This window comes from Haliotis cracherodii, unplaced genomic scaffold (genome assembly GCF_022045235.1).
Source record: "Haliotis cracherodii isolate W230 unplaced genomic scaffold, xgHalCrac1.p SCAF_13, whole genome shotgun sequence".
NCBI lineage: Eukaryota > Metazoa > Mollusca > Gastropoda > Lepetellida > Haliotidae > Haliotis > Haliotis cracherodii.
In genome coordinates this window covers 10374545-10446633 of record NW_027266268.1, presented here as the reverse complement: position 1 = coordinate 10446633, position 72089 = coordinate 10374545, and the positions used below count along the sequence as shown (strand labels likewise).

Sequence of the window (72089 nt, the reverse complement as noted above, 5' to 3'; positions counted from 1 at the left end):
TGGACGCACAACTTAATATACAGAATGGAAGATTCGTACAAGCGATCTATTAATAATCCTTTTTCGAAAGAACTGCACTAGGCTATCATCTGTGGGCAAACGGGGTGTGGAAAAACAGCTTTTATTCTAGATATTTTACAAAGTCATCATCAGAATGTTTCCGACCATTTTATTATTCTGTGACCGACTATAAACGTTAATAAAACATACCTATCGAGAGATTGGGTAATGAATGATCCCGGGGTGTACAAAGTTGATCCGGGCGATCGTTTACCAGACTGTTTACGAGTGTGTTATGAAAAATACAAAGGAGAATCAACCCTTTTCATAATAGACGACTGCTTTGCAAGTAAAGAACTTACCAAAAAGAAATATATGCTTTCATATTTAGCATTCTCCAAAAGACATATTGGTACTTACTCAAAAATACAACTCTGTCCTGAAAGATCTCAGAGAGCAGACCAAATGGGTAGCCTTGTTTCACTGCAAAGACCAAGATTCATTTGAGGTATGTTTACGTGAAAATGATGTTATTTCTACCCAGCTAGAGTGAGATAAAATCAGAAAACTTTTATCGGAAACAAAGCCCTGTAGGCTCGTATTAAAAACTGATACGCTAAAATATAGCAACTGCTTAGCAAAATATTGCAACTGATCTGCAAACTTAAGAAAAATAAAACAAAATATAGCAAAATAAAGCAAAATTCAGCAAGCATTTCAGCACCTACTCCTCCTTTCCAAAAATACATCGAACCTCGTTAAGCCGGACGACCTACTGAAATCGTACGGATAATCATATTTCTGGTTTAGCAAGTCATAGTTACGGAGAAATATCACTTTGTAAGCGTACCCAGCACCCTGGGAGGTAGGTTTCCGGTATTAACAGTGTCCAGACTAACGAGGTTGTGTTATACTTTGTAAATTACATATACCCTACTCTAGGGTAAACACTATCCGCTCTTTGTGTAACACCATGCCTTGGTAATCCGAACACAACCAGCGGATATGTGGCAGGAACAGATACTTTCTCAGTTGAAGTACTTCCCCCATGCTTGAAAGAGAAAACGTGACACTTGGAAACACTATGTAAGACATATAAACATTTGGGGAAAACATTCCATAAAGAACCATTCGTGACAATTCGTGCGATTCTCCATTAACCTTGAACCCGGAAGACACGTGACACGTGCTTTCGAGGTACCGCTGAACAAGTTTGAGATCACCAAACATTACAGACCCGCCTATGTAATCACGCAGTGGTTTACGCTATTCAAACAATTGGCTAATTAGGTTTTTGGAACCATCAGAGGGAAAGGGTATCCGTCTTTTTAGTCAAACACGAAGTTTGTTACACACCTTAAAATAGCACAGGGCATGGATAAATGTCCATCTAATCCTCTGCCTTTACCTGGCGGTTTGGTAACCACACAATTGTCAGACAACCCATTTGTCAGACAGCTTATACCAAGATTCGTCAAGGTTGGTTAGTCAAGCAATAGTTACCTGTTTACCTTTCATTAAAGTGGAACAGACCAGAAAACAGATATTTTGAGGAATTTACAGGAGAGGTTAATCATGCACTTTTAATCATCAAATCATACCAGAAATCATACATTTCGACGCATTCACCAGAAATCACATATTTCAATCATTTACAGGATATATTTATTCAACTTCAATGTCGAACATATTTCACCATAACCACTCATACAGCTGACGGAAATGTTATCACTTTACATATAAAGAAATAATATTATTACATTATTAGAAAGACACTATACACACAATATACACTGAAACGTGTGCTATCCCACATTTTGAAGTATTGATATGTGTTGATATGATTTTTATTTTCGTATATTGATATGATTTCACTTTTATCTTTGGCTGCTCTGTTTATATATGTTCGAGTAGCTGTCCATCTGTCAGACATTGAGATCGTTTGGACTCGCTATTGCACCTCTTGGCTACAGGAGATTTACAACAGATAGCGGGTCTAACTTACACCTTCGTGTTCTTCATAATAAAGAAGTTCACATCCATACATTCTCTTCCTTATGTGTATCACTTCAACATGACTTTCAATGACTTGATAATAATTATAATTCATAATTTAAAATCAGCATTATACATTTATCGGAGTTACATTGAGTTAATTTCAAAACACGTGACGCACGTTATGTTGTGAAGTGTTCTCTTGAAATTGTCTAGTCTTCTCTGAATATCCTCATAAATTTTATTTCTTCTTTTTCGGAGGGGGCACGGATGGCCCAGTCGTCTAAGGCGCTGCGATTCGCTGTGCAGAGTTACGTCTCTTGGGCACGCCAGAAAACCTCTGATTGTGGGTTCGAATCCCGGGTCGCCCTGATTATGTTTCTAGGTTTGTCAGCACCATACCCGTTATCTGAGTCAATGTCCAAGTTCTCGGTTACCCGAGTTCATGTCCATGCTGTCGTTCACCCGAGTCAGTGTCCATGCTGTTGTTCACCCGTGTCAGTGTCCATGCTGTTGTTCACCCGTGCCAGTGTCCATGCTGTTGTTCACCCGAGTCAGTGTCCATGCTGTTGTTCACCCGAATAAGTGTCCATGCTGTCGTTCACCCGAGTCAGTGTCCATGCTGTTGTTCACCCGTGTCAGTGTCCATGATGTTGTTCACCCGTCGATGTCACAGTCGAATCTCAGCCTCAGATTATACACATTCGCCAAGCAATCAAATGCTTGACAGCCAAGGCTCATGAAAGGGCTACTGAAATAGTTCTGACAACACTGTGCAATTCTTTGAATTTTCTGCGAATATCGGCTTGCTGATTGTGATTTGTTTTGCAGGAGTGTTGCTCAACAACATGGTAGCTGATGTTGTTGGTTCGGAGTGAGGTGACGTGGGCATGGAGGCGAGGCCGTTACAGATGATGTCGCAGGAACATTTGAAAGGGCAAACGTTTACGATGGCGGCACCGGCAGCAACTGCCAACAACAGCGTCAACGGGCGGCGAGTCTGGAAGAATAACACTTCCTTGTTGATCATGGGAATAACTGAGTCCTGAAACCATTGAGTGAGTGAGTGAGTGAGTGAGTGTGTGAGTGAGTGAGTGAGTGAGTGAGTGAGTGAGTGAGTGAGTGAGTGAGTGAGTGAGTGAGTGAGTGAGTGAGTGAGTGAGTGAGTGAGTGAGTGTGTGTTTGTTATTACAGTATGTCAGTTATATCGCAGCGTGTCAGCTTGATGTGTGTGGAAACGAAGCGAAAAAGATCGTAGATGTATTCTTTATGTATTGGAGAGAACACGCTCACGAGGTTTTGGTAGACAGAGCATGCCCTGGGGAGAGGGAAAAACCAAGGGGGCGAAGAATGGAAAAAGTGTTTTTCCATGCTTATAAACCGAAAAAAGAAACTTAAAAAAACATTTATCAACAGTTTTATGTTTATGCACTACTAACCTCATCCCTATATACCCTACCGCTAACTTCATCCTTATATATCCCAGCACTAACCTCATCACTATATACCCCACCACTAACCTCATCCCTATATACCCCACACTAACCTCATCCCTATATACCCCACCACTAACCTCATCCCTATATACCTCACCACTAACCTCATCCCTATATACCCCACCACTAACCTCATCCCTATATACTTCACCACTAACCTCATCCCTATATACCCCACCACTAACCTCATCCCTATATACCCCACCACTAACCTCATCCCTATATACCCCACCACTAACCTCATCCCTATATACCCCACCACTAACCTCATCCCTATATACCCCACCACTAACCTCATACCTATATACCCAACCACTAACCTCATACCTATATACCCCACTACTAACCCCATCCTTATATACCCTGCCACTACTGACCTCATCCCTATATACCCTACCACCACTAACCTCTTCCCTATATACACCAACACCACTACTAACCTCATCCTTATATACCCTGACACCACTAACCTTATCCCTATATACCATACCACCACTAACCTCTTCCCTATACACCCTACTACCACTACTAACCTCTTCCCTATATACACCACCACCACTAACCTCATCCTTATATACCCTGCCACCACTAACCTCTTCCCTATATGACCCACCACCACTAATCTCTTCCCTATGTACCCTGCCACTACTAACCTCATTCCCATATACCCTACCACCACTAACCGCTTCCCTATATGACCCACCACCACTAACCTCTTCCCTATGTACCCTGCCACTACTAACCTCATTCCCATATACCCTACCACCACTAACCGCTTCCCTATATGACCCACCACCACTAACCTCTTCCCTATGTACCCTGCCACTACTAACCTCATTCCCATATACCCTACCACCACTAACCGCTTCCCTATATACCCTACCACCATTACTAACCTCATCCTTATATACCCTGCCACCACTAACCTCTTCCCTATATACCCCACCACCACTAACCCCTTCCCGTATGTACCCTGCCACTACTAACAACTTCCCTCTATATATATGCTGAGCTTCAGCGATGCCGATAAGAACATCCGCACAGGAGACATCCAAAGAAGGGAATCGCAGTCTTCTGTTGCACGCCAATACAACGTCCACCAAAGCACCATTAGCCACCTTTGTTCAATTCCACTGCAAACCGTCCGTGTTACTACACCTGCACGGGATCGCTACAATCGATTGTTCCCTCTACGTCATTGCAATGCCACAGCTACTGAGACTGCAGGACGCATCCCTGGTTTGAGGAGGATATCGGACCAGACTGTCAGGAACCATATTCCAGAGGCTGGAATCCGACCCAGAAGACCAGTTATCGTCCCTGTTTTGCAACAGATCCGTCGACAGCGACGCTTGCGTTGGTGGCATACCTTACAGCCTTGGAATTTGAGAAACTGGAGATTAGTGTGGTTTAACGATGAGTCAGGATTGCTTCTTCACCGGCGAAATGGAAGACAATGTGTTTATCGTTGTCGAAATCAGCTTTTTGCCCCGTTTTTGCTCGGTAGCGGTAGTGTCATGGTGTGGTGGGCCATATCCTACACCACGAGATCTGACTTGGTTGTGGTTACGGGAACTTTGACAGCAAATCGCTACATGAATCAAATTCTTCAACCTCACCTGCTTCCAATCATTGACCGCCAGAGGGAGCTGTTTCAACAGGACAACGCTCAACGGCACACAACTCGTGTTACGGTAGGCTAACTTCATAATGCCAACATCAACGCCTTGCCCTGACCGTCGTGATCGTCAGATCTCAACCCAATCGAACACCTCTTGGATGAACGTCAGAACACGCCGCAGACACCCCGACAACTGGCCAACGCGTTACAAGTACATGTAGTATGGCGCAGAATTCCACAGGACAGAATTCCTACACTTTTGCAGTCAGTGCCGAGGAGATGCAGAGCAGTGATTGCTGCCCGGGGCGGTCACACGAGATACTGAGTTCAGCGTCACCTTTTGGCCTTATGTGACATGACAATGAACAGTTTTCAATGCCTTTGTACAACGACAACATCTGACTATCGAGCTCCAAAATTTCATATTTGTATCTATGATATCAAATATATCGACTTAATTAGGTACAATAAATTCACTAAAAATCTACCTATGCGTTTCCTTTTTGGAGAGTGTATATCCAATTAATATACCGGGTGTTTGTGTATTCAGGTTCAATGAACTACATACTACCTGTGCGTTTCTTTTTTGAAGAGTGTACTCCGTAACTCGTCGTGTTTGAGTAAATACTTGTTACTGTACAACAACGTTTTGAAATACGCATTGACAATCAAATATTGTTCGCGTTACATTCATGTTACATGGTAATTAAGAGATATTTATTCAATATGCCATGTCTATCTACAAACCTAGTAAGCTGTTACCTGTTAGCGCAGTAAGCATCTATTCTACAAATACAAATGCCTCCCTTCATATAAATGTGAGACAAGTGTCTTGATGAAATGAATACAATTATGACCGCAATTTGAATAAGCATCTTTGAAAGTCTAAAGGCAAATGGAAGAAGAGTATGTGCAAGGATGGTGTGAGTAAGACTCGTGGAAGGCTATATTCGGGAATAGGAGTTGCCGCCCTTTGTACAATCTGTCCAGGGCCAGCTTGCACAAAGCCACGTTAGTGTTAAGAGTATCTTAAGCCTATGTTAAAGTATGGGAGTTGCGATCATCTTAGCGCTAAGGTCGCTTTGTGCCAGTGGTCCCTGGACAGATGGATTTGTAGTCCTTCACGCTACTACACTGGACCTGTTTCACAAAGGTGAGGTGAGGTGAAATGGGGTTTAACGTCGCGTCCAAGATTATTGCACTTATATAGTGACGTGTGTGTGTTTGTGTGGCTGCTTGTACTAGTTCGGACTGATGCCGATTTGTAGTTCTAGCCCACTGAGATACCATGCCGCAGTTTAACATGAATACCCCACTCAGACACAGTATACTGACTCCGAGCCTTCCAGCCCTTGTTTTAGCCCCTTAATGCCGAGCGCCAGACAGGGTAACAACAAGTACCATCTTTTAACGTATTTTGGTATGACGCGGACGCGATCCCCGGACCTTCCGCTCTCCGGGCGGACGCTCTACCCCTAGAGCACGGAGGCGGTCCTGTTTCACAACGCGATCTTAGGGCTACGACTATCGCAGAGTCCATAGCTTAAGATCGTTTTGTGGAACGGGGCCACATGTGTCATACCTGCTCCCTGGTTTGGGTGTAGTGGGTGGGTGTGGCTGTGGGCGTGTAAATACAGGCCATGTCTGGGTGAATGTGAGCATGTATGTTGAGGTGAAATCTATGCAATGCGCATTTGTCCTGTTCTTGGGGTGTACATCTGCGCGGCTATGTATGTGCTACAACTGTGTAAAATCCGAAACACAAACCTAAACACGTTCTTTATCACGTGACATAGACATGTTTTTGATGCTTAGGATTGTATTTAACAGCTAAACGTATTGAGAATCTAATGTCGGACAGACCCGCATGTACCCCCCGATTGAAATTCAGTGCGGGTAATTTAAAAATGTAAAGGGACGCTTTCTTTCTTTGTTTGGGGTTTAACAGGGATATGGAAGAATGGGGACTAGCTTAAAAACATTAAGGATCTAACGTAGTAATCATACACACTTTTTTCGTCAGGTTCTACCCGTGCAACGGAGATTGTCATTTTCTTCTAGTCGTCATTACCTTAGCTTGGTGTATTTGAACATGCGGGTATTGTACCAAGTGGTATATGTGTTATGCAAGTGCCTAATTTCAATATACATTATACATTGTATCTATATTTGACTTTATGCCCATTGATATGCCCTCAAAACATGTTTAAGGGCGGTGGTATAGCCTTATAGCCTTGTTATTAAGGTGTTCGCTCGTCACGTCGAAGGTCCGGGTTCGATTCCCCACATGGAAACAAAAAATCATACTCACTCACTCATGTTTAGATTATTAGGGTTATACACAATGATATGCAATTTGTCGTAAACATGTTAAGATTATAAACATGTTTAGATAATGGAGATGTTGTGTTTAGGCTGTGAGACGATAGCCCATATCATGTGGTTAGGGCCTGTGTGTTAGATAGAACACACCAAATGTATATTCTGTTTAGTATTTAAACCCATTCCTGAACATGTTTAGATCTAAACTTCGACCTTATCAACCCAAATCTTCGGGCTATGTGAAGAATACAGCACTTGTTCGGGTACGGGTACTGTCGTGGAGTTTGCTCTCTCTCTCTCTCTCTCTCTCTCTCTCTCTCTCTCTCTCTCTCTCTCTCTCTCTCTCTCTCTCTCTCTCTACAATTTGTGGACCATGATCACGTGTCCCTTGTGAAACAATATATTCGTCTTAAACGATGTGTCGACTCGACGACACCGTGTCATCGATTTGGATGGAGCTATTCAGATTTTATGCACATTTGAACAGAATTTATACCAATGATATTCAGTAAAACCTCATTATTTCGAAGTTCTTGGGAACATATCGAGTTCCCCGCTGTTCGAGAAAAGCGAAGTCTCGCTGTTAGACCACAGAACGTATTGTGCCGGGAACATACGGGGGATTTCATCGTACATAAACTTGAGTCCTACGACTCGTGGAATCATATCTGTTTATAAGATCTTAATCCTTTCGTAAACGGACATGAACAGTTTGAACGTATGCATATATCGTGAAATAACGCCGGTATCTATATCAATAAAATACTAGAAATATGAATCATATTAATCTGGGCTGTTGGATAACGTTAAATTCAGGCATGAGAATGTATCTATAAAAATGAAATAAAACGTGTTATTATTTCGTCGACCACTGTCCAGAAAGTCACTATTATTATGATCGAAAAACAAAACAGAGCAAACACTGAAAGAAAGATACATGAGTGTAAATTGTATAAATTCCTCAAAATTCCGTCAGATGAGATGAAGCAACCGTGACAGCGTTCGAAGTAAGCGAATCAGCACGTGAATGCTGGTGAGGATCCGGGTACAATAGCTCCGCCTTGATGCGTGTTGATTGACAGGTTGACGTCTGTCTTGTACATATATAAAACACTCTGTTTGTCCCGTGAGCTGTGTGTGTCTTCATTTAGATTACAAGACCATATAACAGGTGTGTCAACTAGAACGCCAAAAATGGTAGGTTTTTTACATTTTTCATATAATATTCATTTCTATAACCCTTATGTATGTTAACGATAAGGAAACAAATTTAATTATGTTAAAGATATCACGTCTTTATAATTACTGATTTAAAGCAGCTGGTGGCAAGTTAGGATTGCCATTTTTTATGTCGCGAAGTGGCAGTCGCTTAAAAAACTACAGCTTGGTGGATAACAATTTCTGCTTTATTGCATTTAACAACATTTCGATGTAGATTCTCACACCGTCATCAAGGTGAAGTGACTGCAATCAAGTAATGATAGGTACATGTTGTTCTGTAATAAGAAGATCAACATTAACAGCAATAGGTAAAAGATAACAAGTAGCACACAGATAATTGGATGAAGCCAGTAAGAATAACAAATAACACATAGGTAATGAAGCCAGATGTAAATAAGGATTAAAAAAATGTAACAAGTTGATCGGATACCATTTAAACAGAGTATATTGGTTGATTAGATCGTCATAGGCAGACTCATTGTAATGCCCTTGATCTCTGTTGATGAAAGGTTTGTGGCGGCAGGTTTCTGCAGCATCTGAGAGGTTTTCTTTTGTTGTGAAGTCATGTTTGTTAGAGAGGATGTGGACTGAACTTGATGGAAGGGGGTTATTTCCTGGTGGTCTGAGAGGACTGATTTGTTGTCTGTTTTGGCTGTTGACGTTTTATGTTCTTTGACGCGGGTGACTAATGGGTGCAGGGTTTCATCCATGTACAAGTCACCACAGTCACAATTAATCATATAGATCACTCCTTTGGGTGGTTGTTTGTTGGAAGGAGGATTACGGACATTGTTTGTTTGTTTGTTGTTTAAGCTTTACAGACAGCGGCCTGTAAATAATCGAGTCTGGACCAGACAATCCGGTGACTGACATCATGAGCATTGAACCAATCAATTGGGGTACGATGACATGCATCAACCATGTCAGCAAGCCTGACCCCCCGATCCCGTAAGTCGCATCTTACGACAAGCATAGTCGCCTTTTACGACAAGCATAGTCGCCTCTTACGACAAGCATAGTCGCATCTTACGACAAGCATGGGTTGCTGAAGACCTAGTCTCTTCACGGGTCTTACAGCCACTGATGCCAATCAAACAGTTAATAGTATTTCAAGCAAACAGTCAATGGTAGTCAGACAGATGGCTCATCTAACACGTTAACCACGAGAAGTTTTGTCAGTAAGGGGTGGCGGGTTGGGAGTAGCTTTATTTAAAAAAAACACAATTGTTCACTGGAGAGGCCGGATGTCCTGACAAAATGTTTTGCTTGCAGAGAACGGTTATTGCATGGCTTGAAGCACTTGCTGTGTTTCTGACATTTAACAAACAACATTGAAAACGGTTTAATTTGATGTCCCCTCGGTGCAATAGATATGTCGGGTTATCCACGTTTGGGGAAAACGATGTTACGAAATGAGACCAGAGTACCTGTAACAGATTATGCCGGGTGTCTAAGGTAACAACGTTTGAGACCATATCCCGAGATAACGGATTTCGAGTCAGCAAGGTTTCGGTGTATGCATGTGTAGATAATATTGCACCGAGTGTAAGTTCAAATCAGAAAGTTATGATTATATTGAATATATACATTGTATATTGTTCGTATATTGCATAGAGTATACAGTGAAACCTCATTAGTCTGGACCTGGCTAATCCCGACACCTCGCTTTCCGAATGATGTATATATTCTGAGTCAAATTAAAAACTTCACATTTTTAAAAGTATTCCCATATATGATATACAATGGACAAATGTATCAGAGAAGGTAATTTTTAATCATTAATGTCCAAAGAAGGATCTTAACTAACGGTGGTAACCATAATTTGTTCCAAGCACCTACGGTATTCGGTAATAACATCAACAGTTTAAATCATAAGTTCCAAGCACGAGAATCTGATGGCACACAAGTTCAGTAGCGTGTATGGCCACCATGTGCGTTGACAACTGCCACACAACGCCTCCGCATGGACCTTGTGATGCTTGTGAACACACCCTCGCCCTACCATCAGCAAATCGAAGATTACATCGGGATGCATCACTGAAGACGATTTGATTCCAATTCCTCTGAGTCCATCGTAAGTGTCGCTGTGCCCACAATTGACGTTGAAAGTCTGTGTAATTGAGTCAGAATCGGCCCGCAGTGTGGCCGTCGTGCTTGAAGGTGAGCAGTTCTCAGACGGTTTCGAACAGTTTGCGCACTCAGTCTACCCCAAAACATATCATTTCTGGTTGATGTAGCCGTCAAAAATCGGTTACGGAGGTGATGTAAGACAATCTGACGATCCTCTGCATGTGACGTCACACGTGGTCGACCTGGCCGAGGGCGATCAGCGGTGGTATCCGTTTGCTGTAGACGTGTCTGTAAATCATAAACGGTCCATCGACTACAACCACGGACGTTCCCGTCTGCAACATGCCGATGGCACGTTCACGTTGCACATTTGAAAGGCGTGGCATGACAAATGGCAGTAAAGACTTTTGTTTTCTTGTTTTTTTCTTTTCTTTTTTAATGACTGCTAACAAGTATGGCTGAAAGCACGTGCGGTATTATGGCCACGTGACCAGTTGCACGTGAAAACCCACTTTTGCCACTATAGTGTTGTGCACATGATTTTGATCGATTCACCTGCACAAAAAACGGGTGTTATCTGAAGACAATACGTGGCCATTACTGTTTAAATACACAAAAAGGGTCCACAATGATAACTGGTCAAAAAGTTAAAATTTTAGGATTGTAAAGTTTTAATTTGGTTCAGTATATATTAGGAACGTCTGGATGTATTCTAAGAACTCTTTCTATTTTTATGTCACTGTGTTGTAAGGGGCGGCGGGGTAGCCCAGTGCTTGCAGAATTCGCTCGTCACGCCGAAGGCCCGAGTTCGATTCCACATAGGTACAATGTGTTAAGCCCATCTCTAGTTTTCCCTGCCGTTTTTGCTGGGATATAGCTAAAAACAGGCGTAAAACCCATCCCACTCACTAATATGTTATGTCTATTAAACATGCTGCCTCGGCCACCAAAATCACCCGACCTAAATGATAATACCCATGAAGATCCGGGTTAGAATTCAGTAACCCTTCAGTAACCCATTCTTGTCGAAAGAGGTGGCTAACGGGATCGGGTGGTTAGGCTCGCTGACTTGGTTGATTCATGTCATTGTATCCCAATTAGGTAGATCGATGCTCATGATGCCAATCATAAGATTGTCAGGTCCAGATTCAATTACTTACAGACCTCCGTCATAAAGCTCGAATATTTCTTTAGACGTCTGGGTCAACATTATACCCCCTTCCCCTCTTCAAAACACACACACACACACACCTCCACCTCTCAAAAAAACACACACACACAGAGACAGACACGCACGCACGCACGCACGCACGCACGCACGCACGCACGCACGCACGTAACAACCAGCACAAATATCAATATGTTTTGCCTTTGTGTATATTTCCACAAATGTTCCTTCACAGATGTCTTCGGGAAACATCGTGCTGCTACTGTGCGTCTGTCTGTGTGTCCAGTTCGCAGCTGCCCAGGTCGGGTGTCCATCCGGATGCACGTGCTCCACCAACAACGCCATGAGCTGCCAGCGCCTCTACTCCATCCCAACATACATCCCCTCCCATATAACCACGGCCTATTTCTATTATTCAAACTTGACCGAGATTCCTAGCGGAAGATTCCAAGGACGCCCCAATCTGAAGACTATAAGCTTTACTCATGGATCTATCGGCACCATACAGAGCTGCGCATTCTCCGATATCCCCGCTTCAGTAACTTTCAACCGAGTAAACATCAACAATATCAGGGGAGGCGCGTTCAGCAACTTGGACAAAAACATCAACCGCGGAATCTCGTTTTCCTATTCCAACATCACCACCATCGAATCCTACGCCTTCCACAATCTGACCGGTCTGAACAATCTACAATTCAGCTATGCGAAGATCTTCACCATCCAATCGTATGCATTTAAAGACATCATCTACAGTCGCTACTTGAGGCTACAGTACACCAACATCACTAATCTGATGAGCTATGCCTTTGATATGCCGACCTACAGTTTCCAGTCCTCCCAGATCAGCAGAGGCTCCGTCATGAACATCGGTTGCAACACCCTGGAGGAACTGACGTCGGTGCAGTACCTGACGACGCCGTGTAACTGCGACAAAGTCGAGCTGTACAGACGCGGAACCAAGTTTTCCGGCAGACAGCACTGCTTCGCCCCCAACCAGCTCCAGAACCTGACCCCAGGCAGCATCAGCCAGTGCCAGCGTCCCATCGTCAGGATGCCGAGTGCGTGTCCCGGAAGTGGTGGTGAGGATACTGGCGTGATGACGACCATCAGGGTAAGTATCTTCATCCAAATTCCTGTGTCCGGGAAAAATTAAGTAGCCAATGCTGACTAATGTAGCTGGTTAATTTTCTCTTATTAACCTCGAGTGACGTCCTACTATTGTTTCTACGGGGACAATGATCCAGGGAAAGCCCATCTGTCCCAGGGATAGTCTGTAGAAAGTCCATCTGTCACAGGGATATTCTATAAAAAGTCCATCTGTTCCAGGGATAGTCTGTAGAAAGTCCATCTGTCAAAGGGATATTCGGTAGAAAGTTCATCTGTCCCAGGCATATTCTGTAGAAATTCCCTCTGCCCAAAGGATAGTCTCTAGAAAGTCCATCTGTCCCAGGAATATTCTGTAGTATGTCCATCTGTCCCAGGCATATTCTGTAGAAATATCCTATGTCCCAGGGATATTCTGTAGACATTCCCTTTGTCCCAGGGATACTAGTATTTGTAGAAATTCCCTCTGTCCCAGAGATATTCTGTAGAAAGTCCATCTGTCCCAGAGATATTCTGTAGGATGCCCCTCATTAGATTGTTGTTGCATTTGAACACAATGTCCGCAATATTGTTAAACCTAGTTAATGAGCAGCTGGGCTGGAGCCGCACTGATAAACCACAATGCTTTCAAGAATCTCTTTTTGAAGTACATACATTTCGCCAGCAAGAGATATAGTACGTCCGTTTCCTAAGGTTCACGGAAAGTGTGTTGGAAACATACAATTGTCGATGGATATCGTTTCAGATTTTTCTTTCGGTTTATAAGACAGATAAATAACTTTCCATCGGGACTGGTTAACAATGTAGACACTCAGGGCCCGGGCAAACTCCCTCAAGTTTACATTTTAACCAAACTCTCCTTCAGCTGAAGGGGTCGTTGTCGGCATGGGTACTACATATACACTCTTCAAAAAATGAAACGCACAGGTAGCCTTTTAGTGAATTTATTGTACCTAATTAAGTCGATTAATATTTAATTTAATATCATAAATACAAGTATGAAATTGTGGGGCTCGATAGTCACATGTTGTCGTTGTACAAAGGCATTGAACAGTCCTTTGTCATGTCACATAAGGCCACAAGGTGGCGCTGAACTCAGTATCTCGATCGAGCGCCCCGGGCAGCAATCACGGCTCTGTATCTCCTCGGCACTGACTGGAAAAGTGTATGAATTCTGTCCTGAGGAATTCTGCGCCATTCTGCTTGTAACGCGTTGGCCAGTTGTGGGAGTGTCTGCGGCGTGTTCTGACGTTGACGTATACGTCGATCGAGTTCATCCCAAAGGGTGTTCGATTGGGTTGAGATCTGGAGATCTCGACGGCCAGGGCAAGTAGTTGATGTTGGCATAAACACGTTGTCTTCAAATTCGCCGTTGAAGAAGAAATCATGATTCATCGCTAAACCACACTCTTCTCCAGTTTCTCAAATTCCAAGGCTGTAAGGTATGGCACCAACGCAAGCGTCGCTGTCGACGGATCTGTTGCAAAACAGGGACGATAACTGGTCTTCTGGGTCGGATCTCAGCCTCTCCAAGATGGTTCCTGACAGTCTGGTCCGATATCCTCCTCAAACCAGGGATGCGTCTTGCAGTCTCAGTAGCTGTGGCATGGCGATGACGTAGGTGGAACAGTCGAATGTAGCCATCCTGTGCAGGGGTGTTAACTCGTGGTCGGCGGGTTTTCGGACGTTCTGCAGTGGAATTGAACTGTGTGTATCGGTTACAAATGCCATAACTTGCACGTGCATTTTGCGAATAATGTTTTCCTCTATGACATTTTTGAACAAGTTTGAAAACAATGCCGTTTAAGACATTGCAAATAAACAATGGCTGCGTTTTGACGCACCGTTTGTCGAATATCAGGCCACCAACAGTTTCCAATAACATATATCCAATTTATATACCAGATTTTTTGTGTAGTCAGGTTCAATGAACTACATACTACATGTGCGTTTCTTTTTTGAAGAGTGTATGTATCCCCGGTACAGAAACGTAACTGGGGTACAGGAGTGTAGTACCTGTACCGGCAGAGCCCCCTTCAGCTTTACTTTACAATGAAAGAAATGTTTATAAAGCCCTGGTTTTGACCGTTCAACCAATCCGACTCAAACGTTGTGACATTACTCATCGTTTCCCTCCATCCAAAATAGTTCGCATTTACTTTCAATTCTTCATGGTAGAATGTAGCTCGTCAATCTACCTCTGAATTAAAAAACAGTAGGTTTATACCCTAAATGATAGTCATAACAAAGCACATATCTCAGTTTCGTAGAAGGCACGAAGCTATTCACAATATTGAAGCCAAGACTGAGCGAGTGATTTCAGTTTTGTGCCGCTTAAAACAGCGTCATATCACGGCGTATGAACTTGATGTGGGAGGAGAGCCCTTCGATGGATAGTTTGATCCAAGAATTGGCATGAATTTAGCTAAAAACAAACGACCTAATTTCTCGAAGGGTGGTTTGAATCATGAATATACATGAATTCCTCGTAAATGTCACGTGCTTCAAGCCAGAATGACACGGTCCTAAAACAATTATATCTCGACCTTGATTGAGAATGAACCAACCGTCGCGAATAATGTCCTTTTTTGGACTAGCGACCAATAACTATATTATTGGTTGATTTGTTGTTTTACGCCACACTCAGCAATATTCCAGCTATATGACGGCGGTTTGTAAATAATCGAGTCTGGACCAGACAATCCAGTGATTAATATCATGAGCATCGATCCACGCAATTGGGATCGATGGCATGCATCAACCAAGTCAGCGAGCCTGACCACCCGATCCCGTTAGTCGCATCTTACGACAAACTATATTATGGAAAACTCCGAACCGAAGGACGGTGGGGTGGCCTTGTGTTTAAAGCGTTCGCTAGTCACTATGAAGGCCCGGGTTCGATTCCACATGGCTACAATGTTTAAAACCCATGTCTGGTGTCCCCTGCCGTTATGTTGCTGGAATATTGCTAAAAGCGGCGTAAAATCATACTCACTCACTGCAATCCATCCTCGAATATCCAAATGTATTCCATTTCCATTCTATTGTGATAAATAGCCTGGGCGCAGTCGCCACCATAGCTTTTTCTTGAGCCCGAATTAAATGTCACGGCTCTAGAAATACCTGGGGTCACGGGTCACGGGGACCCAATCGTCCGAGGCACCATGAACTCGCTGAGTTGCGTCCCTTGGGTGTCACAGGCACCTATGCGACGTCGTGGGTTCGACCTGATTTCAAGTTCGTCAGCACCATACCCGTTTCACCAAAGTAGTAAACGTCTGCACCATCTCGGTCCTTCCTCCCACGTCAGGCTGACACGCCCTGATTGAACTGAAATACTGTTTAATGCAGCGTTAAACCCTGCTCACTAATCTATTCGTATTTAAATGGAAGAGATACACTGGATAATCGAGGGTGACCAAATTTTCTCAAGTGAATGTTTTACCAGGCCTAGTATTATAATTCTACCTTCTGATTCTTCCAGCCTCCGACATCATCTTTAAGGGCCAACTGCACCCGGGAACAGATCCGACTCCAGCTGGCCAATCAAAGCTACCGGGAGGTCTTGGCCTGCTTCCGGTTCAACTTCGACATGTCGGACAACAACCTCAGCTTCAAATTCGACATGTTCCTCAATTGAAGCAGGGCTAATCATCGGCTTTTGTTTCATAAAACTAACACGAAGGAACAATAAAATTATTATAAAACTTCAATGAATTTGGTTTGGTTTTGTGAACTTGCAATACAAAAAAAATCAGCGTAGTCTTTATACACATTACATGAGTAATGAGTGAGTGAGTGAGTGAGTGAGTGGCCTGGTGGAAGGGTGGGTGGGTGAGTGAGTGAGTTGGGTTTGAAAGTATGTCAATTAAGGCGTGTCAGCTTCGTGTGGGAGAAAAGCCCGAAGTGATGCAGGTCTTATACGTTTAAACATTGTCGGGAAGAACAGGTATCCGAAACCGAGAGCAGTAGTTGTGGCAGTCATCTATTTATAATGCGTCATTCCGTTTACCAAATGAATGATCATGGCACTGTTACATTATTACCACTGTCCATGGATCATTCATTTTCAGCTCCATGGGGAGTATACATCCCAAGCTACCATATGAGGCGCCAGACGGTTAACGGCCATTACCACTTCATCCTACCCGGTGCCCATTCACTGCTGGATGCTCAGAGGCATGTTTTATTGGCCAACGAGACAACAAATATAAGAGAGAGGTCGATGTGTGTGTGTTTTGAAGAGGGGAAGGGTGCATAATGTTGACCCAGACGTCTAATGATTTGTTTGTTTTTAAACGTCGCGCAATATTCCAGCTATATGACGGAGGTCTGTTAGTAACTGAATCTAGACCAGACAATCTTATGACTGCCATCATGAGCATCGATCTACGAGATACAATGATATGCATCAACCAAGTCAGCGAGCCTGACCACCCGATCCCGTTAGTCACATGGGTTACTGAAGGGTTACTGAATTCTAACCCGGATCTTCAAAGGTATTATCATTTGGTGAAACCCACGAGCACGGGTATGGTGCTGATAGACCAAGATACATAATCGGGTCGAACCGTGATTCGAACTCACAAATATAGGGTTCTGGCGTGCCCAAGAGATGCAACTCTGCAACTCTGGCCAAATCGCGCCCCCTTTTCTGTGAAGGAAGGAACCGAATAAATTATTCGGGAGCAATTCATATTTTTAAATATCTGGCATTTTCAAGAAAAGATATGTCACTATTATGTTTAATGTTTAATAGACATAACATATAGGTGAGAGGGATGGGTTTTACGCCTCTTTTTAGCAACATCCCAGCAAAAACGGCAGGGAAAACTTGAGATGGGTTTTAATCATTGTACCTATGTGGAATCGAACTCGGGCTTCCGGCGTGACGAGCGAACTGTATAACTACAGGGCTACCCCACTGCCCCTAATAACACAGTGACATAGAAAAAGAAAGAGTTCTTAGACTACATCCAGACGTTCCTAATATACATCATTCGGAAAGCGAGGTGTCGAGATTAACGAGGTCCAGACAGATGAGGTTTCACTGTTTACTCTATGCAATATACGTACATTATACAATGTATATTCAATAAAATCATAACTTTCTGTTACAGGTACTCTGGTCTCATTTCGTTACATCGTTTTCCGCAAACGTGGATAACCCGACATATCTATTGCACCGAGGGGACATCAAATTAAACCGGTTTCAATGTTGTTTGTTAAATGTCAGAAACATGGTCAGTGCTTCAAGCCATGCAATAACTGTTCTCTGCAAGCAAAACATTTTGTCAGGACATCCGGCCTCTCCAGTGAACAGATGCTTGGTATTTAAAAATATATATTGTTCCCGAAGAACAAAATTAAATGTGAAATAATTTATTCGATTCCTTCCTTCACAGAAAAGGGGACAAAGAGTGGCTCATACGTCTCGGGAACCGCAATTCGCTAGCGGAGTTGCGTCCCTTGGGCACGCCGGAAACCTATGTTTATGGGTTCGAATCCCGGTTCGACCCGATAATGTTTCTTGGCCTATCAGCACCATAGCCGTGCTCGTGGGTTTCACAAAATGATAATACCCGTGAAGATCCGGCCTCACCTCCATTCCCACACTCGCCTTCCCCGACGTCACCTCCCTCCGCTTCAACAACATCAACAGCAACATACCTTCGAACGCCTTCAGATCGATGCCCAAGTTGGAGTCCATTACTATCTCCAATGGCAATATCAGTTCCATTGCCCCATGTGCCTTCTGCGCCATCCCCGCAAAGTCTATTACAATCTCCAGAGTCCGCATCGGCATCATAGCATCAGAAGCCTTTAGAGACCTGAACAATGTTGCCAGAAGGATTTCAATCACTAATGGACAGATTGGCTTGATCTCATCCAACGCTTTCTACCGACTGACAGACATGTCCACCAACCAAACATACGTCCTCAACGAGATAACTAACTGTAGGACCTTTAACTTCCGCTACAACGTCACCAACTTCAACAGCTACGCTTTCGCCTCCCTAGCGGAGACCTCCTTCCCCATCAGAAGTTCCATGTAAAGAGGATGCATCATGAACCTCTTACTCCGATACGACTCTTCTCTGTATCAAGATCTGAGGTTACCTCAATAGGAGGTCGCAACAGGTGTTAATCAGGTGAAGCCAATTTGATGGCAGCTTTCTAAAAGGAGGGCCTTGTCTACCACTCACTGAGACTTTACGCACAGACAATTTATCAAATATAGAGGCAAATGGCCCAAAATACAGACATATAGAAGTTACATTTCTTAGCGCTACAATATATAATATATAAAATCGATGACACGGTGTGGTCGAGTCGATACATCGTTTAAGACGAATATATTGTTTTGTATTAATCATGATTGACAGTTTCACAAGGGACACGTGATCATGGTCCACAAATTGTATTTCAGAGACAGAGAGAGCGAGAGAGAGAGAGAGAGAAGAGAGAGAGAGAGAGAGAGAGAGAGAGAGAGAGAGAGGCGGGGGGAGAGAATACTTAGTGATGCAATTAGTGGTTTTCTTTATGTGAGGTTGACAAAAATACGCACCGACATATAAACACATATACCACAGACACACGTATCATATGTAGGATTCTTGGTAAATAGGTATATTAAGTGGTATTTAACATATTTGTTTTGGGGGCACATTAAATAGGTACAAACAGAGATCATTTATTGTTTGTGTATCTTGAGTAATCATAATATTTATGACTATGTTTACTGCACTGTCATTTCTGATGTATTCACTGATATACTTTTTATCTAATATGCATCACATACAAACAAAAGATAAATATCATCTTCTATGTTCTGTTTTGAAGAAAGTAAACATTTTCCAAGGCGGTGGCAAACATGTCTGCTGGCGTCTGCCTGAAAAACGACAGATAATTTACAACTCTTTCATGGATAAACTTTTAGAAAACACTCAATCTGTTTCTGTAAAATATGTTCATCGGAGAAAACTGGCATGGCCAGTTTTGCTTTACTGTCGCGCAGTTCTCTCCAAACTTGACAGTAATCTCAAAACTATCTACTGGTTGCATAAGGACTATGCATGCTCAGGAAACGCTTTATCCACTGTCCATTGAGCATGGTCAAGTAATTTTAACACCATCTACTAGACACATAAGGACTGCATTTTCAGCAAACTTTACATGCAATGTCCATTGAATATGACTGGAAAGATTTCTCCACTATACGAGGGTTGATTGATACGTTCTCAGCCCACCCTAGACGGACATTGTAGAGAGGATAGGTATTGACAATATGAATGTTTCATGGTAATATTAACGATAAATATCATCCAGTCCAGAAAAGCCATAACACTTTAAATCTATACGCTGTGGAATATTCACATTTCCCCTCGGATGATTATAGTCACCAACAAAACAATCATCTGAGAAATCACAACGCTCACAAATCTTAAGCTTTTGTATTTTGTGACCAGGTAGTTCCTTCGTGCTTGCCGTAAAAGGCGACTATGCTTGTCGTAAAAAGCGACTATGCTTGTCGTAAAAGGCGACTAACGGGATCGGGTGGTCAGGCTTGCTGACTTGGTTGATGCATGTCATCAATCCCAATTGAGTGGATTGATGCTCATGATAGTAATCACTTGATTGTCTGGCCCAGACTCGATTATTTACTGACCGCCGTCATATAGCTGGATTATTGCTGAGTGTGGCGTTAAACAACAAACCAACCAACCAAAAATCCTTCACACATACCGGAACACTAGTGTTTGAAGTTGCAGTAAAATATCGCAATGGCTACCACACTCACAGCCCCAAAGCAGTGATGTCTCAACAAGACGTGAGCCTGTGACGTCCTTTGAGAGTTGGCGCCTGAACATATTATACACCTTGTCCCTGAATGTAGACTCTATTTATGATAGACGGTGTTGCATGGGGAGAGAAAAAACAGAGCAACTCCACTAACTGAGGGGTTTTCAAAACAACAGCCTTGTTGTTGCACGGGAGGCTTGGAGAACAGCCCAACAGAAAGAAAACATGCTTGACCTTAAGTACTGTCGGAAATGCTAGAAAAATGCTTTTCTGGCTTCATTTAATAAATACGAGTCATAGGACTTAAAAAGAGCATATAACAAAATTAACGCACACAAAATCAAGCCTGTCCTAACTGACATTGTGATTATGCTTTAAATGTACTTTTACAGGTAAAATGACGAAAATATTCGTGTGTTGACATGCATGTACGAAACGGTCTATAACCTGAGGCACTTACATGTACCTAACACCTGCCCCGAGGTGATGACCTCTCACGTGGTCTCAAAATATTGCTGTTATTGTACTTAATTGACATGTGCATTGATGGGTAGCAATTTGGATATATACTGCATTATATTTGCTTGGAAACATGATGGAACAGTTAAAGGCTATGAAACTGGGTGAGTATTGGAAAGTTGCGGTTGTGGACTCAATAAGTATTCACGGATGGTTTCTTGAGGTAGCATTTATCTCCGTTGATGACGTATATGAAGCTGTACTTTTGAATGTTGTGTTATGTCTTGCCACGAACCCTTTAAACTTAACCAAATTAGGTACAGCAGGGTTGACCTCACAATGTCTGACTGGCGGACGTAAAACAACGTGACCGTGTTGTGCCGCCAGCACATATGTCTTGTATTTTACTGATTTCTTATTCAGCCGAATTTTCTCCATGAGTTGAACTGTCGTTTCATATGGTCTGAAGCCGACAATGTCATATTCCTGTATGGTCGCCTTCAGACTACTCATGGTTGGGGCGACAGTATCTGATTCCTGGACGTTATATTAACTGGCATTATCCATTGAAATGACAATGACGTTGTTTAAAATGGTAAATAGCTGAAGTTCCAACAAGTCTATGAACACATCGCCTCCTATGATTTCCTTATGAAAATCATCCATCCATCAATAAGCCCCATATCATGGGTTGCGGCGTGTAAAACAATGACACGATTACCTTTACCTGATGGTACCATGGGTGCTTTTTTGTTCATAGCCACACGTAGTCAGTGGAATGATTCATCAAGGTAAGTTATCTGGAAGGCACTGACTGTGATAGTTATGAATGGTCCGGGTATCGAAATCCCATCTCTTGGAGAGCAATAGTTAGTGCAGTCCGGGAAACATTAATTGTATCTTTAATTTATTTCCAATTGATACTACAAGTCAGGATTACCTTCTGCTCATAACGCGTGTACACTCTACGCCTAATCACCCTCTATCAAAGCTGTCTAATATCCTTTTACGTCCCAGTTTTGTTTTTGATACCACCCCTACACCTGTGTAGATACATACCGTAGACTTGATGGTATGAAATGAAAACCCCATAGATTGGGCAGTTCGGTAATTCACCCCATCTAAATTAATAAATGGCTTTCCTCTATCTCTCTAAAGTGTAAAGAACTTGTATACTTTTCCCAATACTGATTCCATATCGTGTACCCTGGTTATGGCTATGCAAGCGTAAAATGTAACATGCATCATGGGAGCAATGTTAACAAAACAAACGCAGCGTCATTTAGTCATTTTAGAGATGCACATCTAGAATTTTCTTCAAATGGTTTTTGTGTGTGGATTAATGATTTATGAAGGCTACATTATTATTTTTATCATCATAACGGAGTCACGTGCGCATATATCTATAGTCCGTTTCAGACTGTTATCACTGGACTTGTGAACTTCCTGACATGTATATGTCTCCGTTACTTAATTGTCATTGTTTTTAAGACACTAATCCCCGTTGTTAATCCTCACCAACATTTCATTGTATTTTGACTGTCAGCCTGGACTACCATATCACTTCCCTTTAACTACTGCTTTTTATAGTATGGCATTTATTGCCCTAATTGATCATCCCATGAACTGTGTTGGTTAATCACACCCACATGTCCAATGTCCAAAGCAACGTCGTTGTCTCATTGTCTGTCCATTGTTGTTCATTACTATATATGTGCTACCATTACACAGTTACTAGGGTGTTAGTCAGGCTTGGTATTCCGAGTGCTGGCATAGGGACGACCTCGAGCAGGATGTGCCGCTCGTAGCAAACACCCTGAGGTGAGCTGGAGCTCCGCTCACCTCTTGTACGCCTGAGCTGGAAGGTCCGCTCATCGCTGTGTTTGTGTTGTCAGAGCAGGTGTTCCGCTCATTGTGCAATTGTTGTTTATTGTTTACATGTTGTGCATAAAGCGTTCCGGGACAGTGATGTCGATTTTGTCCTTTATTGCCCCAAGAGCTAATTCCCCGTCAACTACATGCGTGTTGACAAATCAAAACTATGTCATATACAAATATACGGATACACCACAGTTAGCATGATTAGTGTACGTCGAGTTGTGCAGGGAACATAGAAAACCCACCAGTAGACTGGTTCATCTGGGTGCCCCGAGATTTAAAGTGTCCAGTTCTCGGGTATGCATTCGTGACCAAATCGTATTATTCAGGGACAAGCCCTCTTGCAGGTTACGGAAAGGGGCGAGTGGTGACGAATGCCCAGTATGTGCTTCACCTTCTCGAATGTCCATCTGACTTGAACCTCAAGGTCTAGGTCAGTAACTATTTCTGGCAGATAAGAATTATCTTTCAGGTTCATCTGCTGGAACACCTATGCACGTGCAAATGAATACCTTGACACGTGCAATTCTATTGTAAGTCATGCGATTCACGGATATGAACAATTATGACAAACAACAGAACTCGTGTGCAACAATTACCCTGTCTGGCGCTCGGCATTAAGGGGATAAAACTAGGACTTGAAACGTCAGAGTCAGCCTTATGTGTCTGAGTGAGTGTGTATCACGTGTGGGCTAGTAATGAAACCGGCATTAGTCCGGACTAGTACAAGCAGCCACACACGTGCATGCACGTCGCCATATATATGATATAACCTTGAACGCGACTTCAAACCCTATTTCACGTCACACAGTGTTTTGTACCGTAAATAACAGATCGGATGACTTGACTGTGTTCTAACTAGTTGCTTATGCGATCAACCACTGGTTTGCCTTGCCCAGACTCGTAAAACGATATTCACTGAGTAATGGCGGCACGTGGTCTTGTGTACAACACACAGGTCACAGTTTATAAAGCAACGTTAGTCGCGGAGAGTAGGTGCATGGATCGACCACGCCCTAGTCGGCAAGCTTGATTTCTGAGAAATTCCAGGGTTCGGTCCTGCACAACACTCTAACACAGGTTGTATGTATTGTCTCTTTGACCAATTTGTCGCCTGTAAACTTGTCGATATGACTCCATGTGACTGGACTACTTCAAACCACATGTAGGTCGATCGGTAGTTACTCGATATTTCCATATAGAATACGTCGCATCGTGGTGACATTATTTCAGAAGATGAGAAGTTGTTACGTACTCATAGTGTTATACACCCCAAGTTGCCAAGACTGTGAAACAAAGGTATGGTTCCAAATCAGGTCTCGTACTCTTGCCTCTTTCAAACCGGAAATTTCATAAGCAGTTGATATACTTCTGGATGAAGTGCATTCATCAGAGGATGCCAAAGTTATGGTTGCGACAGGGTCTCATCTGGGAAAATTTCGCCATACTCAACGTTCTCAACGTCAGCAACGACTTGGTGGTCAACGTTGTCAGAAAACAGTAAGGTGTGTTTCTTGTGTAAAGCAGGTGGGACGTTCCAACACAGACCAGTATCTGAGAGTGTTCACTTCTGCCATTCGTGACCAACTCGTGTTATTCCGGGACAAGCCGAATAGCGACTCGTGACCCTCTCGTGGCCATTTTTGTGACCGGGTTCCGTCTTAGCGCAAACGGGCATACCTAAAACAATTGTCAACTCGTTGCGTAATAGTTCACGCATATTTCCCCATATATTATATATATTTCAGATGCAATTTAAAGCACATCGGGACATGCGGAATTATACAGTATGATTGAACACATTTAACTGTGTCTTGGGTATATTTTTAGATGCAAGACATATGTAAAATAAAAAAATATTCCTGAGAGATTCTTTGACGAAGAACTTGAAGTCATACGCGCATTCTGATTGGTTTGTCGTATTTTCGCACATAACATTCATCGATAGGGGGACGAGTCTTCTTGCAGGTTACGGAAAGGGGTGAACGATCGAAACCTCATCCTAGGCCAACCCAGCAAACAGTTCATAAATCACTCATACAGGGAACTTTCAAAGGCTCCACTTCCTAGTGTTGGCTAGCCCTAGTGTTGGCATTGGGGATCTGTTGTATTTGTATGGTGACGAAAACAAGTCTAAAACCTGTGATCGTTCTGTGGTTGTTACTTCTGATGGTTAGTGCTGTAACCAATCTCATTAAAATCAGATCTTAATTTTCGCTGCCGCTAAACAAAGATCTGAGGACATCCCATTACGGGTCACGGTCAGATCGACCTTGCGCGAACTTTGACCGACCAATGGAATGACCAATCAGAAGGCAGCTTTCTAGTGCTTTACGGCACTAATTTGAAATTGGCGACTACGCTTCGAAACATATTTTGACAAATTCTCGATAAAAAATTTGAAACCTGAACAAACGAACATTCTGGAATCGTTAATAGATGGTCCAGATTGTATGGATTCAGTCGTTAAACCCGTAACTATCGTTCGGAATACCCCGTGTTAAAGTTTTCGAGGATGCATGATTAGAAATCACATTCTGACTGTCACTTTCATGATCTGGTATGCGACGCTCTGATTGGTCGGATAACAGGTCGTTCTGACGTGACCCCTCCTGGAATATCCTCAGATCTTTTTTGAGCGATAGCGAGAACTAAGATTTGATTTAATGAGATTGTGCTGTAACATTCCAAAGTTCGAAGTTACGTAACTTCGGAGCGCCCCTTAGTCAAAAGGTCTGAGCGTTACAAATTGCCAAGAGCTCTCACTGACTGTCTCGAACGGTGAAGATTCCAGGTTACAATAGGTCTTCAGCAACCCATGTTTGTCGTAAGAGGCGACCAACGGGATCAGGTGGTCAGGCTCGCTAACTTGCTTGATACATGTCATCGTATACCAGTTGCGAAGATCAATGTTCTTGATGTCAATCACTGGATTGTCTGGTCCAGACTCGATTATTTACAGACCGCCGTCATATGGCTGGAATATTGCGGCATATTGGAGTGCGGCATTAAACAACAGAGAATCAAACAAATCTAACCTAAGAGGCATCCTGTCGATAACATCATATTACAGCTAGTTGACTACGGTTATAACGAACTCGAGGGGGCCACTAATTTTAGTTCGTAATAACCGTAGTTCGTTATAAGCATACATACAGCTTGTATACAACAAATGGTCGGGACTAAAAGTAGGTTCGTTATATTCGTCAGTTCGTTATAAGCGTGTTCGTTATAAACGTAGTTTACTGTATACCATGCTTACAATCTAGTGAGATCATAGTGAAAGACCATTGCGGTCCTACTCACATTCACCTAGCTGTAAGCAATGTATAACCTGTGGTGAAATGGGAATTAATTCATTCATTTTAGTGAATCACTGACGATTTAACTTTCATTATTTTCATGCTGATAGTGTCATAGCGACTGATTTACGACTACCATTGTCTGAAGTACATTTGATTGCAAAGGCTCATTACCCTGTAGACATGACATGTATATGTCTCCGTAACTTAATTGTCATTGTTTTTAAGACACTAATCCCCGTTGTTAATCCTCACCAACATTTCATTGTATTTTGACTGTCAGCCTGGACTACCATATCACTTCCCTTTAACTACTGCTTTTTATAGTATGGCATTTATTGCCCTAATGATCATCCCATGAACTGTGTTGGTTAATCACGCCCACATGTCCAATGTCCAAAGCAACGTCGTTGTCTCATTGTCTGTCCATTGTTGTTCATTACTATATATGTGCTACCATTACACAGTTACTAGGGTGTTAGTCAGGCTTGGTATTCCGAGTGCTGGCATAGGGACGACCTCGAGCAGGATGTGCCGCTCGTAGCAAACACCCTGAGGTGAGCTGGAGCTCCGCTCACCTCTTGTACGCCTGAGCTGGAAGGTCCGCTCATCGCTGTGTTTGTGTTGTCAGAGCAGGTGTTCCGCTCATTGTGCAATTGTTGTTTATTGTTTACATGTTGTGCATAAAGCGTTCCGGGACAGTGATGTCGATTTTGTCCTTTATTGCCCCAAGAGCTAATTCCCCGTCAACTACATGCGTGTTGACAAATCAAAACTATGTCATATACAAATATACGGATACACCACAGTTAGCATGATTAGTGTACGTCGAGTTGTGCAGGGAACATAGAAAACCCACCAGTAGACTGGTTCATCTGGGTGCCCCGAGATTTAAAGTGTCCAGTTCTCGGGTATGCATTCGTGACCAAATCGTATTATTCAGGGACAAGCCCTCTTGCAGGTTACGGAAAGGGGCGAGTGGTGACGAATGCCCAGTATGTGCTTCACCTTCTCGAATGTCCATCTGACTTGAACCTCAAGGTCAAGGTCAGTAACTATTTCTGGCAGAGAAGAATTATCTTTCAGGTTCATCTGTTGGAACACCTATGCACGTGCAAATGAATACCTTGACACGTGCAATTCTATTGTAAGTCATGCGATTCACGGATATGAACAATTATGACAAACAACAGAACTCGTGTGCAACAATTACCCTGTCTGGCGCTCGGCATTCAGGGGATAAAACTAGGACTTGTAACGTCAGAGTCAGCCTCATGTGTCTGAGTGAGTGTGTATCACGTGTGGGCTAGTAATGAAACCGGCATTAGTCCGGACTAGTACAAGCAGCGACACAAGTGCATGTACGTCGCCATATTTATGATATAACCTTGAACGCGACTTCAAACCCTATTTCACGTCACACAGTGTTTTGTACCGTAAATAACAGAACGGATGACTCGACTGTGTTCTAACTAGTTGCTTATGCGATCAACCACTGGTTTGCCTTGCCCAGACTCGTAAAACGATATTCACTGAGTAATGGCGGCACGTGGTCTTGTGTACAACACACAGGTCACAGTTTATAAAGCAACGTTAGTCGCGGAGAGTAAGTGCATGGATCGACCACGCCCTAGTCGGCAAGCTTGATTTCTGAGAAATTCCAGGGTTCGGTCCTGCACCACACTCTAACACAGGTTGTATGTATTGTCTCTTTGACCAAGAGAACATACCTCTGAGCGTCCAGCAGTGAATGGGCACCCAGTAGGATGAGATGGTATGACCGTTAACCTTCCAGCGCCTCATAAGGTAGCCCGGTGTGTATACTCCCCAGGGAGCTGAGTATGAATCACCCATGGACCGGTGTAATATTTTAGCAGTGCCATGAGCATTCACTTGGTTAACGGAATGACGCGTTATAAATAGACTACTGCCACAACGACTACTACTACTACTACAACTACTACTCTCGGATTCCTGTTCTTCCCGATTATGTTTCTAGATTTAAAAGCACCATATCCGTGGTCGTTGGTTTCACCATAGTGGTAATATAACCGTCTATTACCAGCATCACTTCGGGATTTCCTCCGTCATGAAGCTTATCCACCTTACCTGACATAATTTCAAAGCAGCGTTAAACCCAACTCACTCACTCACTCATCCGCCCATCCTTCCACTCACTCACTCACCCACTCACTCACTCACTCATTCACTCACCCACCCACTCATTCACTCACTCATTCACTCACTCACTCACTCACTAGTAATGATGTATAAAGACCTGGAGACTGTACTGATTTGACAAAACCGAACCAAATTCATTGAAGTTTTATAATAATTTTATTGTTCCTTCGTGTTAGTTTTATGAAACAAAAGCCGATGATTAGCCCTGCTTCAGTTGAGGAACATGTCGAATTTGAAGCTGAGGTTGTTGTCCGACATGTCGAAGTTGAACCGGAAGCAGGCCAACGCCTCCCGGTAGTTTTGATTGGCCAGCTGGAGTCGGATCTGTTCCCGGGTGCAGTTGGCCCTTAAAGGTGTTATCGGAGGCTGGAAGAATCAGAAGGTAGAATTAAAATACTAGTCCTGGTTAAAACATTCACTTGAGAAAATGTATAAGGGTTTTGGTCACCCTCGATTATGCAGTGTACCCATTCCATTTCAGTATGAGGAAGTGAGTGAGTTAGGTTTAACGCTGCATTAAACAGTATTTCAGTTCAATCACGGCGTGTCAGCTTGACGTAGATGGAATTTCTACAGAAAATATCCCTGGGACATAGGGAATTTCTACAGACTATCCCTGGGATAGAGGGACTTTCTGTAGACTGTCCCTGGGATAGAGAAACTGTCTACAGACTATCCCTGGGATAGAGGGACTTTCTGTAGACTGTCCCTGGGATAGAGAAACTGTCTATAGACTATCCCTGGGATAGAAGGACTTTCTGTAGACTATCCCTGGGATAGAGAAACTGTCTACAGACTATCCCTGGGATAGAGGGACTTTCTGTAGACTGTCCCTGGGATAGAGAAACTGTCTACAGACTATCCCTGGGATAGAGGGACTTTCTGTAGACTGTCCCTGGGATAGAGAAACTGTCTACAGACTATCCCTGGGATATTGGCCCTGTAAAACAATAGTATGATGTCACTGGATGTTATTAATAGTAATTTCACCAGCTACATTAGTCAGCATGAATTTGGATGAAGATACTTACCCTGATGGTCGTCATCACTCCAGTATCTTCACCATCATTATCAAAACTACCGGGACACGCCCTCGGCATCCTGACAGAGGGACGCTGACACTGGCTGATGCTGCCTGGGTTCAGGTTCTGGAGCTGGTTGGGGGCGAAGCAGTGCTGTCCGCCGGAGAACTTGGTTCCGCGTCTGTACAGCTCGACTTTATCGCAGTTGCACGGCGTCGTCAGGTACTGCACCGACGTCAGTTCCTCCAGGGTGTTGCAGCCGATGTTCATGACGGAGCCTCTGCTGATCTGGGAGGATTGGAAACTGTAGGTCGGCATGTCAAAGGCATAGCTCATCAGATTAGTGATGTTTGTGTACTGTAGCCTCAAGTAGCGACTGTAGATGATGTCCTTGAATGCATACGGTTGGATGGTGAAGATCTTCGCACGGTTAAAGTTTATAGTGTTCAGACCGGTCAGATTGTGGAAGGCGTAGGATTCGATGGTGGTGATGTTGGAATAGGAAAACGAGATTTGGCGGTTGATGTTTTTGTCCAAGTTGCTGAACGCACCTCCCCTGATATTGGTGATGCTTACACGGTTGAAAGTTACTGAAGCGGGGATATCGGAGAATGCGCAGCTCTGTATGGTGCCGATAGATCCATAAGAAAAGCTTATAGTCTTCAGATTGGGGCGTCCTTGGAATCTTCCGCTAGGAATCTCGGTCAAGTTTGAATAATAGAAATTGACCGTGGTTATATGGGAGGGGATGTATGTTGGGAAGGAGTAGAGGCGCCGGCAGCTCATGGCGTTGTTGGTGGAGCACGTGCATCCGGATGGACACCCGACCTGGGCAGCTGCGAACTGGACACACAGACAGACGCACAGTAGCAGCACGATGTTTCCCGAAGACATCTGTAAAGGAACATTTGTGGAAATATACACAAAGGCAAAACATACTGATATTTGTACTGGTTGTTTAGTGTCTGTGTGTGTACGTGCGTGCGTGCGTGCGAGCGTGTGTGTGTGTGTGTGTGCGTGTGCGTGTGTTTTAGAGGAAGATGCGAGTGTGTTTTGAAGAGGGGAAGGGGGGCAGACGGTAGCCCCAGACGTACTGGATCAGACAATCTAGTGATTGACATCATGAGCATCGATCTACCTAATTTGGATACGATGACTACAACAACCAAGTCAGCGAGCATGACCACCCGACCCCGTTAGTCACCTCTTACAATGCATTGGTTACTGAAGACCAATTCTAACCCGGATCTTCACGGGTATTATCATTTGGTGAAACCCACGAGCACGGCTATGGTGCTAAAAGGCCAAGAAACACTATCGGGTCGAACCGGGATTTGAACCTACAAACATAGGTTTCTGGCGTGCCCAAGGGACGCAACTCCGCTAGCGAATTGCGGTTCCAGAGACGAATGAGCCACTCTTGCCCCCCTTTCTGTGAAGGAAGGAATCGAATAAATTATTTCACATGTAACTTTGTTCTTCGGGAACAATATATATTTTTAAATATCAAACTTTTTCAAGAAAAGATCCGTCACTAGTATGTTTAATGTTTTATGGACATAACATAGTAGTGAATGGGATGGGATTTACGCCTCTTTTTAGCAATATCCCAGCAAAAACACGGCAGAGAAAACTGGAAATGGGCTTAACACATTGTGGAATCGAACTCGGGCCTCCGGCGTGACGAGCGAACTGTTTAACAACAGAGCTAACACACTGCCCCTAATAACACAGTGACATAGAAATGGAAAGAGTTCTTAGAATACATCAAGAGGTTACTAATATAAATCATTGGGCCAGCGAGGTGTCCGGATAAGCGAGGTCCAGACTAATTAAGTTTCACTGTGTATTCTATACAATATATGTACAATATACAATGTATATTCTATATAATCATAACTTTCTTATTAGAACTTACACTCGCTGCAATATTATATACACATGCATAAACCGAAACCTTGCTAACTCGAAATCCGTTATCTCGGGGTATGGTCTCAAACGTTGTTACCTTAGACACCCGGCACAATCTGTTACGGGCACTCTGGTCTCATTTTGTTACATTGTTTTGCATGGTTAGCCCGATATATCTATCACACCGAGGGGTCATCAAGTTAAGCCCGTTTCAGTTGTGTCGGCTAAATGCCAAAAACACGGCCAGTGCTTCAGGCCATGCAATAACTGTTCTCTGCTAGCAAAACATCTTTTTTTAGGACATCAGGCATCTCCAGTGAACAATTGTTGTTGTTTTTTAAATAAAGCTACCCACTACCCGCCACCCCTTACTGACAAAACATTCCAGTATTCGCAGTTAACGTGTTGGATGAGCCAAATGCCTTTATGTGACTACCATTAGCTGTTTGCTTGATATATCATTAACTGTTTGATTGGCAGCAACTCATGCTTGCCCCAAGAGGCGTCTATGCTTGTCGTAAGAGGCGACTAACGGGGCCGGGTGTCAGGCTCGCTGACTTGGTTGATGCATGTCATCGTATCCGAATTGCTTCGATCGATGGTCATGATGTCAATCACTGGATTTTCTGGTCTAGACTCGATTATTTACAGGCCGCGGCTTAAACAACAAACAAACAAACAATGGCCGTAATCCTCCTTCCAACAAACAACCACCCAAAGAAGTGATCTATATGATTAATTGTGGCTGTGGTGACTTGTACATGGATGAAACCCTACGCCCATTAGTCACCCGCGTCAAAGAACATAAAACCTCAACAGCCAAAACAGACAACAAATCAGTCCTCTCAGACCACCAGCAAAAAAAACCCCTTCCATCAAGTTCAGTTTGACAAAGTCCACATCCTCCACATCAAGCTGTTGTTTGTTGAGCGACTGCCACTGCGCTACATAAAAAATGGCAATCCTAAATTGCCACCAGTTGCTTTAAATCAGTAATTATAAAGACGTGATATCTTTAACATAATTTAATTTGTATCCTTATCTTTAACTTACATGAGGGTAATAAAAATTAATATTGTATGAAAAAAGTAAAAACCTACCATTTTGGGTGTTCTAGCTGACACACCTGTTATTGGGTCTTGCAATCTGAATGAAGACACACACAGCTCACGGGAATGACAGGGTGTTTTATATATGTAGAAGACAGACGTCAACCTGTCAATCACACGCATCAAGGCGGAGCTATAATACCCGGATCCTCACCAGCAGTCATGTGCTGATTCGCTCACTTCGAACGCAATCACGGTTGCTTCATCTCATCTGACGGAATTTTGAGGAATTTATACAATTTACAGTGTTCGCTCTGTTGTTTTTTTCGATCACAATAATGATGACTTTCTGGACAGTGGTACACGAAATAATAACAAACGTTTTATTTCATTCCTTTTAAAATATTCACATGTATCATGGCAGAATTTAACGTTATCCCACAGCCAAGATTAATACGATTCATATTTCTAGTATTTTATTGATATAGATAGCGGCGTTAGTTCACGATATATGCATAAGTACAAATTAATATGTCCGGTTTCAAAAGGATTAAAATCATTTAAGTTTATAAACAGATATTATACCACGAGCTCGCAGGAATCAGAATTCGTGCTGTGGCCTAACAGCGACACTTCGCTTATCTCGAACTTCGAGGTAATGCGGTTTTATTGTACCTAACTAAATATCGTGAGTATAAATTCTGTGTTAATTGGTATAAACTCTGAATAGCTCTCTCCAAATCGATAACACGGCGTCGTCGAGTCGATTCATCGTTTATGATGAATAACTCGATATATTGTTTTGTATTAATTACGATTGAGAGTTTCACAAAGGACAAGTGATCACGATCCACAAGTTGTATTTCAGAGACAGAGAGAGAGCGAGAGGAAGCGAGAGAGAGAGCGAGAGGGACACAGAGAGAGAACGGTCACGGTCACGTGCTGATTCGCTTACTTCGAACGCAATCATGGTTGCTTCATCTCATCTGACGGAATTTTGCGGAATTTATACAATTTACACTTATGTATCTTTCTTTCAGTGTTCGCTCTGTTTTGTTTTTCGATCACAATAGTGATGACTTTCTGGACAGTGGTACACGAAATAATAACACACGTTTTATTTCATTTTTATAGATACATGTCTCATGCCTGAATTTAACGTTATCCAACAACCCAGATTAATATGATTCATATTTCTAGTATTTTATTGATATAGATACCGGCGTTATTTCACGATATATGCATACGTTCAAACTGTTCATGTCCGTTTACGAAAGGATTAAGATCTTATAAACAGATATGATTCCACGAGTCGTAGGACTCAAGTTTATGTACGATGAAATCCCCCGTATGGTCCCAGCACAATACGTTCTGTGGTCTAACAGCGAGACTTCGCTTTTCTCGAACAGCGGCTAACTCTATATGTTCCAAAGAACTTCGAGATAAGAGAGAGGGAGAGAGAGAGAGCCAGAGACAAAGAGAGAGGGGAGGGGGGGGGGGACACACAGTGAGTGAGTGAGTGAGTTTGGTTTAACGCCGAGAGAGAGAGAGAGAGATACCTATTCCTTTTGACTGAATCACCAGCCATGAAAAACGAAGGGGGGGGGGGGGGAGGGGCATAATACTCATGCTTGTTGTTTTTCAATATTGAGTACAGAGACAAATAGGTAGACACATCGTGACATCCTCACCCCCAAAGACTAACACTTCCTGGTGTATTCTAACCCTATACTGTGGGAATGTGTACTATTTCTATAATTCTATATGTATGTAGACAGTGTTTATGTGACAGAAATGGCCCCGCCGCCCTCAGCAAACAGCACCACAGTCCCCGTACCCTAACAAGTGATATTTCCTCCTCATTGACCGGAGATGTGGGTAAATAAGGTCGAAAATCTTCATACAAGTCATGTTCAAACTTTTTAATGTACATTTTATACTTGGGGGCACGGGTGCCCCAGTCGTCTAAGGCGCCTCGATTCGCTGTGCAGAGTTGCGTCCCTTGGGCACGCCAAACCTATGATTGTGGGTTCGAATCCCGGTTCGCCCCGATTATGTTTCTAGGTTTGTCAGCACCATACCCGTGCTCGTGGGTTTCACCGAAGTGGTAAACGTCTGAGACCTGCATCACTTCGGGCTTTCCTCCCACATTAAGCTGACACGCCGCGATATAACTGGAATACTGTTAAAAGCGGCGTTAAACCCAACTCACTCACTCACTCACATTTTATACTTAAATTAACATGTTTATATTTGTATTTACATAATTAATATGCAATCGTGAAACGTGTGTACATGTTGAAATTAAACAATACCTTTACAAATGTCTTTTCGGGACAAGCACAGTGAAATCTCGATACACCTGACCCCGTCAGACCGGTTCATTGACTACCTTTTGACATTTTTTTTTAAAATGTAGAAATACGATTTGATAGTGTTAGTACTCTTTTGGTCACATTCAATTTTCAGGTCTATACTTTCTTTTGCCCGGCAGTTGATAGATGAATAGATAGACGTATTCCGTTTTGGATTTAAACACTTTCATGAACATGTTTAGGTCTAAACATGTTTAGGAATGTGTTTAAATGCTAAACGGAACACACGTTGTTACAGAAAATGAAGCTATATTTAAGGCAGTACATGTACAACATTTGTGTAAAGAACTGTTCATTCAACAATGTATCTCTCTCTCTCTCTCTCTCTCTCTCTCTCTCTCTCTCTCTCTCTCTCTCTCTCTCTCTCTCTCTCTCTCTCTCTCTCTGTCGGTATTAGTCCGGACTAGCACAAGCAGCCACACACATACACACACGTGCATGCACGTCGCTATATAAGTGCAATAATCTTGGACGCGACGTTAAACCCCATTTCACCTCACCTCACCTCACCTCACCTCACCTCACCTCTCTCTCTCTCTCTCTCTCTCTCTCTCTCTCTCTCTCTCTCTCTCTCTCTCTCATCTATAGTGTTGTATGCATATATACTGAATTTGAAATTGCGAAATTTTTGTAAATACCAGGGAGAGGGCATTCTAAGTTGGAAGAACTTGTCCCCCAATCCCGTTCACTCCTTGTTTAGATCTTAACATGTTTAGGAATATGTTTAAATCAAGGGAACACACATTTTGTGTGCTCTAACACACAGGACCTAGACACATGAAATGAGCTGTCGTCTCATAGCCTAAACACAATCCATAATCCATATCCATATCCATAATCTAAACGTGTTTAGAATTTAAACTTGTTTAAATTCTAAACATGTTACGACCAATTGTATATCATTGTGTATTATCCTAACAATCTGAACACGTTTAGTGAGTGAGCGAGTTTGGTTTTACGCCGATTTTAGCAATATTCGAGCAGAATCAGGATGGGGACATCAGAAAATGGCTCCACACATTGTCTCCATATGGGGAATCGAACCCGGGCCTTCGCCGTGACGAGCGAACACTTTAACCACTAGGCTACTAAACCGCCCCTAAACATGTTTTAAGTGCATATCAATGGGCATAACGTCAAATGTATAATGTATATTGAAATTAGATGTGCAAATCAGGTTCACAGACACTTGCATAACACTTACACCACTTGGTACAATACTAACATGTTCAAATACACCAAGCTCTGTTATTGGCGACTTGAAACAATGGCATTTGTGACGTGAACAATGTACGTTGCACGGGTAGTATCGTGAAGGACTACAAATCAAGATTTTACAGGTTCGTATCCCACTTTTGAAAGTGTTGCGTTCATAAATGCGTTGTTACCGTATGACTAATAGTATTCTATCACCAACAAAACGAAACCTGACAATAAAAGTGTGTCTGATTATTACGATAGATACTTAATGTTTTTAAGTTTTCCCCATTCTTCCATATCCCTGTTAAACCCCTAACAAACGTGTTTAGGTTTGAGTTTAGCATCTTAACACATTTTTCCAGTGTATATGCGCACATACATAAGCGTGCAGATGTACACCCCATGAACGTGACAAATGCCCATCGCATAGATTTCACCTCAACATACATGCTCACATCAAATTTTCCAGGGACCACTTGCACAAAGCGACCTTAGCGCTAAAATGATCGTAGCATACTTTAACATAGGCTAAAGATAATTTTAACACTAACGTGGCTTTGTGCAAGCTGGCCCTGGACAGATTGTACAAAGGGCGGCAACTCCTATTCCTGAATATAGCCTTCCACGAGTCTTACTCACACCATCCTTGCACAGACGCTTCTTCCATTTGCCTTAAGACTTTCAAAGATGCTTATTCAAAGTGTTGTCATAATTGTATTTCATTTCATCGGCATTTGGGTAAGACACTTGCCTAACATTTATATGAATGGTGATATTTGTATTTGTAGAATAGATGCTTTCTGTGCTAACAGGTTACAGTGTGACAGGTGTGTAGATTGACATAGGCATATTGAATGAATATCTTGTATAGAATTAACATATAACATAAGCGTTTGTTACAGTTTAAGCTCTTATCAGTCCCGTTAGCGCGAACAATAATAGATCGTCCCTGCTTATTTCAAAACCTTGTTGTACTAGTCTTTACTCAGACTCGACAAGAAAACACTCAGGAAAATTACGAGGTTAAAACGATACCAAAGTATGTAACTGAAAGTAAGTAGGGTTTTCACGTTTTGACAAACCACTTGAAACAGGTGCGGTTTGCAGTCCTCGTGTAAATATTAACATTATATTAATCCCCTTATGCAGCCAAAGCTCTATTAAATTATGCGACATATGTAAAGGGGTTAGATTCATTACACTTTTGTGACTAAAAAGTGTCAAGCATACTTCCAGAAAGGATGTTGTTTACTTTTCTCAGAATTGGGTAAGTAGTATTTTCTCCATCTTCCGGTTACGTGAAACACGGTGTTGCTGCACTGCCTTATAAGGGGATCGTGAGGTATGTTAATGCCATCATGAAGAAGCTCAGTGTTGTAGATTCCAATACCTTTCAGATTATTGTGAGATCAGAAAACCTATTTATGTGCGTATTTTCACGAAAAACTGTTGTTTAATGCGCCCGTCCCATGTACGAGTACAATGACTGTTGTGTGCCTGAAGCAAAATGACTTTAGAAGTCTTATTTTCTGGAGATTGGTAAATATTCCTCGAGAATGTAACGAAAATAAACCCGTCTCGTAGGTAGAGGATATTTCCCTGAACAGCCGTGTTATAGAATAGGTAAATTCTCTTTAAAAAATGTCAGAAATGTATCGTTTTCGGGAACCATATATCAGATGAATATGAGCGATAAAACGAGATTTTTTTTAAAAACGAACGATACGTTTTGTTTCGGCTAAATCCAAACATTTATAATATTTATTCCGCGAAACAGTGCGCACATTGAGAAAGGAGCCACCATTGTCCGAAGCTTAATGAAGATAAAGCCCACCTCACTAAGATTGCCTATCGATGTATCAACACAAGTCGATAAAAGTAGCCGAGGATGATATACACACCTTTAACGACGATTGTTGACTTATAATCCATGTACACAATCTCATGAAAAACGTCACTACAACAGCCCACTGCAATGTCTTAAACAGCATTGTTTTTAAACTTGTTAAAAAATGTCATGGAGGAAAACAGTAAAGTGCAAGTTAAGACATTCGTAACTCGTGGTAGTGGCTATAAAAAGGCAAGCATAAGCCAATAATTTGTCATTCAATTGTCAACATTTCTCAAGTTCGAAAATGCCGAAACTCAGCGCTGCCGATCGGAACATCGCCACAGGGCGTATCCAATGAGGGGAATAACAGTCTTTTGTTGCACGCCACTTCAACGTCCATCACATCACAATTTGCCGCCTTTGTGACCGATACACACAGTTCAATTCCACTGCAGACCGTCCGAAAACCAAGACCAAGACCAAGAGTTACCACCCCTGCACAGGCGTGATTGCTGCCCGAGACGGTCACACGAGATACTGAGTTCAGCGCAACCTTGTGGCCTTATGTGACTTGACAGTGAACAGTTTTTGTACAACGACAACATGTGACTGGCTATCGAGCTCCAAAAATTTCATATTTGTATCTATGATATTAAATTAAATGTATCGACTTTATTAGGTACAATTTACTAAAAATCGACCTGTGCGTTTCTTTTTTTGAAAAGTGTAAGCGACCAGATCTCCCCCTATACCTCCCCTACCCCCAACCCCACCCATCTGAATTTCAGATAAACTGTATTTAAGGCCATGGAAATTGAATTTTTCTTCATGGGGATTCCGGATGCGAGTAGATGGGTTTTTCTTAATTCCCAGTAGCCTAAAATTAGAAGAGAAGATCTATTATGGGGTGAGAGTGAGAGTGTATTTTTAGAAAAAAAAGTATTTAATTTAAAACAAAACAAAATAATCCATTATGAATGTAATGACACAAGACTTACTTATTATATCAGGTAGATAACGTTTAGCCCCAGTCAGATCTTTGCCTAATATTGTACACTACTTTGGCTAGATCTTCCTATTAATAACGTTAATACACTAAAACATCACAATACACTAATAATGCTAGAATTAGAAGCCCCAAAATTTTAAAATATATACATTAACTTTCGTTTTCTTATAATCCTATCATTTTCAGTCACTGGGTGATGAAATAGGCATAAACGTGTTTGGAAATCGTTATCATAATATAATAAATGGAAAAATAATTACAAAATGACTAAAATATTTTGGTGTTTGTAAATTGCCTAAGTGATAATTTCTACCATTTTACACATTGACTGTAACATATATACCTGGTCCTGAATCTGAATCTATAGATTTTCATATCGACATACCAGATGTCATATCTGATAAATATGTAGTTTTGATTTAACAATAGCCTGAGTATTTTAATAAATGAAAACAGTATAGCATGAACATTTCTCAATATAACCACCGCATTTAACACATCAGATACCTGCATTATTATAAGTGTTAAATCATATTTCAATTCAATTGCCATGTGTTTGAAGAAAACGCTTCCAAATATCTATTTTGACAAATAGCGACCAGACATTCAGTCATTCACAAGGGGAAGACTCAGCATAAAACAGGTGTTATTAATTGGGTTTTTGATTTATGGAGAATATCATTATTTCATTGCCTACACAGAGGGATTAATTCGTCACGCTTCAATTATATATATTTAGTAAGTTTCTACTTGGTTTTCGTCATATTTCCATTTTCTTGTCAAATAAACCATTATATAATAGTACAGAGAAATGAATATACAAGAAACTTCATGAATATCATGGGCATCATAGAAGCATAACATGTGTCAGTCATCAGTTAACATAAGCATCCTCATCTTCCATAATTATAAAAATAGAAACTTTTCAATATTGTGGAACAATAACTATAATATATGAAGATGAACATAAAGTTTTCAAAAATATGGTTTTATAAAATATGGTTTTCTTGAGGAAATCCATACGGAAGACACAATGCTTCGAAATATTCTTTCTCCATGTCAAAACACTTGTCAAGACCCGAGGAGGTTTGATGACAGTGTGTAAGAACTGGCCTAGGTTGTTGTTTAACGCCGCACTTAGCAATATTCCAGCTAAATTACGCCGGTCTGGAAATAATCGAGTCTGGACCAGACAATCCAGTGATTGATATCATGAGCATCGATCCACGCAATTGGGATACGATGACATCCATCAACCAAGTCGGCGAGCCTGACCACCCGGTCCCGTTAGTCGCCTATCACGACAAGCATTGTCACCTGTTGCGGCAAGCATGGGTTGCCGAAGACCTATTCTACACCGGACATTGACGGGTCGTGACCCAATGGGAATCATAACATCCAGTTCGCCTCCAATCAGTAACCATCACCCATTATTATCATTATGCTGATTGGATGTTTAACCCCCGCGTCTGTACATAGCAATAAAAGGGCATAGTGTTTAATTAGAGTAGTTGAGACGGCAGTTTGTGTGAGTGAATCAACACACTGAACATGGTGAGTTCAGTTCAGCATGGTGAGTTATAAGAATTTTTATGGATAACAACTTCTTTAATACTGGGAAAAGCGACGTTTCGGTTTAGATCCTTATACCGTTGTCAAGCAAGACTGAATTCAGAGAATTGACAACGGTATAAGGATCTATACCGAAACGTCACTTTCCCAGTATTCAAGAAGTTGTTATCCATAAAAATTGTGTCTATTTTGTCATCCTTCAACTTCTAAGTAATGCCTATCAAAAAAATTATGGTGACGCGATCATGCGCGTCGGTTCCAAATAAATTTTCGGGCATGGAATATTGACTCAGTTCAAAATGCCTATACTATTTATTGATATTGATGATACAATGGGTTATCGGTAATAGTTTTTATAGCTCTCTCATCTAGGTATATTCAAACAGCCTCGAGACAGACATGATCTCAATGTGGAATGAAAGGACGCCTTAATACAATAGGATTGTGACAAATGGTTAAAAAAAATAATGCTTAAATAATCAACAAAAGCGACTTTCTGTCAATTATAAAATGAATGCGATAGTCATGAGGCCATACCAAAAGCGTAACATATTGGATTGAGAAAAATGTTTAGCACACACCGTGAAAGTGCAGAAGTTTAGTGGGCTTTGAATGTCCTTGAACCGCGTATAAACAGTCATCAATCCACACTTACAACTGTTTTACATTGAACGGCGATCGTATGTCTCACATGGGAATGGTTATATTTTGGTTTATCATCCAAGACTAGACTGGATTAGATCAAGCGATATGCTACTGAAGCTGTTAGCAGTACTTTTTACACTGAAGACACTGCTAATTACTGTCTACTAATTGAAAAAGTTTGAAGAATGATGTTGGATGATAAATAAAATCTCACCCTCGTGTCTTTTGATATAAAATATATCAAAACTCGTTGATAAAAGTGGCTCGGCGAGCCTCGGAATTTTTCCACTTTTATCAACTCGTGTTGACATATTTGATATCAAAAGACGCTCGGGTGAGATTCTCTATATACTTATCTCACCTTACACAGAAATGTCGGGTTGTGAGTGGCTGAGACACATTCTATTTTCAATGTACCCCGCTAACATGTAAAGTACTTTTCTTATGTTCCCGTTCGAATTGCCGAACTGATGGTACTGTACTGCAAGGTAACTGTAGAGGGGTCCCACTTGACGCCGCAACGCAGTTACGACAATGGTTACGATCTATGTTTGCTCAAAATAGGCACATCATTAACATTTGATTGTGATTGAGAAATGTGCCAATGCTGTGTCCAATATGAAAAATGTATTTGTATACTTATATACCGACGTGCATGGACGAGTATGTGTGGCTACTTGTACTCTTAGGGGTACGGGTGGCCAAGTCGTCTAAGGCGATTCGCTGTTCAGAGTTACGTCCCTTGAACACGCCAGAAACCTATGATTGTGGGTTCGAATCCCGGTTCGCCTCGATTATGTTTCTAGGTTTGTCAGCACCATACCCGTACTGGTGGGTTTCACCAGAGTGGTAAACGTCTGAGACCTGCATCTGAGGGCTTTCCTTCCACATTAAGCTGACACGCCGTGATATAACTGTAATACTGTTAAAAGCGGCGTTAAACCCAACTCACTCACTCACTTGTACAGGTTCGAACGAATGCCGATCATATGCCGAATGCTAGCCCACTGAGATACCATGCGAAAGTTTAACATGGACACTCAGACAAAGTACACTGACTCTGAGCCGACCTGCCTTGACCACTCCATCACGGTAAACTCTCAAACTCCTTTAAGATGAAACTGTATCGCCCCGACAAAAATATTATGCCCTAATATCCACACACTAGCGATAACTCAATATCTTTTTCGAGTGTCAGGGATTTTGGGTACAACGAAATTTTGAAAATCATATCATGAAGAGAAACATAAACTGCCGAGAAAAAGAAAGTGAACACTTGAAGATTGTATTTCACCAAACGATTACAAACGTTATCAATACGTTACTAGACTGAAAACAGCCACCGAAACACTAAAACATAAATATGATACCCGTTTCAAATACATCACCATCGAAAAACCATTTCTTGTTTGTTTCATTTTTAACCTCCATCAAACATGTTTTTTTTACTATTTTTTGTCCGACAGTTAACTTGATATATGAACGGATCAGACAGTGGGGATTGGTTGGTTTGTTTAATTAAGACATTGAAGAACGATCAGGTGTGTAGGTTCTGTAGTGTCATCATATTAGCTATTTATTTCATTATATCATTCATCCACATCATTTGTCACAGACTCTCCGTCTTCTGCTGCTGATGGTGGCTGTCGATCTGTGTTCAGCCCAGTGTCCGACCGGGTGTTCCTGCACCACCACCTCCGTCACCTGCAACGGCATTACCTCCATTCCTACACTCGCCTTCCCCGACGTCACCTCCCTCCGCTTCAACAACATCAACAGCAACATACCCTCAAACGCCTTCAGATCGATGCCCAAGTTGGAGTCCATCTCTATCTCCAACGGCAATATCAGTTCCATTGCCCCATGTGCCTTCAGCGCCATCCCCGCAAAGTCTATTACCATCTCCAGAGGGGTTTAACGTCGCATCAAAGATTATTGCACTTATATGGCAACGTGCATGCACGTTTGTGTGTGTGGCTGCTTGTACTAGTCCGGACTGATGCCGATTTATAGTGCTAGCCCACTGAGATACCATGCTGCAGTTTAAAATGAATACCCCACTCAGACACAGTACACTGACTCCGAGCCGACCAGTCCTTGTTTTAGCCCCTTAATGCCGTGCGCCACACAGGGTAATAACAAGTACCATCTTCTAAAGTCTTTTGGTTTTACGCGGCCGGGCATCGAACCCCTGACCTTCCTCTCTATGGGCGGACGCTCTACCTCTAGACCAGTAAAAAGAATATGATCAGATCTGTTTGCTCAAAACAGGCACATCTTATGTGTGTGTTGGGTGGTGGGGGGTGGTGTGTGTGTGTGTGTGTGTGTGTGTGTGTGTGTGTGTGTGTGTGTGTGTGTGTGTGTGTGTGTGTGAATATACCGACAAAAACTATATTAGGGTACAATTTATGAATTGCATCGAGTGTAGAATAATGTCATTGTAACGAATGTATGGAGTGAAGTGGACAACGGGAAATATAACCGGGGAAAGATGGATAGTGTTTTTACGTGCGCTTTCTGACTTTATGCGCTTTTCGCACACGGGCCCACGCGGCTGTTTAGTGGTTTTACCGAGGAGGGTATGTCCGAAAAGAAAGGGCAACCTGGGGGACTTTAGGGTTGCTTATTTAAATTTGGGAAAATTTGAAATTTTGAAGAATGCCGCGCTATTGGTAGGGGAACTAAGGTAGTTTGTGTGGTTGTGTGATATTTTGAATTTTATGTTATATTTTTTATTATTATTTATTATTTGTTAAGGGTCTGTTGTTGTTTTTAATTTTTTAAAGGGTTTTAGCATGGTATAGAATGATTTTGTAGTCGCGGCCTAGTAGGCCTGTTTTAATGAGGAAAATGCCTAATGCCTTGAAGTTTTGTAGGTCGTTTATTGGGTTTAGAAGTGTTGCCAGAGAACACATGCACCTCTCACTGTTTAGGTCAATTGGACAGGGGAGAAAATCACAGGAGGGCGACTAGCCACCAGATGCAATGTTGTTACGACCGTAAAAAGTCGAATGCTCCTTATACACTGCCAGGTAAAGACAGACGATTAGATGGGCCTTTATTCCCTCTGATTGGTTTCTAAAACCTAATTAGCCAATTGTTTGAATAGCGTAAACCACTGCGTGATTACATAGGCGGTTCTGTAATGTTTGATGATCTCAAACTTGTTCAGCGGTACCTCGAAAGCACGTGTCACATGTCTTCCGGGTTCAAGGTTCATGGAGAATCGCACGAATTGTCACGAATGGTTCCCTATGAAATGTTTTCTCCAAATGTTTATATGTCTTACACAGTGTTTCCAAGTGTCACGTTTTCTCTTTCAAGCATGGGGGAAGTACTTCAACTGAGATAGGATCTGTTCCTGCCACATTTCCACTGACTGTGATCGGAATACCAAGGCATGGTGTTACACAAAGAGCGGATAGTGTTTACCCTAGAATAGGGTATATGTAATTTACAAAGTATAACACAACCTCGTTAGTCTGGACACTGTTAATACCGGAAACCTACCTCCCAGAGTGTTAGGTACGTTTTCAAAGTGATATTTCTCCGTAACTATGACTTGTTAAACCAGAAATGAATATCATTAAAATCAGATCTTAGTTCTCGCTATCGCTTAACAAAGTTTTCTTTAGCGGCAGCGAGAACTTACATCTGATTATAATGAGATTGAACCAGAAATGTGATTATCCGTACGATTTCAGTAGGTCGTCCGGAATAACGAGGTTCAATGTATCTTTGGATAGGAGGGGTAGGTGCTGAAACGTCTCGAAACGTTTCTAACGTCACTGCACGGCACAGGAAAAAGGTATATTTATAGCCGAAATCCTGTTCAGACCTTGTTTATCCGGAGTACCCACTGTCCGGTGGATTACTGATGGAGTGTCTATGATGCAAGGTAGTGCGTTGCCGTTGTGTCAGCACTAAACAGAATAGAGGCCGGGCCTCAAATGGAAGCCCGATTAATGCCCGAGCGTGTAATAAAGGATATACGACACAATAGGTAGCAAACCTCTGCTGACTGTATACAAAGTCGAAGAGACACTCAAATATATATTAGATAGGAAGAAGATTGGCCTTTCAATAAATCAGGTGAAGTGAAATGGGGTTTAACGTCGCGTCCAAGATTATTCCACTTATATAGCGACATGCATGCACGTGTATGTGTGTGTGTGTGTGGCTGCTTGTACTAGTCCGGACTGATGCCGATTTATAGTGCTAGCACACTGAGATACCATGCCTCAGTTTAAAAAGAATACCCCACTCAGACACAGTATACTAACTCCGAGCCGACCAGTCCTTGCTTTAGCCCCTTAATGCCGAGCGCCAGACAGGGTAACAACAAGTACCATCTTCTAAAGTCTTTTGGTATGACGAGGCCGGGCATCGAACCCCCGACCTTTCTCTCTCCGGGCGGACGCTCTACCATTAGACCACGGAGGCAGTCTTTTCACTAAATGAACAATAAGAGTAGGGAGTGAATGAGTGAGTGAGTATGGTTTTACCCCGTTTTTAGCTATATTCCGGCAATATCACTGCGGGGGACACGAGAAATTGGCTTCACACATTGTTGATTGGAACCCGGGTCTTCGGCGTGACGAGCGAACGCTTTAAAACACTAGGCTACCTCACCACCCAAATACGAGGAGGGAATCAAAGACGGGAAACGGTCAGACAATTGGGGCCAGCTCAAGTTTTTGTCGGCAGTTTCCAGCTGACAAATTATACTTTATGTAATGTAGTTACTCTACGACATAACATATATGTTTGATAAAATGGTGATGCGTTTCATAACTGGCAGGATTGTTATGTGTCCCCATGGGACAGGCATACCTTTCCTAGTTAAGAGAGTATTAAAGATACATGATGCACTTTACAATTTGCTGCGGTTACCGAATACCCTCATCCGTTTATCATGTTCATCAGTTTATCATTACGTCACTTCCGGGTGCTACGATCGTCCTGTAAAAACATCTACCAATGTCAGCCGTGCCACAGGTGGGGCAGGATATGCTCACCTTTTCGCGAACACCTGGTATCATCACTATTTGATAGTGATTCAGAAACACATGCTCGTGATGTAGTCAGAATCGTACAACTGACGCTTGACATCGATTTCTTGTGAATATGGAAAGGGTTTGTCTCTTTAATTTACATATTTTTTATGAAATCAACATGCCAATCTTTTTTAAATAACTTACCTCCAAATATGTATATTTTATTTCCTCAAAGTAAACATTGAATAAGGATTCAAGATAAAAATAAAAACCAGGGGGCGTCTTGTTTTCAAAAACCTTTGCAGTTTTCGGTTACGATCTGGAAATCCTTGCAGATAGCCTGTATCAGAGAATTGCCATACCTGTACAAGGTCCCACTCAGACCAGCCCCAGCAGCTATGACAGTATCATGATCATACACAAAGATATCATCCTTCTCAAGGCCAACAGGGGAACGCCCTACTGGCCAACAGTTTGTGTGTTTTGGTGACACTGTACACGCTACGGATCTGAAAGTGTTCCTTACACTTCCTGTCACCGATACACTATTACAACGTGGAACTGAATGGAAGACTGTACTGGCCACGCCCACTTCTCAAACCAACCCGTCTGTATTTATATGAGGACTTGCTGTATCAGTATTCTTGAGAGGCTCATTCAGTGTGCCAGAACGAGAAACAGCAGGAAGGTTCATCGACGATTGAAAATGGTGAGTTTCAAGTTCTCATGTTATTAGATCGTGAAACGGATTGATTGGTACCTTGTGATTCACTTGAAATTGTCATTGTGGTGATTGATGGTACCCCTTAAATACACCGGTATCGCAGTATTTGAAACTCGCTACAGTAGCATCGCGGTGTCTGAAACTTGCTATAGTAGCATTGCGGTGTCTGAAACTCGCTACAGGAGCATTCTGGATTCTGAAACTCGCTACAGTAGCATTGCGGTGTCTGAAACTCGCTACAGTAGCATCGCGGTGTCTGAAACTCGCTACACTAGCATAGCGGTATGTACAACTGGCGGCTGAATCATCGATGTATCCTAAACTCGCATCAGTAGCATCGGGGCATCTAGAATTCGCGACAGTAGCATCGCGGTATCTGAAAACGCTGTGTGAAACTCGCTACAGTAGCATCGCGGTATCTGAAAACGCTATGTGAAACTCGCTACAGTAGCATCGAGGTACCTGAAAGCGCTATGTGAAACTCACTACAGTAGCATCGAGGTACCTGAAAGCGCTATGTGAAACTCGCTACAGTAGCATCGAGGTATCTGAAAACGCTGTGTGAAACACGCTACAGTGGCATCGCGGTATCTGAAAACGCTGTGTGAAACTCGCTACAGTAGCATCGCGGTATCTGAAAACGCTATGTGAAACTCGCTACAGTAGCATCGCGGTATCTGAAAACGCTATGTGAAACTCACTACAGTAGCATCGAGGTACCTGAAAGCGCTATGTGAAACTCGCTACAGTAGCATCGAGGTACCTGAAAGCGCTGTGTGAAACACGCTACAGTAGCATCGCGGTATCTGAAAACGCTGTGTGAAACTCGCTACAGTAGCATCGAGGTACCTGAAAGCGCTATGTGAAACTCGCTACAGTAGCATCGAGGTACCTGAAAACGCTGTGTGAAACTTGCTACAGTAGCATCGAGGTACCTGAAAGCGCTATGTGAAACTCGCTACAGTAGTATCGAGGTATCTGAAAACGCTGTGTGAAACACGCTACAGTGGCATCGAGGTATGTAAAACTGGCGGCTGAATCATCGATGTATCTTAAACTCGCATCCGTAGCATAGTGTCATCTAGAATTTGCGACAGTAGCATTGCACTGTCTGAAACTCGCAACAGGAGCATTCTGGTTTCTAAAACTCGCTACAGTAGCATTGCGGTGTCTGAAACTCGCTATAGTAGCATTGCGGTATGTGAAACTCGCTACACTAGCATCGATGTATCCGAAACTTGCTATAGTAGCATTGCACTGTCTGAAACTCGCTACAGGAGCATTCTGGTTTCTGAAACTCGCTACAGTAGCATTGCGGTGTCTGAAACTCGCTACAGTAGCATTGCGATGTCTGAAACTTGCTATAGTAGCATTGCGGTGTCTGAAACTCGCTACAGGAGCATTCTGGATTCTGAAACTCGCTACAGTAGCATTGCGGTGTCTGAAACTCGCTACCGTAGCATCGCGGTGTCTGAAACTCGTTACAGTAGCATCGCGGTATGTACAACTGGCGGCTGAATCATCGATGTATCTTAAACTCGCTACAGTAGCATCGATGTATGTGAAACACCGCCGCTTTTAGCAATATTCCAGCAATATCGCGGCGGGGGACATCTAAAATGGGCTTCACACATTGAACACATGTGGGAAATCGAACGCTGAATTGACTTTGAAGTCAAATTATATCTGAATTGCCCAAAGAATGAATGCATTCTGTTTGTTGAATAACAACGAAGAATAATCATGGTAATGAGTGAGGAGAAAAAGTACTTCGTATTGGTATGTGATGGTGCTGAATTGGATTGGAAAATAAACTGACCTTGTTTTTGACTGCCGGGGAAAAGTTTACACTTGAAAACTAGACCTGACCAAACGATTACAAACTTTATCAGAACAATACCAGGCTGAAAACTGTCCCCGAAACACTGCAAACTTAAGGTCCAAAACACAACTATGATACCCGTATCAGTTACATCACCATCGAATAACCGTTTATCGTTTGTTTCATTTTAGCTACCATCAAACATGGGTGTACTTTCTTTTGTCCGAAAATTGTACCGCAACTCTGCAACAATTCGTTAAAATATTATTATGTGCAAGTGCTCTCGAGATGAGTCAGCCATCAAAACAGCTGTTTCAATTATCTTCTCTTCCCCCAGACTCTCCGTCTTCTGCTGCTGGTGGTGGCTGTCGGTCTGTGTTCAGCCCAATGTCCGACCGGTTGCTCCTGCTCCACCACCACCATCAACTGCAACCGCATCAACTCCCTGCCCAGTTTTTCCTCCCCCAGCGTCACCCGAATCCAGATCGACAACATCAATAGCAGCATCCACTTCAACGCCTTCAAAGCAGTACCCAAGCTGGAATCGATTTTCATCAGGAATGGCAATATCAGCTTCATCGCGTCATGTGCCTTCGGAGAGATTCCTGCCAAGTCAATTGGCATCGTCAATGTCCGTATTGGCGTCATAGGTCTGGGAGCCTTCAAAGACCTTCACAATGTCGGCCGGTCAATTTCCATTCACAATTGCCAGATCGGGCAAATCTCCTCCAACGCTTTCTACCGACTGTCCAATTTAACCCTACTAAGCCTTAACTCAAACAACATTTCAACTATCCAAAAATACGCCTTCAACAAGATCACCAGCGGTACAAGTCTGAATGTTTTCCACAACAACATCACCACCATCAACAGCTACGCCTTCAACTTTGGACCCAACGTCTTCTCAACATACGCCTTCATGACCGGGGGTTCCATCATGAACATCGGATGTCAAGCACTGAATGGCCTGAGAACGATAACCTATCCGACCCTGAGATGTGACTGCGATCTGGTGCCGCTCGTGCAAAGTCCAATATACTTGGGGAGAGTCAACTGCTTCAGCCAGTCACAGCTGCATGACGTCATTTCCGGAAGCATCAACAACTGCACTAAACCAACATTGAGGGAGCCTGGCTACTGTGTCTTTTAGACATGTTTATGTGCTCAGGCAGTAACGTAATTAAAGCATTCAAATGTGTATGTTTTCATGTCCTCCCTATTTCTGTAGAGCGGAAGGTCCGGGGTTCGATCCCCGGCCGCGTCATGCCAAAAGACGTTAAAAGATGGTACTTGTTACCCTGCCTGGCACTCCGCATAAAGGGGATCGAACAAAGATTATCGGTTGGAGGTCAGTATAATGTGTTAGAGTGGTATATACATGTTAAACTGCGGCATGCAGTGGGTTAGCTCTTCAAAACCGGTATTAGTCGGGGCTAGTACAAGGTGCCTGCACGTCGCCACATAAGATCAGTAATCTTGAACGCGACGTTAAGCCCCATATCTGTCAGAATTGATCCCGAGCAACCTATGCCAGTTCATTAAAAACTTCGGAAATCTCTTCCGTCACGTTTATCGTGTCGGCCATTTCGACGTCTTGTACTTGGTGTAAATGTATCATGGCGCTGTAGTTCTTAACAAACCTTTCTCATTAAATGAGCTGTTTCTGTTGAGCATGTTGAGCATACATGTCACCTCTCGTTTTGAGGAACTATTTTATTCCGCGATACAGCTGGTTGTTGTATGGCTGTCAGTGTACAAGCTTACACGTACTAAACATAATTGTGTATAGATCAAGGTATACGTCCTTTGGGGTAAAAATAGTTCCGACGTTCATACAGTTTGACCCTCACTCTATGAAGGTTTGTACTGCAATGAACTCAAAGTGAAAGTCAGTTCTTAACAGGCAGTCGTCATATTGCTGGAATATTGATGAGTGCGGCGTTAGACAACAATCAAACATCAGTCATATATTTGCGAGTATGGTTTTAGGTCGCAGTTAGCTTCACACATCGTACCCATGCGGGAATCGAAACAGGCCTTCTGCGTGAAGGGCGAACACTTAGCCTTTAACCACTAGGCTACCCCACCATCCCTAAACATATTTAAAGTACACATCATTGGTCTAAAGTCAGTGATGGATAAGATGACCCAACACTTTAAACACAGACTACCCACCGTCCCTTTACCTGTATTAAGATACATGACCTACGACGTGATGTCACGACCAATGTTTCACTTGCCGAAATTACTTCCCTTTATCAGATTGCTATTTGAGTCAGTCAAGCGTGGGATTCAGACAGATGCTTGGTTCAGTAGGATGCCCTGTTCTGTCCAAGCGTGCCCAAACAGATACTACTACTGATTAGACTGATTCCAAATAGAGCATTAGTTGATGGGCTACCACCAGGATTCCTGGTTAAAGAGTGTGAGTAGGTATGTGTTTTTAGTCGCTTTTAGCAATATTCCAGCAATTCCAGAAAAGGTCTTCACACATTTTATCCATGTTAGGAATCGAACCCGGATCTTCGGCGTAATGAGCGAACGCCGTAACCAGTGAGCTACCCCACCGCCCCTCCTGGTTAGAACTGGTGCTAAGCAGTTCGTCGTTCGAGGTGACTTCATGACTTGAGTTGGGTCACGGGTGACTTGGAATTATTATTGTACCGTGTTTAAGCCGTATTATTAAACTGCTTATAGCTTTGTTATTTGAGGTAGCTACGGCCTACAGGCTACAGGCATAGCGATAGGGCATTTGTTTCACAGTTGTTCATTGGGCGTATGTTTTCCCAAACCGGACATGATATCACTAAACCGGAAGTGGATATAATGTTCTTATAAATGTAATTAGAGGCATAACACTTTATTTTTGAGTGAGTGAGTGAGTATGGTTTAACGCCGCTTTTAGCAATATTCCAGCAATATCACGGCGGGGGACACCAGAAATGGGCTTCAAACATCTTCATGTTTTACAGTTGTCTTTTGCATTAGACACATGTTTTTCTTACCGGAAGTCATGTCATTTAACCGGAAAAGCTTGTCATTGAGCTATAGACATAGGTTTTTCTGTTTCAAAGTCGTACTGCATTTGGTCAAATATACAAACGAATACACTAACGATATCGACCGATCACAGAGCTGCTTTCCGACACACACCCATTCTGTGCGGAGCTGATGTCCACCATTTGTGCCGAGTTGGCTTCAAAGTGACGAATCGGCCCGCTATCGCTCGATATTATTTCATAGCAAGAAAATATGTCATGCACTGAACACAACAATTACAATGTATAGCAAAGTACTGCGAAATTTTTAAATGTAAAAATGGAATTACCAAAAACAAAATAAATACAAAATAATTACAAACACATAAAATGCTGTGGTTAACTTAAAACAGCTTGAATCCACATAGTTTTTAATGAAGCTTTTTGTTCGTGTACGAAAGAGAAGTTACTCTCATTCCGCACTTTACAATTGATATATTCGTTTATGCGCTATACAATGATCTAACCTACACGGCCGACAAGGCCGCCTTGACGATCCTGGAATACCTTTACAAAATATATTTTTCATTCTTTCCCAAAAAAAACCGATCAGTTATTTTTACATAAAATTAAAAAAACATGCAACCCAAAAAGGAATGGAAAATAGTGTTTAGGAAAACGAAAACATTGAATATACGTTCATTTTCTGAGACGTTTCATTTTAGGAACATGTCGAATTTGAACCTTAGGTTGTTGTCCGACATGTCGAAGTTGAACCGGAAGCAGGCCAACGTCTCCCGGTAGTTTTGATTGGCCAGCTGGAGTCGGATCTGTTCCCGGGTGCAGCGAGCAGATGATATGGGTGGCTGCAAGTAAAGGAATTGCGCTTTACCCGTTGACGTCCGGTGGGATAGCCTAGTGGTTAAAGCATTCCCAGGTCACGCGGAAGACCCGAGTTCGATTCCCACATGGGTACATTGTGTCAGCATAACCTGTACAAGGTATTGTACACTGAGCAAAACCTGACATGGTGGAACATTTTAATGACTGAAACACGAGATCTTTCTTCTCTGGGCGGTGGGGTAGCCTAGTGGTTAAAGCGTTCACACGTCATGCACGAAGCCCTGGGTTGGATTACCCACATGGGTACAATGTGTGAAGCCCATTCATTTCTGGTGGCCCCCGCCGTGATATTGCTAAAAATATCGCTGAAAGCGGCGTAAATCTATACTCACTCTCTCACTCAGTCGGTGACATTTTCCACGTCAGGAATAACCGATGATGCAATAAAGTGATGGATGGTTGCTTCGCCAAAATAAAAAGACGAAGATTGATTGAGCCAGCTTTATCGCCGCTATTAACAATATTCCAGCAAAATCAAGGCGGGGGAGCACCAGAAATGAGATTTACGCAGTGTCAAATATTCTCATGTCTCAAACAAACATGCCCGAGTTTCTACGCTCGCGGAGAAGTCCGAGAACTCCCATTCCAACTACAATCATCTTTCCAAGAAAATATAGAGATGGTGTGGGGATGCTTGGAACGCTGTTTGGAGTATTGAACGAGTTTACTGATTTTCTTGATCCAATCATATCTTTGTCACCGCTATTTGGTCTTCTACGCCCAAAGGAATCTGTTTCGGCAGATAATCGAGACTGGTTATTCTCTTGCATTGCCGTTTTATATGTGCCTGTTCTTCATAAACAATTTAATAACATTTCAAAAAATAGTTTTATTTGGAAAATTACGTACTTTCAGATTTGAATAATTTGGAATGTTTTGGAAATGAAAGTATTTTTGGAAGTGGAGTATTTCGGGGGGTTATTTTATTGACATAGAACATAGAAGTGGCAACTGTCATCGGACTTTGTGCTGTGTACTGCATTGCACGTACATTTTCCCCAATAACCCTTAAAATGTGTTTTAAGTCAATTACAATCCTCGGGTAAAACAAGGGCGTTGAGTGAATTATTTCTTCTATATATGCGAAATACGCACAAGTAACCCCTAAATTTCTCTACTCTCTTCAGTTTAATGGAACCTTTTTAACCATGCCTGTCGACAAACTTGTCTTGTTTCTGTTACCCTCCTGTCCGGCATCCCTTTTCCACTCCCCTAAACCACCATTGGAAATTGGAAGCAAACACTGTTCTCTAGCTAAAATGAGAAGGGTTAACGCCGTTTTGAATAGTACATGTAATTCCGTTGTCTGACGGCGTGTCAGTTTAATGTGAGAGGAAAGTACGAAATGATGCAGGTCTTAGACGTTTACCACTTTGATCAAACTCATGAGCTGGGTATGGTACTGACAAACCAAGAAACAACGAGGTCGAACCGGGATTCGAACCCACGATCATTGGTATCTGGTACCCATTAGGGATGCAACTCTGCACAGCGAACTTCTCAACTGTGTATTGATGTCTCGCTAAATATGACAACCTCTTATGATGTACAATGCCGACAGTACTGCGATACATACGAGCCCTGGTATCATATTTGCTAAGAATACAAAGAAAAGGCCCACATCTTGTCTGTCTCTACAGTCCCTCCGCTAACAGTAATGTATCAGAGATTCAGCAGCCTCACTGTCTATCACAGACAGCAGGGTGGAGTTGTGTCTCTCGTTTCATGGATGAAGCTTGATAGGTATAGGCTACAGAGGCTGCATTTGTGAAAATTCTTCTCATCCACTGGTGTGTAGTGGAATATATCTCCCTTAGTGTTATTAAGACATAGATGTTTCTGATAAGAGAGAGTTAGCTTTAAAATCACTTAAAAGAGTATTTTAGATATATCACGGCGTGTTTGCATTGTGTGGGAGGAAAACCCGAAGATCATAGACGTTTATTCAATATTCGGGTGAATTCTGTTGAAACCAACCAGCAGGGGTACATCTTCCCGAGGCAAGAGAGTTGACTGACTTTAAAAGTTCAGTGATCGTAGCCCAACCAGTGGCTATTACCAGTTATGTACCTTCTAAGCCTCTCCTATTGGCCAATCAGTTTCCACTTCTCGTATCACTTGCATTTACTTCAAACAAAATGGCGGCGCCCAGTCATGACAATCTGATCGATCATCAAACATCGCTAAATGCATCAAATCACGTAAGCACCTTGATTAAAAACATGAAACTTAACGCGATACATAGGAGCACCTTGATTAAAAGAATGAACAGATTTGGAAAATATCTACTGACAACGAGTTTGCGGTACACATGCTTTGCAAATCCTGCAATCGACCGAAATCTGCATGACAGTTTACGAACCGGATTTCGATTTCGTTATGCGATTTTGATTGGACTTTGCATAGACTCGTCAGTCCAGCCAAAATGTAACTCCATAATACCAGCCTAGTTCGGCATGGGAGTAAAATTTGACTTTTATAGTCAGTTAACTCTCTTGCCTCTGGAAGATGGCACGGGTATTAAGCTGACAAAGAGTGAGTGAGTGAGTGAGTATGGTTTTACGCCGCTTTTAGCAATATTCCAGCAACATCACGGCGGGGGACACCAGAAATGGGCTTCACACATTGTACCCATATCGGGAATCGAACCCGGGGCCTCGGCGAGACGAGCGAACGCTTTAACCATTTGGCTACCCGACCGCCCCTGCTGACAAAGAATCACGATCAGGTCAAATGTTGCGATAGGAAGGCCCGTGTACACATTTCTAATTTGTTACTGATTCAAGGTAGAAAAAAACACGCCGTCATTTAGCTGGAAAATTAAACGCCAGAAACAAACTGACAAAAAATCTTATTTTATTTTTGTTGTTCTATTTTATTTTTTGTGGGATGGGGATGGATTGAGTAGAGTTGATAGCGTTACCATTGTTTGGACAAAGTTGAAAGATGAGAGTAAGAAAATAATCAGTTACATCTCAGCATGACAATTGGGCTTTTTAATACGACCGTGTTTACCTGAGGCGTTGGTTCTTAAGAACATTGAGAACATTTTCAGTACCCTGTTCAATGGAACTGGATTCTCCTGTTGCACACAAAAGGCCTACTGCCCCAAAACGTGGTTTCACACGGAATCTTACGTGTGTTTAACCGTGATACTTCCTGGTGTATTATGTTAATATCATTCACCCCATGGCCTTCGCTAACCGCACCGCCCTTCACAAACCATGGGCGCTTTCCTTTACTTATCGAAGTTAGACAATTATTACGGACAGATTAAAATACAAAATGCAGCAAAGAGGTACTGTTGTTGTTTTTGTTGTCGTTGTTAGTATTATTGGTATTAGTATTATTTATTATGTGCAGATAAAAATTAAAAATGCAGCAAAGAGGGTTTAGGTTACCCTGGCACAGTCAGGCTGCTTAGGTTAATCATCAGCTCAGGGCCCTTGCCCCCTCTACATCGAATGGGACTAGCGCTGCCAAGTCAAATCCACGGAGTACTTTTCGGATAATGTGAAGACTCCCAAACACTGCATACTTCTACATTACCCAGATTGTCAGAAGGGCTGTATTCCTGGTAGCAAACCCGGGTACGTTCCCAATGTCAGTCAACAGATTGGAGGAACCAAACCTAAGGCCCCTAGAAGAATGGGGAGTCGGACAACTTGGTACTTGGGATGCAAGCGTGACATTTCGAAAGCGAGTTCCACATATTTGTCACGTCTTTCCTGAATCTTGTCAATCACATTAGTGCCAAAGGGGACAGAAAACTCAATGATATAAACGATTTCATTGGATTTATTAAAAAGGACAAGATCGGGTTTGCTGACCTGGATAGGTCTGAGGCTGTATACGGGAGTATTCCAAAGAATTTTGTATTTATCATTTTCCATGACGCTCTCTACATATTCTGGGTTGTACCATGGATGGTACTCTGCAGGGTTGCTGATGTTCTCAACACACTGCATATAAACTCGTTGCACCCGATAGCCTCTCTTTGAAAAACTGAGTCTGGGCCGATTTGATATAGAACTTCACTTGGTTGACACTCATTTTTGAACCGTCCAGCAGTCCAAAACCATCAACAAAATCAACACTGACATTGAGATCCCACATAATTGGCTGGTTTAAGGAAACTGTGGAATGCCTTGTTTTCATCATGAGTCTTGACATGCTTCACAAGAGGATCATCAGACAAATAAATGTGTGCAAAAAGTGCACGATACAACTCTGTCATAAAGAGCCCCCACGTAAATCAAACCACGCCCTCCCATTGTGATTGGTTAATATGGGATGGGATCTATTGTCTGACATGATTCTCGTGTGAGGGTGTCAATACCCTGAATTTCTTGTTATTATTTTTGTTGTTGTTTTTGTTGTTGTTGTTTTTGTTGTTGTATCAGCAATACACGCGTGGACATAGTGTTGTGAATGCGTTCTGCAGATAAGGAAATGCGATACAAACTAATGAGGGAGCATCTGCGTTTATTAGCCAAATATAGATTAATAGTTAATTGTTGATAACACATCACCGAATGATTTAGTTATGTTCTGTATACGTCAACGTGATTAGTATGTCTCAAAAAGGGGTGCGGACCCTTGCACACCAACCCTTGCACCTCCGCACCGCTGCACCTCCATCACCAATAATCAGTTCGTTTCGTGAGTTAACTAAACTAGCACAACGCGATCGTAGCGCTAAGATGATCTTAGCTCCTATACTTTAACATAGGCTTACGATAGTCTTAGCGCTAAGATCGCTTTGTGCAAGTGGGCCCTTGGCAAAAGAAACGCGATAAAACCCTTTCTACTTTCATTAGAGAATCTCTGCTAAAGACAGAGTCGATTGTATAATTCAGACTATATCATGAGCATGTGTTTATGAATCACTATCACATAGTGATGTTATCAGCTGTTCGCGAAAATGTGAGCGTATCCTGCCCCATCGGTTGCACCCGTCATAAACACATGCAAAGGCAAGTCATTTGTTCACCTGACAAAGACATAGGAAGATATGGTACAAGTCAAAATAAGGAATTGCATCTTACCTCATTCTTGTGACTGATGCGTCAAATTTGGTACTTCTTGAAAGATTTACTGAGGCCCTGAATGTACACAGTTGAAAATTGGATTTTTATAAAAAAAATTATCAGTGTTATCAAAACGTTGCTGGACTGAAAACAACCGTTGCTAGGCTGAAAACAGTGAGTGAGTATGGTTTTACGCCGCTTTTATTATTCGAGAAATATCACGGCGGTGATCACCATAAATTGACTTCACACATAGTACCCATGTAGGAAATCGAACACGGGTCTTCGGCGTGACGAGCGAACCCCTTACCCACTAGGCTACTCCACCGCCCCGCCCCTTAGGATGGAACCGCGAGTCTAAAAACAACTGTAACTACTTCCCAAGACAGTTAATGACCTCGACCCTGTCAAAACATTATTTATTTTGTTGACATGATAAGATATTTCAATGAACTTTTCAATTTTGAAAATCTAGCCATGCTAATAATATTTGTCACCGACGAAAATGAAAATACCGGGGCTGTATCCGTTAGTTGAATGTGTAATAATTTTACAAATATTCAATTCAACATTTCATATTTGGTTTTACGTTTCGGCGAACAGCCAGTGTTTAACGTGCCTACGTGACAACAAGAATGTTGCTATATGAGATTGCGTTTTGGACGCACACTGTAACTCTTGCTTCAGTGGATTTTTCAATAAGCACAAAGGATCCTATTTTGATAAACAGTTTGGGCAAGGTTCTAAATCCTTGTGTCAATATTTAATTGTAAGGAATGCGAACACTGCTTGACAATTTATCTTTAGGATGGTAAATGCGGTCTTCTGATTCGTTAATAATAAGTGTCTTCCGGGTTCGTCTGGGTCACAGAATGTGCACGCGCTATCACTTTTTGTGTAGTTGAAAACGGGTGTTTTTCTGTTTCGTATGAGTCAACATTATACATTGTAGCCGCGCTAAGCAGTTCGGGATAATAAGGCTTGTGTACCAGAGGCAAAGCGTTACTTAAAGCACTCATGTTTGAAGGCACGCTTCAAAAGACACGTGAGAACTTAAATATAGGTCACAATATCATTCGCACACAGCTGTTAAATTCATATATTAGTCAGATGTCTCCGGGCAAATAGCAGTTGAACTGTATCTATGTTGTTTAACATGCCGTATTGTGTCTTGTCATTCACAGACTTATTCAACGACATCTTAAGCGACTCACTATTTGTCTTCCGGGTCAGGGGTGTCACGCATGCGCTTTGTTGCATTGTTCTTCTCGTCAAGAATGTTCCGAGATTTTAAAGCGAACAACAATCCCCATTATTAAACGATTCACAATTTTATATTGGCTCCTCAGATTAGGTGCATGGGAGGATTTAAATCGGTCTTCTTGGAAATCAGTTCCCAAGTATTTAATTTTCCTTTAGCCGATATCGAGCCTCATTTTTTTTATCTAAATAACTGCGGATTTAGTATTTTTACCATTATGGAGCTTCAATAATGTATACGTTTATGTATAATTGTCTCAACATCACAATGTCTCTGAATATTTGCAGTACTTTACTACATCGGTGTGTCATTAAAATGTTAACATATTAAGAGTTCAACATGTTTAGAATTTAATCACCTTTGAACAAGTTTAAAGTTTGAATATGTATAAACATGTTTTGAATATAAACATGTTTACAGTTTTAAAATGTTTGAAATTTACAACAACATGTATTTTATTGTGTATTGTCCTAATTAATCATCAAATATGAATCAGATGTATAATATATAATATATACTGGGAGAGAGTGGTACATTTAGACTCTTAACACGTTTGGCTGTTAAACACAATCCTGAACATCTTTAGACCATGAACCAAAAAATGTACAAATAAACCAGGCTAAGTTATGGTGACTAGGAAAAGTGACGTCTGTGACAACAGTCTCCGTTGTGCTGAGTGATCAGCTGACAATAAAGGTGTGTCTGATTACTAAATAGACCTTCAACACATGTTTAGATTATTAGGATAATACGCAATGATATGCATTTTGTTGTAAACTCTAAACTTCTTGAAACGTGTTCAGATTCTAAACATGTTTAGCTCGAAAAATGATTATGTTCTTAACATGTTTAATCACTAAAGATTTTTAATTTCTAATCATGTGGGTGTTGTGTTTAGGTAGTGTTTATGCTGTGATATGACAGTTCATGTCATATGTTTAGACCCTATACGTGTTTCGATATAAAAGACCAATGTGTATTCCGTTTAGGATTTAAACACATTCCTCATCATGTCTTGTGTGTTTATATTCTAAGCACATTTTATATTGACAAGTAGAAACATTAAAACAAATTAAACCCTAAACCAGTAATACGTCATTAGCTAAAGTTGTTTGTTTTTTTACAATATGGCCGAAGTGGTATTTCGTAATCGGTTTTACATGTTTTGCTACCAGCATCACTCGAATAGAATACATTGATGAGAAACTCTGATTGGTTGGCCATAGCCGCGCCTACCTCTGAAACCAACCCGCCCATCTGCGCGTGTTCTTGATAAATGGACGCGTTGCTAAATTAAGGTTCTGTCAACATACTCCTTCTGCGTGTGAGCGACTAACGGCGACAACTCGTTACCATCACCAACCTTAAACATGGTAAGAATATGTCTTCCTTTCTCTTCAGAGGATAAAAAAGTATTTGTGTTTTCGCTTTCTAAGTATAATAATGTAAAAAACTACTAAATCACCCCAAAACAATTTTTCGATTCCATATATCGGGGGTAATTGTAAGATTTATTCGTATGTTTGTTGAACGGAATAATTGCCTGAATGCTTAATTTCACGTATATCAGTTTGAAATGGTCTGATAACTGAAACGATTGACAGGACTGAATGTTGGTGTGATATGTATCATCACAGTGAAGTAGGTGGGGGTAGTCGAGTGGTTAAAGCGCTTACTGGTGTTCCCCGGAATTGCTTGAATATTGCTAAAAGCGGCATAAAACCACACTCACTCACTCACTCACTCACAGTGCACTGTAATGCCTAAGGTGACGGATAAATCAATCAATAAAATAATTACTTTATTTATTAACTTTTTACCATTCTTTTTTCACAACTGTTTTTATTTTTAGGAGACGACTTAAATTTGTTTTTTATGTGAAAAATGTTTTCAGAAATGTTTATATGTTCACTTGTGTCTAGGAATGGGAAGTGAGGTAAAAATCGGATGTAAAGTGGCGCTCAAGATTATTTCACTTACATCTAAACGCGAATGCACGTGTGTGTGTGGCTGCTTGTACTAGTATGTACTTATCCCGGCTAACCACTGAGATACCATGCCACAGGGAAACATCATACTATCATTGGTCTATGCGCTAAATGCGTGACATCAGGCAGGGTAACAACAAGTACCATCTTTTAACGTCTTTGGTATGAGGCGCCCAAGGAATCGAACCACTGACCTTCCGCTCTCCGGCAAACGCTCTATATACTCCACCACCTCGTACGTGAGGGTGGGAAGGAAGGGAGGTGGGAGGGGACATGCGTAACAACGTAAATCATCAACTTGGGGGACTGTTCTCCTTGTCCCCTTTGGCACCCTTTGCTTACATCCGTGTTGTTGTCAGTGGTATATAATGTACACAGTTTACCCTCGATAATCTGGACCAGAGAATTTCTGAAGGTATAAAACATGAGAATTATATGGCACACAATCTGTGCAGTAATGAGGTCTCTTTCACCAATCGGTTGACGGTATGACACAATATTACGTGTACTCATGCGGGAGCTCTATCCCTGTGATCCCGGATGCTACAGCGACCTCTGGTGTATAGGTTCGCTGTGTAGTTACGCCCCTCAGCTGTGTCAGGATCCGCTGAACGTTAACTTAAGTTAAGTATGTATGTATGTAAGTATCTTTAAGTTGGATTTTAGAAGCTGAAATATCAGTGAAGACCACGATGACTTATGGATTGCAACGGTTTTTATACTTTTAATGCGACGTTGTACAGATGCAAATACCTGTCCTAAGTCCTTGAATAAACGTCTGCCATGTGTAGACGTCGGATGTCTCTGAAATAATGGACTGACTTAATGATCAACAGACACAATGGTTTCCGGACTCAATCGTCTACTGACTTAATGATCTACAGACGCAATGGTTTCCGGACTCAATCATCTACTGACTTAATGATCTACAGACGCAATGGTTTCCGGACTCAATCATCTACTGACTTAATGATCTACAGACGCAATGGTTTACGGACTTAATGATCTACTGACTCAACTATCTTCTGACTCAATGACGGCCCTATACACCATCGTACAACAAATTCGGTTGACGGTATGACTACATGAGAACGCAATTTCACGTGTACAACGTGTTGCTGTGCAGTTACGCCCATTAGCTGCGTCAGAATCCGCTGATCTTCGTTGTATCCCAGATTCGCCCTGTATGCTGATTCATTATCCTTCGTCTTAGTCAATGTAATAATCTTTAAGAATTTCATGTGTTTTTCCCCAGACTCTCCGTCTTCTGCTGCTGCTGGTGGCTGTCGGTCTTTGTTCAGCCCAGTGTCCGACCGGGTGTTCCTGCACCACCACCTCCATCACCTGCAACGGCCTCACCTCCATTCCCACACTCGCCTTGCCCGACGTCACATCCCTCCGCTTCAACAACATCAACAGCAACATACCTTCGAACGCCTTCAGATCGATGCCCAAGTTGGAATCCATCACTATCTCAAATGGCAATATCAGTTCCATTGCCCCATGTGCCTTCAGCGCCATCCCCGCAAAGTCTATTACCATCTCCAGAGTCCGCATCGGCACCATAGCGCCAGGAGCCTTCAGAGACCTGAACAATGTTGCCAGAAGGATTTCAATCAATAATGGACAGATTGGCTTGATCTCATCCAAAGCTTTCTACCGACTGTCAAACATTATTTCCATAAACATTCAAGGTAACAACATCTCCACCATCCAAACATACGCCTTCGACAAGATAACTAACAGTAGGACTTTTTACTTCTACTACAACAACGTCACCAACCTCAACAGCTACGCTTTCGCCTCCCTGGATCAGACCTCCTTCTCCTCCACCTCCTACTTTTACAGAGGATCCATCATGAACGTGGGATGCGAGGCGCTGGACGGTCTGAAGTCTGTAGCGTATGTCACCCTCAGATGTGACTGTGACATGGTTCCTCTCATCCAAGGTACGACTCCTCTCGGCTACGTCGACTGCTTTCACCAGTCACAACTGTATGACGTCATTTCCGGCAGCGGCAACAGCTGCACCAGACCATTCATTCCAGAGCCAAACTCCTGTTAATGAAAAGGCAGATACGTCTATGAAATAAAAGACTGATGTATGTGTTTTAACCTTGGTGTCTTATTTGTAAATACTGTAAACGTGTTATCGTACCACCATGGACTTTGCTCATAATATCAACCATTGGTTTGTCTGGTCTTATCGTTTACTCTATATTCGACACCTCTCTGCTCCAAGATTTGAGGGGTGCACGGGTGGCCCAGTCGTCTAAGGCGATAACTCCAGAAACCTATGATTGTGGGTTCGAATCCCGGTTCGCCCCGAATATGTTTCTAGGTTTGTCAGCACCATACCCGTGCTCGTGGCTTTCACCGAACTGGTAAAGGTCTGAGACCTGCATCACTTCGGGCTTTCCTCCCACATTAAACCGACACATCGTGAAAATCCTGGAATACTGTTAAAAGCGGCGTAAAACCCAACTGACTCACTCCAAAATTTGAGGACACCTCCATAGGTCGAGTCAGGTGAACCCTAAACGAAGTTTGACCACCCAATCTAAAAGGAATGTGTGGTAGCCTAGTGGTTAAAGCGTTCGCTCGTAACGCCAAAGTCCCGGGTTCGATTCCCCTCATGGGTACAATGTGTGAAGCCCATTTCTTGTGTCCCTCGCCATTTCTGGTGTCCCCCGCCGATATTGTTGGAATATAGCCAAATGCGGCGTAAAAAAACCATACTCACTCACTCACTAAATGTTGATAAGTACAAAGATATATTGGACACTTTTTCAAGAAGGAAGAGTGGGTCCCTGAGCCAGTTCGATGCCAGCTGTCTAACTTTATTCGGCTTCATGTCTTTGCCACTTTGAATTTGAAAATTCGATTTGTACAAATGATCACCCACACAGAACACAAATTTATATTCCTTCGGTCGTACTCCGTTTTGAGTATTGATACGATAGCGCTCAGAAACGACAGGGTGTAAAGCATATTGACAACAACATAATGGCGCGGCTTTATATATTGGCAGACGGAATTCCTCGATTATATTCATTTTGGAGAGAAATCAATGTGCTTGTCTGAATGCTTTGCTCACTGATGCGGTAAATTTAGACGCTAACTGGCTTTTCAGAAGGTTTATCAAACGCTTTCTACAATGGGGGTGTCACCAGATGGTACCGACTTTGCATGCTCAGCAAACAATATATGCACTGTCTATTGAACATGATTAAGTACATTTGACACTATGTGTGTTCTTCCCCATAGATAGATTTAGCTGGGCAACTTCGATAAACACAGTAGCCGTACGATCGCATCCAAAATATTGTGAGAATTAGCGGGAAATTTATGTACCTTACCAAAATCACACGTTCGTAAAATGGACTTGTCCGACATTGCTGAAGTATGACACTATTCAGTATTAAAATACGGGTAAACATTTTTAAAGCTTGAACATTTTATTATCATCCTTAAAAAGGCTGTACATTATGTTGATATCTCTTATAAGAAATAACGACTCGTGGCCGTTGTTTATATCACGATAAAACACTGGAGGGACAATAAAGAACTCGGGGCTGCGCGCCTCATGGTTTATTCTCCCTGCAGAATATATATGTCGAACCAACGACCTTCTGCTCTCGAAGCAGAACCCTTCCACATAAGCATACGTTATGATACACTTTAAAGCGCTTGCACGTTTCTCATACTGCCACGTTCAGAAAATGTACGTTAATGTTTTCCGTGCATCATGGTGAAGAAAATGCATCGGGGCTGAGAAGAGAAACACTTGGAAGATAGTATGCTTTAAGGAATAGTTCGTAAATATTTTATGTCCGATTCAGTTACTTTCGTCAGCTGAAACATGTTAACGTCACGTTCAATGGGAAAGTTTAACAAATGTTTACTCGCCCGAAATAACGTATAAGGTTACTTAGGTCAGTAGTTCGTGCGTTCAATCCTTCCTTTTTTCGTTTCTTAGTTAAATTATATATTGCAACAAGCAAAATCACAAACGTTTCCATTAGATCTATGTGAAATGGCGCTCAGAAACGTCAGGGTCTAAAATATAATTACATGACATGACCTGGTCGCTATTTTCGCCATTCGGAACCTTTGATCTGATTTTCATGAGATTGACAGAAGACAAAAGCCAAAGGCAAATGGAGTTTTATACCTCCCTGTTTATGATAAATTCTGGGTATTACCATGTAACCGGAGCAGTCAGAACAACCAGCCTTCAGGGTGAAGTCTGTTGGGAAAGTCTACACACGCACACGCACACGCACACGCACACGCACACACTCACGCACACACACGCATACGCACACATACACGCACGAACAATGGGACAATACTCAATAATTATTATTCTAAAATCAGGAAATTTGTTCTTCCGTGCTATTTCGCAGTGAACGGATTAAATGGTTTTCACTGAAAATTATATGGGTAAATATTACATGGTTGGTTAGGCCGGAGACATGCGGAGTTTATATATACAAATATAACTGCGATCATTGACATTCATTGATATCCGAACCTGAGGATAGTAATTATGATAGTAATTTGGCTAAATGCAGTCTGAATAATCTTCTACACAGTAAAAAAAGTGTAGGTTTCTGTCAACCTTCCATTTGATTTTGACAGGCATTTAGAAACTGGAGTTGAGTGAGTGTTATTTTACGCCGTTTTAAGCAATATTCCAGCATTATCACGGCTGGGGATACTTGAAATGTATCCATGTGCTAATCTTCGGGGTGACGAGCGAACGCTTTAACCCCTATGCTACCACACAAGGTAGGATTAAAGTAACATTGTTATCTTTATACATTAATCCTACCGTTTGAAACATGTCAACATGTATATGTATTACGCTTATTCGGTATTCGCCAGATGAAGCTTGGGGCATAAAGTAGCCCTGAAGCGTTACAAAAAATAAAGAAGTTGTTATCCAAGTTTCATGTCTTCAGAATTAATGGGGGATGAAAATAACCAAACATTTTTCTTGGTTAAAGAACATACAAAGTACAAAGCAGAAATTTTAACAAGTATCATGTTTCAAAAACAGTTGCTGTTCATAAAAACTTTAGAAAGCCTATTGCTTTTATACCCAATGAGAGAGTAAGGAAACTGCCAAACCCAATATGGTACGCGAGTTTCGATTCAGGGGGTAATCGGGACTCAAAAGTGTATGCGGGACACAGACAAAATCGTATGGTGCGCAGATTCAACATGTAAAAAATATACTAATTGTGTACGCAAAATATTCCAGGGACTTGTTCCTCTGCGTTCGATATTCTGCCTTTGGAGACTTAATTCTGACGTGTGCTTTGATATTTGTGTTAAGTAGTATTCGGGATTCAGGGGTGAGAAAATGAGTGAAAAATTAGATGGTATTCTGTATTCTGGGAAGGGGATGCGGGGAGCACCCTAAATACTGCATTTTAAATCTTCAAAGAAAAAGAGAGGCGTTTCGAGTTATGGAAAAGCCTATTATGATCAGTTGGTAAAAAAACAGACCATGAACACATTTCCCACTATCGTCCTTGAGCATATTACAATGGTCGCTTTGTACATGTCATATGTGTACTTAACACAAACCCACCTCGGGGAGCTCATCAAAAATATCTTCGTTTCACCTGTTCTTTGTAAATGCGAAATTTCGTCTGAATTAATTGACTCAGTGATATTTCTCAGGAAACCAAGCCCAGCCTTTCAATACATTCTTTGTCTTTAATGTACATCCGGGTCACAAGGATGATAACCAGCTTCCACGACGTCGTACTGTCTCATTCAACGTGTTTGATGTTCTGAGGAATTCACGGTCCGAGGCGTAAACCCCCCTAGGGTACCACGCATGACGCCGAGATTCAGATGAGTTGTAAAGTGAGTGAGTGAGTGAGTGAGTGAGTTGGGTTTAACGCCGCTTATAACAGTATTCCAGTTATATCACGGCGTGTCAGCTTAATGTGGGAGGAAAGCCCGAAATGATGCAGGTCTCAGATGTTTACCACTTCGGTGAAACTCACGAGCACGGGTATGAGTTAAGATGAACAGTTGTGAACATATCGTATTATATTGAAAAGATTCGGGCAGTACAATACGACAGGTGAATGTTTACACAGAAAAGATGTGTTGTATAGTATGCTAATAGTTTCTGGTGTCGTATAGTATTAAGAATCGGGCAGTACAATACAACGGGTATTCTATCGCAAAGTGACGCATTACAGAGGCTGCTTGTATTCTTACACGAGGCTGCTGTATACATATATACTCACCGACAAAAGAAACGCGAATACCATATATGTTGGTGAATATATGAAGAATTACTCATATTCAAGATATACTGGACTGGTTTGATGCACAAACGAACATACTGTTATGTGGTGTGAACCGACGCTCATGAACGCATCACATGTGACGTCATAGATCCATGACTCGAGATGCACCGCTTGTCTCGTGCAGGATTAGCGTGTAAAGTTTGGAAATCGCCTGCTGCATATCGAGATAAGAATGAAGACACTCTGTGGTAAGACTTGACTGATTGTAAGTTTTGTCATTTTTGGGTACACATTGGAAACATCTCTTAGCGTACATACTTCTTTATATGATTCTATGGTTCGCGGGGGGCACGGGTGGCCCAGTCGTCTAAGGCGCCGCGGTTCGCTGTGCAGAGTTGCGTCCCTTGGGCACGCCAGAAACCTATGATTGTGGGTTCGAATCCCGGTTCGCCCCGATTATGTTTCTAGGTTTGTCAGCACCATACCCGTGCTCGTGGGTTTCACCGAAGTGGTAAACGTCTGAGACCTGTATCACTTCGGGCTCTCCTCCCACATTAAACTGACACGCCGTGATATAACTGGAATACTGTTAAAAGCGGCGTTAAACCCAACTCACTCACTCACTCTATGGTTCGCGTTTCTTTTGCTGGTGAGTATATACCTGTCTCCACATTACCTATTTCCCACAGTGAAAATAATACTTTCCTGTTATTGTATCGAATACATACAGTGAGGACCTGCCATGCCATGTTATGTATGTTGACCACACACTTCTTTCCTGCACCCTTTTCACAAACACCTGGTGTCTTCACTGATTTTCAGAGATCCATTCATATAATGTTCACTACTAGTTTCCTCTTTCGACCATGGGAGACCGCCTCCGTGGTCTAGAGGTAGAGCGTCCGCCCGGAGAGCGGAAGGTCCGGGGTTCGATCCCCGTCATGTTAAACTGCGGCATGGTATCTCAGTGGGCTAGCACTATAAATCGGCATCAGTCCGGACTAGTACAAGCATGCACGTCGCTATATAAGTGCAATAATCTTGGACGCGACGTTAAACCCAATTTCACCTCACCTCGACCATCGGAATCTGTTTGGGGGAAATCGAGACTGGCTATTTTCTGGCGTTGACGGTGAATACGTGTAGATACAATATATATTGATGTATCTATTGTCCAGCCAATTAGCTCATGAATATGTTCGGCATGACGTTGTTCATTGGTCTGTCAGACTGTTTAGCGGGAACAAATAACTGCAGATTCTGTTTACATAGCTAGATGTTTACTCATTTGTACAGAAACATGTACCTGTATTTACTTGTGTCAGTCCCCGTGAAGATCCGGGTTACAATTGACCTACATCAACCCATGCTGGTCTCCCCCACAGAAGTCCCCAGTCAGAACTAATCTTCAGTAACCCGTGACACAATGACAAGAATTCATTTTCTTAGCGAAAATACAATCAATTGATCTGAAATGATTAGAATTTATATCAAAGAAATAATTTCTTCATAAAGCCTTCCTGGATCCGCGTTCCTTCTCCGATCATTGTATTTTTTATCGTCATGTCCTGATAAAACTTTTTTTGTCATTTCTTTCCTTTCATGTTGATACAAAAAAAACCGCTGATAATAGGGCGGACATTACATACCCGGAGATATCTCCTTGGCTACCATCATCATATAAATAAAATACAATTTTGGGAGTCTCTGATTGGTCGATCGTAGTCACGCCCACTTATCCTATCAGACCGCCCTCCCGTGAAAGGTTCTACATAAAAGGACGTGTTGACGAATGTGGGTTTTGTCAACAGTTCAATTCTGCGTGTGATCAACTAGATCAACTCAGACAACCTTCACAATGGTGAGTGGTTTCTTTTCGCTCTTCTTTTGAGGAAAAAGTAAAAAGACATCTCGGATTTAACACTGCTGGTCGTATGATCATCAGTTTATAAGTTTTATCTTTTCTTAGGCACTGGCCATTAAATATTCTTGGGAAGAGACAATGGCATATTTCTGCGTCAGTATCAAGACAAATTTTTCTTTATCTGAAAGTAGGAGAAAATCAATTAGGCGGGTACAGAACAAAAACTTTTGGACACTAATTTGTTTTCCTGGACATTTTGTATTGGGTAAAAAGATGAGGCAAAAATATTTGTTGCATTATTTTCTTGGAACAAATTATCTTTTTGACACAAAAAAACAGGCCATAACGAAAAATGTTTAAGAACGAATGTGTGGATGTACGGCGAAGCCCTGTTAATCCGTACCATACTGAAACCTTCCAGGCCGGATTAACGAGATTTTGTGTGAAGTGAGTGAGTGACTTAGGTTTAACGCCGCTTTGAACAGTATTTCAGTTATATAACGGCGTCTCAGTTTAACATTGGAGACAAGCCCGAGGTGATGCAGGTCTGAGAGGTTTACCACTTTGGTGAAACCACCGAGCACGGGACGAACATTAACACATAATCGGGGCGAACCGGGATTAACCCACGACCATAGGTTTCACGGAATTGCGGCGAATTTCGACGCCTAAGACGAATGGACCGCACGTGCCCCACCCTTGGGCGAAGTGAGGTGAAAATTGTTGTACCTATACAGGGCCGTGTTTGTGTGTGAGCGTGCGTGTGGTTGCTTGTACTAGTAGGGACAAATGCGTTACGGTAGACTAACATCTAGTCTCTGAAATGAACATATCGTACATAAAAAACAGTTGTTCAGTTATCTTAATAAAAATATAATAAAAAGGAGCCCAGTGACTCTCTTCATTTTCAGATACTGCAGTGATCTAGACTTGCCAAACATTATAGACTTGCATGGTCTGTTTTTGATATATATTTGTATCAGGGTCTGTAAGACAGACTAGCGTTACGGTACTAGCCCACTAGCCCACTGAGATAGCATGTCTCACTCATCTTCCCCAGGGAGTCAACTGACTGTAAACGCCCTTGCCTCGGGAAGATGCAGTCGACTCCGAGCCGACCCATCCTTGTTACCCCCTTAATGCAGAGTAACAACAAGTACAATCTTTTAACGTTTTCTGCAGGACGCGGCTGGGCATGGAACCACCGAGGCTATTTCATAATCATCCTCCATTTGGGGTATTGGGTTCTTCACACTGTAGTCCCCCACTTATTTGAACAACACTCATTCTTGTTTTATTTAGCAATGACTAACGTCTGTCCAAGCCATTCGTCTGTGTCATGATAGAAATATATAATACCCTGGATTATCGAGGATGAGGTTGAGTGAGTGAGTGAGTTGGGTTTAATGCCGCTTTTAACAATAGTCCAGTTATATCACGGCGTGTCTGCTTAATGTGGGAGGAAAGCCCGAAGTCATGTAGGTCTTAGACGTTTACCACTTTGGTGAAACCCACGAGCACGGGTATGGCGCTGACAATCGGGGCGAACCCACAAATATAGGTTTCTGGTGTGCCAAAGGGGCGCAACTCTGCACAGCAAATTGCAGCGCCTTAAACGACTTGACCACCCGTGCCCCAGTGGGTGAGTGAGTGAGTGAGTGAGTGAGTGGTGTTCCCCAATAGCTCATCAATCCGATAACCACGATGAAATTACTTTAGACTGTGTAACAACGCGGGAAATCGAACCCGTGTCTGCAATCATTGTATCCCTTTCATTAAGGTAACCGTTCACAATCTACAATAAACATATAAAAATGTGACATGTGGCACATGTTTTCTCCCAGACTCTCAGTCTTCTGTTGCTGCTTCCGATGACCGTCGTTGGGTCCCAGATTCGCCCTGTATTTTTATATGCTGATTCATTATCCTTCCTTTCAGTCAATGTAATAATCTTTAAGAATTTCAAATGTGTTTTCCCCCAGACTCTCCGTCTTCTGCTGCTGATGGTGACTGTCGATCTGTGTTCGGCCCTGTGTCTGAACGGGTGTTCCTGCACCACCACCTCCATCACCTGCAACGGCCTCACCTCCATTCCCACACTTGCCTTCCCCGACGTAACATCCCTCCGCTTCAACAATATCAACAGCAACATACCTTCGAACGCCTTCAGATCGATGCCCAAGTTGGAGTCCATCACTATCTCAAATGGCAACATCAGTTCCATTGCCCCATGTGCCTTCAGCGCCATTCCCGCAAAGTCTATTACCATCTCCAGAGTCCGCATCGGCACCATAGCATCAGGGGCCTTCAGAGACCTGAACAATGTTGCCAGAAGGATTTCAATCAATAATGGACAGATTGGCTTGATCTCATCAAACGCTTTCTACCGACTGTCAAACATCATGTCCATAAACATTCAACGTAACAACATCTCCACCATCCAAACATACGCCTTCAACAGGATAACTAACAGTAGGACTTTTTACTTCTACTACAACAACGTCACCAACCTCAACAGCTACGCTTTCGCCTCCCTGGATCAGACCTCCTTCTCCTCCACCTCCTACTTTTACAGAGGATCCATCATGAACGTGGGATGCAAGGCGCTGGACGGTCTTAAGTCTGTATCGTATGTCACCCTCAGGTGTGACTGTGACATGGTTCCTCTCATCCAAGGTACGACCCCTCTCGGCTACGTCCACTGCTTCGACAAGACACAACTGTATGACGTCATTTCCGGCAGCAGGAGCAACTGCACCCAACCAACCATTACCGAACCGTTGGTCTGTCCCAACGTGCAGAAATAGATGAATAAAAGATTCAAATTCATATTATGACCTTAGACTTGGTTTGTTTACCTATACCCATGTAGATTCAACTATCGAATTGTTCCCAAGTAACCTATGTTGTGAGATCGACTAAAATGGATCCGGTAGTCAGGTACGGTGTGAGAGTTCTAATGGTATCAACCACTGGTTTGTCTGACCTCCTTAAGGGACAGTCCATTTGA

At 42.3% G+C, this 72089-nt stretch overlaps 5 protein-coding genes and 1 pseudogene across 5 annotated transcripts; 5 read left to right on the top strand and 1 right to left on the bottom strand.

Annotated features, from left to right (window-relative positions):
* The first annotated feature begins 8581 nt into the window (after nt 1–8581).
* LOC139458876 (carboxypeptidase N subunit 2-like) lies at nt 8582–16680 on the top strand. Its single transcript, XM_071240312.1, has 3 exons — nt 8582–8631; nt 12129–13004; nt 16482–16680. The coding sequence occupies exons 1-3, from the start codon at nt 8629–8631 to the stop codon at nt 16635–16637; spliced, it is 1035 nt and encodes a 344-aa protein (XP_071096413.1). The 5' UTR covers nt 8582–8628; the 3' UTR covers nt 16638–16680.
* A 422-nt stretch (nt 16681–17102) lies between these two features.
* On the top strand, nt 17103–19145 carry LOC139459455 (extracellular matrix protein 2-like; annotated as a pseudogene).
* Nucleotides 19146–28757: 9612 nt separating this feature from the next.
* Nucleotides 28758–32714, bottom strand: LOC139458875 (leucine-rich repeat-containing protein 15-like). Its single transcript, XM_071240310.1, has 3 exons — nt 32654–32714; nt 29652–30536; nt 28758–28986 (listed from the first exon to the last, which is right to left on the bottom strand). The coding sequence occupies exons 1-3, from the start codon at nt 32654–32656 to the stop codon at nt 28831–28833; spliced, it is 1044 nt and encodes a 347-aa protein (XP_071096411.1). The 5' UTR covers nt 32657–32714; the 3' UTR covers nt 28758–28830.
* Nucleotides 32715–46836: 14122 nt separating this feature from the next.
* On the top strand, nt 46837–49957 carry LOC139458874 (leucine-rich repeat-containing protein 15-like). The gene is made up of 2 exons (XM_071240309.1): nt 46837–46940; nt 49115–49957. Exons 1-2 carry the CDS (start codon nt 46851–46853, stop codon nt 49925–49927), a joined length of 903 nt encoding a protein of 300 aa, XP_071096410.1. The 5' UTR covers nt 46837–46850; the 3' UTR covers nt 49928–49957.
* Nucleotides 49958–60236: 10279 nt separating this feature from the next.
* LOC139458873 (leucine-rich repeat-containing protein 15-like) lies at nt 60237–63052 on the top strand. Its single transcript, XM_071240308.1, has 2 exons — nt 60237–60322; nt 62193–63052. The coding sequence occupies exons 1-2, from the start codon at nt 60320–60322 to the stop codon at nt 63000–63002; spliced, it is 813 nt and encodes a 270-aa protein (XP_071096409.1). The 5' UTR covers nt 60237–60319; the 3' UTR covers nt 63003–63052.
* Nucleotides 63053–69032: 5980 nt separating this feature from the next.
* On the top strand, nt 69033–71886 carry LOC139459454 (leucine-rich repeat-containing G-protein coupled receptor 4-like). Its single transcript, XM_071240900.1, has 2 exons — nt 69033–69076; nt 71062–71886. The coding sequence occupies exons 1-2, from the start codon at nt 69074–69076 to the stop codon at nt 71884–71886; spliced, it is 828 nt and encodes a 275-aa protein (XP_071097001.1). The 5' UTR covers nt 69033–69073.
* Nucleotides 71887–72089: the final 203 nt, after the last annotated feature.

What these genes read in the sequence shown, in the direction of transcription:
- LOC139458875 (XM_071240310.1), bottom strand. An exon ending in GAGTGATGACGACCATCAGG is followed by an intron (nt 28,987 to 29,651) that starts GTAAGTATCTTC and finishes TGATTCTTCCAG; the next exon opens with CCTCCGATAACACCTTTAAG.
- LOC139458874 (XM_071240309.1), top strand. Translation starts at nt 46,851, where the DNA reads ATGAGGACTTGCTGTATCAGTATTCTTGAGAGGCTCATTCAGTGTGCC. An exon ending in TTCATCGACGATTGAAAATG is followed by an intron (nt 46,941 to 49,114) that starts GTGAGTTTCAAG and finishes CTCTTCCCCCAG; the next exon opens with ACTCTCCGTCTTCTGCTGCT.
- LOC139458876 (XM_071240312.1), top strand. An exon ending in GCGTGATGACGACCATCAGG is followed by an intron (nt 13,005 to 16,481) that starts GTAAGTATCTTC and finishes TGATTCTTCCAG; the next exon opens with CCTCCGACATCATCTTTAAG.